The sequence below is a fragment of the Varanus komodoensis genome, unplaced genomic scaffold (genome assembly GCF_004798865.1).
Source record: "Varanus komodoensis strain SLA01 unplaced genomic scaffold, ASM479886v1 scaffold1, whole genome shotgun sequence".
In the NCBI taxonomy this organism is placed as follows: Eukaryota; Metazoa; Chordata; class Lepidosauria; order Squamata; family Varanidae; genus Varanus; species Varanus komodoensis.
Window position 1 is genome coordinate 33,952,696 of NW_025335268.1, and position 72,089 is coordinate 34,024,784.

The 72,089-nt window shown below is 43.3% G+C and overlaps 2 protein-coding genes across 4 annotated transcripts in view; one reads left to right on the forward strand and one right to left on the reverse strand.

Moving 5' to 3' along the window:
• Positions 1-625, reverse strand: part of MAP3K4 (mitogen-activated protein kinase kinase kinase 4) — a 97,517-nt gene extending 96,892 nt beyond the window's left edge. For both annotated transcript variants that reach the window (XM_044421566.1, XM_044421509.1), the window contains exon 1: positions 1-625. This exon is cut by the window's left edge and continues 515 nt beyond it. The gene's annotated coding sequence lies outside the window, so the exon portion shown is untranslated.
• Positions 626-18,692: 18,067 nt separating this feature from the next.
• PLG (plasminogen) lies at positions 18,693-45,686 on the forward strand. 2 transcript variants are annotated; one of them, XM_044421670.1, is made up of 19 exons: positions 18,693-18,801; positions 21,479-21,614; positions 21,974-22,080; positions 24,322-24,436; positions 25,036-25,175; positions 26,370-26,490; positions 27,308-27,426; positions 27,668-27,830; positions 28,559-28,692; positions 30,013-30,187; positions 32,765-32,922; positions 36,255-36,403; positions 36,955-37,048; positions 37,349-37,469; positions 37,981-38,058; positions 38,544-38,702; positions 42,191-42,297; positions 44,836-44,981; positions 45,412-45,686. In XM_044421670.1, exons 1-19 carry the CDS (start codon positions 18,723-18,725, stop codon positions 45,574-45,576), a joined length of 2,466 nt encoding a protein of 821 aa, XP_044277605.1. In that variant the 5' UTR covers positions 18,693-18,722; the 3' UTR covers positions 45,577-45,686. The 2 variants fall into 2 exon arrangements, with proteins under 2 accessions (XP_044277605.1, XP_044277614.1); XM_044421679.1 differs by having other exon boundaries at positions 38,562-38,702.
• The last annotated feature ends 26,403 nt before the right edge of the window (positions 45,687-72,089 follow it).

Below are 72,089 nucleotides of genomic sequence, written 5' to 3' on the forward strand. Positions count from 1 at the left end.
TCAAACACAAAAGAGCATATACAGGGATATATACTAAATCTGGCGCAATGCAATCCTGTGCATGTTTACTCAGATGTAATTCCCATGCTGTCTAATGAAGCTTACTCTGTGGTTAGGTCTCTTTAGGAATGCAGCCTTCAGTCTTTAAGGGGCCACAAAAGCCTCTCTGGGAGTTGAAGGGAGCGGCTCACTACGACCTCGGAGCTCTATAAAAAGAAAGAAATCAAAGTACATTTGGTCTGGTCTGTTTGTTTTTCTTTTTCTGTGCTGTCAGGCTAGCGCTCGGTTGTCATGCAGTTTCCCACAGATCAGAGCAGCTGCTACAAAAACAACGCCCCACCATCACTCCCGTATTCGTCCAGCTTTGGAAACTCTGAAGATCAGCGGAGTGGTTCGCTCATGGTGTTCCCAAGCGGCCCGGGTACGAATGGAAGCAGCTCAGCGAGCCTCGGCCGGCCTCGCGCAATTCCTCGCCTCCTTCCTCGGATCGGTCAGAGAGAGCGGGACCGGGACCGGGACCAAGACCGAAGCCGGGTGGGGGCTCTTTCCTCTTCCTCCCGGCGCGATCTGGAAGCGGCTGGAGGGAGCGGAGTCGCACCCCACGTGCCGGGCTGGGTTTCAGCGTCAGGCGGCAGCGGCGAGCGCGAAGGGACCGGCGGGCGAAGAGCGCGCCGCCTCCCGCGAGCCTTTCCAAAGCCGTGGCATCCCGCGGATGCTCGCTCTTTGCCGAGAGAAGGCGCCTCTTTCGGGACGTTGGCTGCGAATTGCTGCCCTCTCCCGAGCGCCCTTGCTATAGCAGGCCTGTCGCAGAAGCAGCAGTACCACTGGGAAAGCTGGGGGCGGCGGGCGGCGGCGGGGAGAGGTCGCCATCGGTCTCCGTTGTAAACACGGTGAAATGATCCTCACGGAGTTCCGTTGGCCCGTAGCTCTGCTCTAAAGCTACTTTTCCCACCTGGTCCCCCGCTCCCCCCCCCACGTTATCTGGCACTTCAGATCCCATCAGTCCTTGCCAGCGTGGCTACAGGACAGCAATGATGGAAGGTGTCTTGCCAAACATGAGAACGGTACGAATCTGGAGAGGCTGTTCTAGGGCTTCTCCAATGCCTAATCTGGACATCACCTTTTAACAGGTTGCCTTGTGCTCACAGCTCACTGGTATGCCAATAATATGCCCATGTTTAAACCAGGATCCTGAAATGCACACCACAGCACAAGAGTCTTCTGTGAATAATGTCGTTATGTGGTTTCTCAGCATGGTCTCCTCCAGATGTTTAGAGCTATAATTCCCATTGCCTGCCCTGTGCTGTGAGATGGAGCCAGAATTAGTTTATTTGTGTGGAGTCTGGAGTTTCCTGTTTGTTTCCTGCCTCTGGCCAACAAGAACAGAACAGTACAGTTCTTGTCTAGCTCAGGGGTGGACAGAACAATGATCTTTAGATGTTTCAGACTTCAATTCCCATGTTTCCTGACCATTAGTCATGGTGGCTGGGGTTATTAGGAATTAAAATTCCACACATTTGGAGTCTTGCCTTCTGCCCACTGCTGCTCTAGCTTTCTGACTGGTGTGTTTTCTAAGGCTTCCATGGGTGAGATCCATATATAAAGAATTCAAAGGTTACTTTACCCACAGCTACATGGAAGCATGACTGAACGTCTTTTCCCAAAATTCAGTATAAATGAATGCAACAAGGAGTAGTCACTCTGAAATGGAGACAACAATTTCTCAAAAGCTAGATGAGAGGGAAGAGAAGTGACTTTGCTCTTTCTACATATTCCAGAGAACACCGCTGCATTTATCAATGTAAATGGATCTGTCTTTGCAGACCACAGCCATGCAGGAGATGAAGTTACTAGGAGGAAGGCTGGAAATACATGCAAAAGTAACTAAATTTAAAAAACATGCATTTCTTCAAATATTTGCAGTTTACAACAGGACATTAAAAGTAGAGTATAAAATACACCATATTAAAGCATCATTAAACTCTTGTTGCTGTGCCATTTAGTTTCCATATAGCCTGAAGTGCCCGATTCTGCCCAATCATGGAAGATAAGCAGGGTCAGGCTGGATTGAAATCTGGAGGGGTGAATTGAGTCCTGCATTGATAAGGTGATTGGACCAGATGGCCTGTTAGGCTCCTTCCAACTGTATGATTCTATGATTCTGTCATCTTTGACCCATGGTGACCCTATGAATGAAAGCCCTCCAAAGGTTGTGGCTGCCTTTATGGATTCAATCCATCTCATATCTGGTCTTTCATCTTCTGCCTTTGACTTTCTTATACATGGTTGTCTGTCCATGAGTCTTGCCTTCTCAAACCGAGCCACAGTTTTGTCATTTTTGCTTCCAGGGAAAGCTCTGGCTTGATTTGATCTAGGGCCACTTGTTTGTCTTTTTGTCTGTCCAGCATATTCTCAAAGCTCTCCTCCAGCATCATGTTTCAAATGCATATATTTTCTTCCTGTCAGCTTTCTTCACTGTCCAGCATTCACACCCATATCTGGGAATACACGGTGGTCTTGACCTTGGTCTCCAATAAAATGTCCTTACACTTGATGTTCTTTTCTAATTGCTTCATAGCTGTCCTTCCAAGTCTCAGTCTTCTTTGTATTTCTTGGCTGCATTCTTCCTTTGAATTGATGACTGAGCCAAGGTATGTGGAATCTTTCACAATTCTGATTTCTTCATTATTTACAGTAAAGTTCTGTATTTATTTATTGCAGTCATATGCTGTCCCATAGGGATGCAGGTAGTGCAATGGTTTAAACTGCTGTGCCACTGGGATGGTTGATGGAAAGGTTGCCGGTTCGAACCTGCACAACAGGGTAAGTTCCCATTGCTCCATCCCAGCTCCTGCCAACCTTGCAGTTTGAAAGCATGCAAATGCAAGTAGATTAAAAAAAAGTAGATAAAAAAAATAGAGCTGCCAGGTTGCCGATGGGGACTGGGCATTGTTCTCATATAATCCCAGTTCTCCGTCAGCTTCACTGGCTCCCCATTGAAGTCCAGGCCCAATTCAAGGTGTTGGTTATCACCTAAAAAGCCCTCAACGGCTTGGGACCTGGTTATCTAAAGGAGCGCTTGCATCCATATATGCCCGACCGCCCCTTGAGATCGGCAGAGGAGGCCCTTCTCCGGGAGCCCTCTGTGAAGGATATTAGGAGGGTGAGCACCCAGAGGAGGGCCTTCTCTGTGGTGGCACCCCACCTATGGAACACGCTCCCCAGAGAGGTCCGCCTGGTGCCATCATTATTTGTTTTTCGGTGCCAGGCTAAGACCTTTTTATTCAAACGATATTTTAATTGTTAATTACTGTTTTAATTTATTGGTTTTAAATTACTGCCAAGATGCTCCAAAATTTTTAATGTTATTTGATGATTGTTTATTTTTCCTTGTAAGCCGCCCCAAGGCTTTCTGAGATGGGGGCAGCATAAAAATGTTATAAATAAATAAAATAATAAATAAATAAAAAGGTACCACTTTGGTGGGAAGGTAAACAGCGTTCTGTGCACTTTGGTGTTTAGTCATGCCGGCCACATGACCACGGAGACTGTCTGCGGACAAACACTGCCTCCCTCGGCTAGGAAATGGAGATGAGCACTGCCCCCTAGGGTCAAACATGACTGGACTTAACGTCAAGGGGAAACCTTTACCTTTAACTTTATGCTGCCCTATAGCCAAAGGCTCTCTGGGTGGCTCACAGCACAATATTAAAAAGGCAAATAACAATAAATAACAATAACAACCAAAACTGTAAAACATAATAGGATTAAATACAATATAAATACAACTACATAAATAGAACAGGGAAATAGAATAAATAGAAATATAAACACAATTCTTCTGTGGACACAATTTTTGTTTTCTTAATATTTAGCGCCAGTCCTGCTTTTGTACTTTCATCTTTCACTTTCAAGTCATTGCTGCTTTCTGCCAGTAGTGTGGTGCCATCTGCACTTCTTAAATTGGGGATGTTTCTTCTGCCACTTTTCACTCCTTCCTCTGATTCTAATCCAGTTTTCCTCATAATATGTTCTGTACAGACTGAACAGATCGAAAGATAAAAATACATCTTTGTCTGACAGCTTTGCCTATGGGAAACCATTCTGTTTCTCCGTATTCTAAACTAATTGTAGCTTCTTGTCTATGACACAGGTAATGCATCAGGACAATCAAAGGCTGAGGTATCCATGTCTTTCAGGGCCATCCACAGCTTCTCATGATCCACATAAAGACTTTGCTGTAATCGATCTTTTTCTGAAATTCTTTTGTGTACTCCAATAGCTGGTGTATGTTTACAGTACGATCTCTAGTGCACCATCATTTTCAGATCCAGCTGGGTCTTGGACTTGAGCATTTCTTGCTCCATATAGTGTAGTATTCTTTGTTGTAACACTTTGAGCATCACTTTTCTTGTGTGGGAGAGTGAGGTGATGGTTCTATGGTTGCTGCATTCTTTTGCATCTCCTCTCCTGGGGACTGGAATATGTATTGAATGTTTCCAGTCTGTGGGCCATTGTTTTGTTTTCTTTTTTCCATAGTTGTTGACATATCTTTTTGGAATAGTTCTATTGGTCTGCTATCTATTCCGGGTGCTTTATTCTTTGTAAGTCCCTTTAGAGCAGTTTTCATTTCTCTTTCTAATATTGCAAGTCCTTCTTCATAGGATTCAGCTTCAAAGAAAGTCCGTCATCCTTTCATCTCTTCTGTATAGTTCTGTATATTCTTTCCACCTTCTCTTTATTTTCTCAAGGTCGAATAGTATGTTTCCTTGTTTGTCTTTTAGCATTCCTAATCCAGCTTTGAATTTCCCTTTGATTTCTTGGATCTTTTGGAAGAGGTCTCTTCCCCACTCTCCACTTGTTCTCTTCTATTTCTTTGCATGGATAGCTGTCGTAGTTCTTTTCATCTCTACATATTACTTGCTGAAAAGTTGCAATCAGAATTCTGCCACCTTTTGCTTTTGCTTCTCACCTGTCTTTAGCAATTGTGAGTGTTATCCTTAGGCTTTTTCTTTCTTGTTACTACAGGAATTGTTTTTTTTTTGGGGGGGGGGGGAGTTGGCATCCTTCCCTAAAAATGCCTCTGGTTTCAATCCACAGTTCTTCTGGCTCACAGTTAATTAAGTTGAGCAATGCAAATCTATTCTTTATGTGGACTTCAAGGATTTCCCTTAAGTTATATTTTGGCACTATGTTTCTTTGGGTAATCTTTTTAGCTTGTACTGATTTTTGAAATTAAGAGCTGATCATCACTACCATAATCTGCTCCTGGTCTTGTTTGCCAGCAAGAATACACATTCTCCTTCCAATTACCTAATTTATTTGATTTCTGTATTTTCCATCTGGTGAGGTCCATGTATACAATTGTCTGAGTGGTTGCTTGACGTATGTGTTTGCAAGGAACAGGTTGTTGGCTTCACAAAATTCTATGAGTCTTTCTTTTGCTTCATTCCATGCCCCTAGGATTTGGGTCAGGTTGAATTTTCCTACAACATTGGAGTCTATTTTTCCCTGCTTTTGCATCCAGTCTCCAGGATTAGCAGCATGTCTTGTTTTGATTTGTTATCAATTTCCTCTTGAATTTGCATAAAAAGTACTTCAGTGTTCATTCTTTCCATTTCTTGCTTTACAGTTTCCACTTTGTCTCGATCCATACTTTTCACATTCTATATCCCAATTGTATGTGTTGTGCAGCATCGGACTTTCCTTTTACTCCTGTGTATGTTGGCCGCTAGACTTTCTTTCAGATTTGATCTAGTGGTGTCATTAGTGACAGCACTACTTGTATTTGTCCTTTGCCCTTCCTCAGTAGCTAATAAAGTGCCTTCCAATCTGGGGGTCTCATCTTCTGGCACTGCCTCTTATTTCACTTTGATTGTTTCATCATAGGGTTTTTCAGGTAGGAAAATTTAGAAGTGGATTACTACAGCCTTCGTCTTTGCAGCACTAATCAGTTTGAGTGTCCCTGCTGTTGTTCACGAAAGATCCTCTGCCAGTGGTGCCTTCAACTATCACTCCAGCCCAGTAGCTGCCTTTTAGAAGTTTGTCTGCCCCCATCACCATCAATGAGATCCATTCTCTTTTTGCTGATGTGGCTGTTGCTCCTGAAGAGAGTGGATGGATCTTAGTCTGGTGTCTCAGCCTTGACCATTCCACCTTAGGTGATGCTGATAGGAGACCCACCCAGTGAGGCTGTTCTGGCTTCCTGACAGCATTGCTCTCAGCTTCCTTAACACTTCCAACCCCCTCACCATGTGAAGTGTGCATCCGTGAGGGGGTTAACATTTGAAACCAAGTTTAAAACTTAAAGTAAATGAAAGAAAATCTTAGGACCTATTTAGCAACTAACAAGCCCCAATAAACTAACTGAAAGCCCTGCAGCAGAGGGCTGCCTTTACCTGGCACCAAAAAGATAGCTAGGTTGACTTGAACACCCGGGACACTGGGCTTGATGGGACACAGAGCTTGGATAGGCATTGTTACAGGGTGTCTCAGAGGCAGAGGGTATGGTGCCCTCCAGATATTTTGGATTACAATTCCCATATTTACCAACCATTGGCCATGCTTGCTGGGGCTGATGGATGCTATAGTACAAAATCTCTAGAGGGCAGTTGTTTGCCTCTCTCTGGGTTATCTAGTCAGCTATCTGCTCAACAGCTGAAGCAAAAAGTTTGAACAGTTCGTGCCTATTTTTAAAGTGCAAAGCCAATATGGTGGAATGGTTACCTTGTTGGGCTGGAATGCTTGAGATCTGGGTTCTAGACCCCACTCAGCCATGAAGCTCACTGGGTGACTTTGGGCAAGTCATTGCCTTCAGCATAACCCACCTAACATGGCTGCTGTGAGGATAAAATGGAGAATCATAGAGGACTACGCAAGTTGCCTTGGGTTCCTTTCAAGAGAAAAAGAGAACTAAACGTAGCCTAACGTAACAACAACAACAAAGCTGAGCACACTGATTTGCATGCATTGTGCTAATATGTTGTTAAGCATTTTCCCATAATTAAAAACACATGACCCAGCCTCCATTCCATAAGTCATGTGCAAGGAGTGACATCATGGTAAGATAAAAGTATCAGACATCATGAGATTACTAAGAGTCAAACTCACATTAATACAATGTTCATGTCACTGTTTTTCTTGTTAAGTGCAAAAGGGAGCAGGAGGGAAATAGCATTTCAGGTAGTTTATGGCTGCATTCAATTTGCACAGCCTTCTGAAAGTGTTCTGGATCTTTGCAGAATCCAGAGTTCCTTGGAACTGCATTTTTTTCCAAACCACACAGAATGTCTTCAGCTTGTTTTGTTGTGTAATAGTTAAGGAAAGCAAACTTAAGTCATTCTTAAGAAATGGAGGAGGGAGCTAAAGATGCTTTTTGCATGGAGTTGCAAGCTCATTTGATCTAGAGCTGCCTTTGTGTTGCTCATCACAGAACGGTGCCTCGGGCATCGCTAGGCACGTCAAAGATCTGTGGCTCAGACTCATAGAACACAAATCTGCATGAAATCAGATATGTCACTTTAAATCCATGTATGCCTATTAAGAAATAATTATTTACATTGCACAGAAGACAAAGCCAGCCAATTAGCTTCCCTTCCAAATCACCCCAGATAAAATACACTCTTCAATTAATTCGCATCCCATCCTGGGAAGGTGTGAAAAAACTGCATGAGACCCCTTGCCAGCTAAAATGCCTGCCTCAAAATTCTCCTCTGACTTCACTTTGCAATTAAGTTTAAAGAATATGTCAGTTGGTGCCAGTAGACACTTGGGGCGCTGCAAAATAGATTTGGGGCTGGACCCATGGGCCAAGTCAGAGCAGGGCCCATAACTAATAACACTTTCTCGTGTAGAACTCGTCAGTGGAGAAACAGCTATTCCACTGAAATGTAAAAGGACATTTTCTTGGCGTGAAGGAGCTCTGTTTTGCCTCCACTCAGACACTTTCTGCTGAATTTTGCTTTGTGCCAGACCACTCCTTCTGAAGTACCTCCTGCCAACTGCACGACTGCTGTTTGCATATTTCACGGTTCCAGTCCAGCTTTCATACGGAAGTGACTACAGTTAGAAACGTCCAAGGCCTTCTGTCTGCCTGCATCGCAGCAATTCTTATGACATCTCTACAGTTCCTTGAACAGTTAGTTCTTCTCCCCTGGGAACTCTAGCTCTGATACAGAGTTCTTATGCTTTCACCAAACTACAGTTTCCAGCATTCTTTGGGGAGAAGCTCGACCCTTGAACCACTATAAAACCAGTATACATTTTTAGTGAAGTCATTCTCTTTCTGTTTGGCACTGCATTGAAAAAGAATACTTCAAATGCCCAAACTGTACTGGATAGAAAAGGACATGGTGTTCTAAAGGCTCTACTGGGTATTGTGAGCTGCATAGAGAGTATCAAAGGTGAAATGCAATTGTTTTGTATTGATTTGTTTTCTAACTATGTGAATACATTGGGGAAATTTCTCCAAAAATCCTCTTGCCTAGTCAGAATCCCTTATGGTAAGATCTCTCTAAAACAGAGTCAGTGTCATGCAGTGGTTAGAGTGGACTGCGACTATCTGGGTTCTCGTCCCTCCTCAGCCATGGAGCTCAATGGGTGACTTTGGGCCAGTCACTCACTCTCAGCCCAGCCTACCTCGCAGGGTTGTCATTGTGAGGGTAATGTGGAGAGGAGGAGGAGGAGGAGAACTCTGCAAGTTGCCTTGAGTCCCTTGGAAGGAAAAATGGTGGGATATATAAATACAAAATAATAAATAAAATAGCTGGCTCTTCCCTTTTTCCCCCTTCTTCTTTTGCTTTTGATCTTCTAGTATATGCAAGTACATGTGTCATATTTCAGCAGTGTTGTCCTGCTCTCACTCTGCCTCTTCCTTTCTTTCATGAGATACCTTATTTACAAAGTTCATAAGAAACCCCACAGTGCCAACTTCCGGAGACAGCCCTCCAGGGGTGAGGGAAGCTACCACAAAGCCACCCCACCCACATATTCATAACACATCATGAATCAGACTGTTTCCATGCTAAAAGCCGACTTGGTGCCCAATTGAAGATACACAGAAAATCATCTAACACAGGGTAGAACACATCTAAGCTGCTTAAATGTGCAACTGACCTGCACTGACGATCATGGAGATGTCAGAATAACATTTGTCACACAGGTTATCATACCAGACATCTCAAGGGCCAAAGGCAATAGCAATGGTGGAATGAGCTGTGCTTCCTGAACAGCAGAATGGGTCACCCGGCTCCTGTTCCATATTACTCAGAGTAAATTTCCATTCTCTTAGAACCACCTTTTATTGACTTAGGAAGGCTAAGGCTGAGGAAACCCTTTAATACTCCCTTACCCAGACTTGATAACACTTCTCTGACACCAGCTTTAATTAATGCATTCTGCATCACCATGGCACTATAAAATTAAAAGAGAACAATAAACACAAAAATAGCAGCATGCAATCCATGCTGAAATAATGTTCTAGAGAAAAAGTAAATCTTCAGAGAATTTTGTTGAAGACACATTGAGCAACTCTCAAAGTTGACACAGCCTTTAATATAGGCACTGTGCAAAGATGGAAATGATTAGAGCAGCCTTCTGATATCTTCACAGGTTTGCTAAGCTACTTGTAGCTCAAGGGCTGAATTCAATTCCAGAACAACTCTTGGGTTGGTGTTACATTCCACTAGTAGCTGTGGTCAAAGGCAAAGAAACCACAAACTTTGGGCAAAAAAGGTAAGGCCAAAAACACCAGCATATTTTAACTTAAGGCTCTTGCAGACAATAAGTGTTAGAAGAGGTATTTCAACTTTTTAGAATGGGAAAAAACTCCACACACAAGTCAGCAAATCACCAAATAATCAGTAGTTGGGAAAAGGGAGTAGGCCAGAGGAAGGGGCAATCCTTCACAAACCCTCTTGTACCTATCTGGCTGAAATTTGGCAAGCTTCATCCCTTTAAAAGAAGCTACTATGCCTGCATAGTTCATCAAATTCTGGCAAAATATTGAAGAAACGTGTAGCCATTTCTTGAATATCCCCCCAAGATCAACAGGGAAATATCCAGTGCCTTTTTGTAAGAAAAAAGGTGCCGGAACCCATGAAATCATTTACCTTTCACACGTAGTCAATCACTGTACACACACCCACACACATCAATTGTGTAACGAAACGTAACAGTCGCCGCCCGCAGTAAGCACTCAGCACGCGACCACACAACCAATCACAAGCCGAGCAGCGCCATAAGCCGAGCAGCACCATCACAACCAGCATGGACAAGGTATGCATGCATCGGATTCAACACACAGGCAGCCCGCATGCACCGTTTTAATGATTTTGCCACTGACCTGCTACGCTCGACAGGGCGATTCAAATCCATGTGGACCAAACATCAAATTTTCAAAAGTTACTTTTAAAACTTGGAAAATCTGTTGAAAAAAGGTGCCAGAACTCTGCTCTGGTGCATTGTATGACAAAAAAGTCACTGAAATATCCAATGCTTCAGAAAATGAATCAAAATGACCATCCACTTTGGATCTGAATGAAAGAGCATGTCAGTCCAAAGCTCTGAGCTGTAGTGCTCCCATGCCCAAAGTGAGTTCAAAATCAATTCTTGCCTATTATGTGTAGCCCTTCATGTTATTAGGCAGTTCTTTAAAAATGATCTCCATGGAAAAAGGCAATGCATGTTGGCTTGAAAATTCCAAGAGAAGTTGTTTCCTACAGTCTGTTACCATTACTGCCCTGTTTGCATTTGCAGTGCCTAGTGGGCTCAGGGATACAAGTTGTACAAGGCTGCGCATTCACCAGGAAAGGGTTTTAAATGGTCACAAATGGTTACACCTCAGAGAGTTTTGGTGCTGGGTAGAGCTTTGATCTAGCTATTGGACAGCCTGGTTGATTCTCTGCTCCTGTTCGGTTGCTGTGATAACACAGAGGAATGGCAGATTTTGGAGCCACAAGCTTTTGCAAACCTGCCATGAGTCTCCCATGCAACCAACGTGTGCAGCAGGCATGTCAACTCCTGAGCTGGAGCCTTGAGGTGTCATCTCCAAGATCTTTTATGGGGACTCCCCTTTTGCTCCATTTTCAATAAATTAGGGTCTGGGCTCATCTCTTCCTAGTTATCTGTTCATGACACCTAGGGAAAAGGTATGCATTACATGGCTACAAAATTTGATAAGGACTTGATATGAAATTTGGTTAGCTGCTATCTGGGATGCAGTGGGTCACATAACAGCATGAGGTATACATGGGAGCTGGCCTTACCATGAAGGGACATGAGCCAGTTTTGTCTTTCAGGAGATACTGAGAAGGGAGGATGACACATTCCTGTTGCATCCAATGTCTAAGCCCATCTTTGTGTAAAAAATTGGGAAAGGGGCCAGCATTCATGCACATTAAAGCAAATATTTCATGTGATTTTAAAGTTATTGTTCTCTACTTTCCATACCTATAAAATAGTTCATGGAGACAGTAGATGAGGTGGTGAAATTTGTTCCTGGATGATACCAATTTGGATTCCAAATGTGGGAAATCTTGCAAGTAAGTTCACTTCCACAGAAAATACTCCCTGCACATCTACAACTAACAGTCAGGGAAATAAATTCTGGGCTAACCTTCTCTGAGTTACGTGAGCTTTAAATCTGAAAGGATTTTTTTCTCTTGACTCCAAGAATAGGTGTGTTTCTACCCCACCCCACCCCACCCTGGTTAGATTTTCTGTTTTTTGTAAGACTGTAAGAACACGCCACATGCACATTCTTGTTGTTACATGCCCCATAACGACAAATGCAACCTGTTATTTCCAAGCCTCAGAGGATATGATACAATTATTACTCATACATTATTCAGCTCACCTCTTATTAATCACATGTAGCTGTCATTTAAAGAATCTGTTGTTCTTTCGTATTATTGTATAACTGAGGAGGACTCCAAATGTTGACAGAGTGGAACACCGGCACTTGTTTTCTTCCTTGTTCTTTTAGCATCTTCACATGATTTGGATAGCGTTTCTTTCCAGTGTATACAATTGAATGAGATATTAAGGGGGAAAAGCAAGACATCAAAACCCTCAGAAGAGAATAAAAAGGTGAAATGAAAATTGTCATGCCCCATCTGTTTTGGCTGACATCTCTCACCATTGTCTGTGCCAGCTAATGGGAGTTGTAGGTTGGAGCATCAAAGCTCATCAGATAAATAAGGGTGCTGTTTCAGCTGAAGGTGGCAGAACTCAGGAGAAATGGGAAGTTACACACATATATTTTATTCTTTTTTTGGTCCAGTGGTGCAGTTTGTTTTGTTTTTTAATTGTGCAATAAAAATAAATGTAAAAACCTACCCCACATATGCTCTCACTTGATTAAGTATTCTACATTGCAAATCGGAATGGCTTTCTTCCGTTTGCTTTGAACAGCAAAAATAATAATTTAGAAAACAACTTGAGTCAGGGAAAGAGGGGAGAAATCAATCTTACTTATCAAAATTAAATCCTTTACTTGCACACAGCCAGAAAGTTGCCATAGCAGTCACCCAAAGGTAGAAAGCAGGTTTTTCATAGACTTTATGCCCTGACCGTTCAGTTTAGCAGTCACTCAGCCTAGCAATACATATGACCCACTTGCAAATTTTTAATAAGTGAGCAAACCAATCACAATCACACAATAGAAAGGAGGGAGAATGAAGTAACATACTTCCCAGAACCACAGAGCCATCCCTTTAACTACTGAAAAGCAGGGGTTATAAATAAAAATGCATCATATAATTCTTTTCCTATTCCACAAAGCGCAGATATTTTAATAATACTACTCTACAAATCAACTTCAACTTCACCCAAAAAGCACTATGAAAAATTCATTTATAAATTGTGCCATAATACAATCTGAAAAATCAAGGCATATTGAAGTGACAAATAAGTACCATTCTGATGTGACTCGATAAACTTAAGATCTGTATAGTCAAGTTCTGTGACTCCCATGATCATCCCCACAATGCCAAGAGTCTCCTCACCCAATGATGATGAGGTGGAAGCAGAGGACTTCCCAGTTCATGCTCCCCAATTCCCAGATGTATGTTCACCCCTTCAGAAAGATGGGAAGAATGCAATTACTGAAGCAGCCTTTTCTCCTTCTTGTCTCTGCAATGCACATTTCTGCTGCTCACTCCAACTTTGCCTATTCCACCTCCCTGATGCCTCACAGGTAGTTCATGCTTTGAATAGTTCTGCTACAGCTTTGAGTATCTCATAGTCTTGCCAGTCTATCTCACACATCTGATTATCATTGGTTTTGAGCATCACACCCTAACATTTTTTATTATCTGTTTTTAGATTGGATTTTTGGTTTGCTGCTGGTTTATTGTTTATTGGTTGTCATTATTGGCTGTTTTCCTCCTGTACCTATTTATATAACTGTATTTATATTATATTTTAATTCTATCATGTTTTATGATTGTTTGTTATTGTTATTACACACACACACACATTGTATTGTGTGCCGTCCAGATAGCCTCTGGTTATGGGGTGGCATACAAATGCGATAGATAAATAATAACATGGAGTATATTAATTGCATGAAGTAAGTTTGCTAAAAGTTCTGAGCAGATTTAAATTCCATTGACTTCAGTGAGATAGATTTAAGCATATGTTTAACAGTACTATATTACATTAATTGTTTACTCCCTTATTGAATATTTTTATGCCATACTTTTTTCATGGTGCTCAGGGGAACATATATGATATCCCCTGCTGCACACACAACTTCAAGCTGACTCTCAGGCTGACTATGCTGAAAGTTGTATTTACCTATTACCTAAGGCTAAAGTGGACCAAGTCACCCAGAAAGCATTGCGACTAAGTGCTAATTTGTATGCAGCCATCCCTCATCATTTATTTATTAAATGCCTATCCTCTCCCCCTGCCCCCAATCTTTAAGGCTGTTAATAAAAAATCCACATTAAAACATATCTACAAATACATTAAAATGCATTTCAGCATGCAGCAATTCCAAAAATAAATGGTCACCAACTAATTAAATCCCTCTTCAGCCTGAATAGACATGTCTTTGCCTGCCAGCAGAAGGACAACAGTCCAACACTTTCCATCACACTCTACTGACTTTTATGAGTCTTATAAATGACGTTTTAAAGTAATTAATGTAGAGCGCGATCTAGTGAAGCTGTCCATAACCATTTGAGCTTGGAGGTTTATGGACATCCTATGCATGGTGGGAAAAGTGTAGGAATGAGGGCTGCCTCTGTGTATCCACCATGCAAAACATTTGGCCAATTGCAGCCATCTGAGCATTTGGCTTTGAAGTGTGAGGAGAGGAAGCTGAGGCACTGCCAGGTTACTGAGGATGCTGGCAGGCCCGGTCTCTTCCACCACCCACTTCTCACAACCTCAGCGCTGCAGCCAGCAAGCTTCTTCCCATGCCAGCTGCAAGTCCGGAGGGAGCTTCCCTAAGTTCAGAATCTCAGCTCTGACCTCAGGGTGCATTTCAGTTGAAATGAGGACTCCAAGTTATCCTATGGCTTCATAGACTCTATTTAGCAGGGTCATGGAAATAGTCCATGTCTTACCCCTGCCATGCCCCCTGCTCAACTTGCAGTTCACTCAGGCCTTGATCTCCAAGTAGTTCATTTGTGACTTTGATACTGCCACAACATGGTTCCTTGTTGGTGTGTGTGTGTGTGTGTGTGTGTGAGAGAGAGAGAGAGAGAGAGGGTACTAACTCCTGAGGAGTCACACACCAGGCTGCCTGGCTCCAGTGCCTACACAGCCAGAACACAGGAGGGCTCTGGAAAGGAAAGAGCCACAGGCTTCTGAAAGACGTAGGCACATGGATGGATCATGTCAGCTTGGGTTGTGTGGGGAAAATTGTCCTGTAGCTTCACCTACTCTTTGGTGCTGACAGAATGTTTCATACAGTGCTCCAAAACCGGAGCTAGGAGCAAGCAAAGAGGTAATTTCTCAAAGCTAAGGAATTTGTCAGAGCACACAAGGTCCAAAAAAGGAACTAGAAACCAAAGGGTTTCTAGGCAGAAGTTTGGGAAATGGAGCACGGACAGTTTCAGCACCATTTGTCCAAAACTGAGGACTTCCATTTTGAGATCTCCTATGCCCCCACCCAGAATTCAGCTGCAGATCAGAGAAGTCTCAGGAAATTCATAAGTGTGAGGAGAGTTTAAGTCACAAGCAGCCCTTTCAGTTGAAATGTTCTGGATCTTCGGTGGACAGTTCTTCACGTAAATAAGTGGATGCCCATTTTTACTTTACACACTGCAGGGTTTCTCTTAAATGTATTTTAGACTTAACATTTTAAACCAGCTTTTGCTCGACAGCCTAAATATATTAAAAACAAAAATGCACCCTATGATTATTACTGCTTACATGTATATTCAGAAGAAATTCTCTGGGGTTCAATGGAGTTTTACTCAAGTGTGTAGTTACCAGAATTAAGTTAGGGTGCCCATGTGCCCTACATTACAGAGAATAGTCCTCCATTTGAAGGACTGTCAAAAGGAAGGGTGTCCTGTATTTGAGGGGCTGCCCGGGTTTAACGAAACAAAAGAAGAGAAAGAAGTGAGGGGCCTTGAAACTGCTTATGAACATTCGTATCAGGATGCCAGCCTAACCAGGCACATGGGTCACCTGGTTACAGTCTTCCCCACTGAGATGCACTGTCTTTCTCTTCAAATTATAGTCATTGTTTTTAATGTGCGAATATACATTTACATCAAACAAAGCAAATTTTCTGCATATTTGTGTCCTGTTTTAGGTGATGTGCTTCCTCTTTTTTCAGCCATCCTACAGCTTGCTTATTGCTCTTCTTACCAAACATTGATGCAATTCAAAAACTAAACTTTGAATTTCTAAAAGAACCCCTGGACTCATTCAACTCTGTCCAAACCCTTTTGCAATTATATTTGCATATGGCCTGCCTCTCTGCTCATTGGACCTTTCCAAGTCTGGGCCCATTTCTTTGTACCCTTTCTGCTTTTTTAATTCTATGGACAATCCCCTCCAAATACATGGACTTTGGACATGATTTTTTGTCGTCTTCTTGGCTTTTAGGGATATCAGAGATTAATGACGTGATGTCCATAAAAGCCTTGGACAGCTGGAGCTCCCATTTAGTAGCTTATTATGGTCCCTTCAGTATTTTCATCTTACAGTAAACAAACCTCAGCACTAAACTACAAACAGAAAAAGTACTCTGCAGCTAATTATATTTTAACCATTGTGCTAACTGAAGTACTCCTGATTTATCTCAGATAAACATCTTTTAGGCAAGCCTCTGAGAATAAGGTAAACATGACTAGATCAACATTGTTCCAGAAAAGGGAGGGGGTGAGATGCAGACAGGATATACAACAAGCCAAAAAGAAAATAGAAAAACGCCCCTAGCTTACGAATGAAAGCATCCTTCAATTATGGTTATGCTCGCAATGGTTGTGCTCACATGCCACACTACAGCACCCTTGAAAATAAGCCAGATGGGCTGGTTGTTCACTGAACAACCCATGATTGGGCTTACTGTGGGTTGTTTTCTCCTTTCTTCCCCCTCATTCCAGCATCTATCCTGATGTCCTTTCAGACTTATTACCCCCTCTCTGCTCTGATCATTACCCCTTGGTGTTCACTGCCATTAAAAAATAACATTAAAATGGAGCCTCAAAAAGTGTAATTGAAATTATTTTATTTCTTTGTTTTTTAGAAATAAATTGTTCTTTAAAATTGCACAATTGTGCTGGTCTTTCACAAGACTGTAAGTGCATCCCTGCAGCTGTCTGATATATGTACTTGGGCCTAATAATTTTCCTTGTCTGTTCTAGCTGTCAAAAAAAGTAGCTAAATGGAAGAGGTAACAGACAAGTTTTTCAGCTACTCCAAAAGAGATAGATGTCATTTCTCCCAACCCTTCTGCATTTCTTTTTCACAGCACTTACAGCTGCAAGAAATGCAGAGATATATACAAATTTAATGACCAGGAAGTAAAAAGCAGGGAGTCTTGCCCTCCTGCAGTAACTGCTACAACATGGAACTCCAGCAGAGCTAATATCTCTCCTTTTTGGAGCAAATGAAGGGCAGGCAAGATTGCACATAGCAGATAGCCAAAAAAGTCCATTTTAATATTAAAATACAAACATCTTTTGCAATTTTCCAGAACATTTTTGTGTAATATTTCATTTAAGGGGTAGCTAACAGTGATGGACACCCTGAAATGCTACTTCAGCGTCAATAGAAGGGTAGTCACTAGTGTTAGCACTGGCGAGATTGTAGAGAGTGGTAGGGTTTTTGTTGTACTTTCTGGTCAATGCCATAGCCAATGTCCACAATCCATGATGAAATTGCACTTTTATATTGTAATTTATTTTATATTGTTAATTTTATATTGTTATTTTTGTATTTTATTGTATTTTATTTTGTGTTGTGAGCCACCCCGAGGCTTCGGCAAGGGGCAGCACAGAAATGTTTTAATAAATAAATAAACTCTTGGGTTCAGACAACAGAAAGACCCATCATGTTATGAATAACCCTTATAACAAGCGATGGGCTCTTTGGATTGCCTTTTGACAATCTTGAGATAGTGGTCTGGATTCTGATATCACAACAACCTATTGGTTAGGTTATCCACAATGAGTAACCATGTTGTATGAACCAAAGCATTAGCTGAAAAGAAGCAGTATGACACATGAGACAAGCATCAAGATTAACAACCTATTATTCTCTTATAATTTTAATGTTACAACTGTTGTCTATGCAATCTATCCATTTAATGTTAGGATCTGTGCAACATTACTGTGGAATGTGGAAACCCATTACTTGACTATTGAAAAGACTCCAAAGCCTGTATAGATCGGAAGCTGACATGAGAATGTATCTTTGATTTCAAGAACAATTGTGGAAGCATCCACAAGATGCCACAGATCTTTGGCAGCATGACTGAAAGTGATACATAAACAAACTGCTTAAAGATATGTACCACGTTTTGAAACATTGAGCTTTGGACCCTATTAGAAGTTAAGTTCATATCATTTGTACCTCTTTGGTATCAACAGCCACACATATTTTGCAAATATTGAGGACTGCCTGATTCATGCCATGCATTCACATAAGCAGAGGTTGGGGTGTAGTTGGGACTCGTTGCTGGCTGTGCATGAGCTCTATGATAAAATTGGAGCTAAATTTCATAGCCTGTGGTGAGGTGTTTATATCTTCTACTATACTAAAGGTTTCCAAAAGCTAAATTCAGCATGTAATCGTGAAATCAAGGGACCCAGGTTACTTAGCCTAAAGCCTCTGGAAGTCATCTGGAGTTAGCTTTTTCCCATGGCTGCCATATTTTGAAATGGCTGTGAGACTAGGATTTAAGTGAACTGTTCCTTTAGTCATTTAATTCACAGATCCGTGATGGTTGGTTGGTCTTTCGTAACCTGGAAACATTCCATAATGCTTTGATTAACTAAAGAAAAAGAAGAATTCCAGAGCAAAATTATTCTTCTTATATTGGGGAAAGTGTTCCACGTTCCCCCAACGTGTGGAGAAACATTTGCATGCTCTTTTGTAAGATCTTTGATTCAAGGTAATGTTTGAACATTTAGACTACAGAAGAGAGGTTCAACTTACTGAGAGAATGTTTAACTCAATTTGGTTAAACTCTTGTTCGTTTCCTGCTTGTCTAACTCTAAACTGAGTCAATAAAACTTTGTCCACTGGGACTCAGAATGTTCAACACACAAGCCGTCCATCCCAGAATGAGGTCTTGCAAAGATATCTTTGTGTTACTTTTATTTCTTTATACAGGTAAGCATGCTCGTACATGATTTCTTTTTTAAAGAAACAAAGATTGTCTTAAAAGTTTTCAGAAATGGTTTGCTATCTTTAAAGCAACATTGCATTGGATTTATCCTCTACAGCTGAAAAAAGCTGAGCTCAAGTAGGTACTTGAAGAATAACATTCTTACATGTTAAAGATTGGAATAAATAGGACTTGATTGATAAAAGCTTATACCATGATGATATGTGATTTGTTAAATGCTGTACAATCTCAAAAATTATTGTGCTAAAATGATTGGCTAAGGAATTGTGTGACCACATTTAATGCAAACCAGGAATTTGTTGATTTTTTTAAAACTGAGATTTGCTAAACTTGAGTTTGTAAATTGTGACCTATTTACTAATGGTCAGTGATCTGGGTGTGAATACGCATTTGGTTCTCCTGGGAAATATTTATTGTGCCATGCTGCATTTTTATTTGGTTCTTGTGTCTATTCTATTCTATTATATCATATCCCCATTATCTTTCTCCAAACATCTCAAGGCAGCTACTTGAGCTTCTAAAAGCAGCTCACAAAGTCAGGTAGAGTTAGCTTTTGCCATAGGACCACTTCATGTTCCGTCTGATCATTCTCAGATTAGCGTTATGCTGACATTATAGTCGAAACTAGAAAGGCTAGCAAGTTACCTTTGTTTCATACTGTAATAATTTCAGAAAAGTTTTTTTGCTTCCACAAAAGGACAACAAAGCAAAATCACATTATTTATTTTCTAATTAGCATAGGTGAGGTCCAGATGGTGCCATGACAGCAACTCAATAGCCATCATCTTGACAACCACAAGGTGTTTCTTCCCACACTCTGTTAAGAGACTGGTGGCCACTTCCAAAGACTAATCCTGAGCTCACCAACAGTTGGTGTGGATATTTTTTTTTTTTTTGGCCACACAGGGTATTACTAGAGATTTTATACATGCAGAGTTGACATTGGTTGCCTTTTCCCCTTGCTGTAAAACTAGATTTCAATCCCTATATTCCAAGCACATCATTATCAGTTTAGATCCTGAAGACCAATATCACTAAAAACTGATAAGGGTGTCTTGGGTATAATTTGAAGTCACATGATGCAAGAACTTTGCTGAACTTAAGCACCTTCGAGTCTGGTCGATTCCTTGATGGAAGACCACTAAAAAATTCCCATGTTTATCCTGAGCCCCTTCAAGGAAGTAATGGAACAACAACTACAAATTTCCAGATAGACAGTTTTGATTTAGGCCTATAGTCTGCCATTGTATGATTGATATTGCAGGAGATTTTATTCACCAATTCCTTGTTTGTTCATGTGCATTTTATGCACACAGATAAGGGATAGCCCTCTTGTGTATATGTATGTCCTATTTATGTTTTTTAATGATATAAGGATTCATATCAATAAGATTTTATTGTTTGCACCTCTTCTCTACAAAGAAGTATGTGAGATCACTGTGGTTTTAAATATAAAGCTAAAGGTACCTCTCATGGAAAAGGGACTTGAATGTCTGTAGCTTTCTACTGGATAAATTACATATTACCCTTAGAAAAATCCAGTGGCTTACACTGTGATAGTTTCTTTCAAGACCTATAACTTAAATAAGATGATGCAGATTTGTTCATTTTGAATTTCTGTAACTATAATCAGTTTGATTTTTAAGATAGACTTAAGCATCTGTAAAAAGAGGACAGACTATTGAGACTTAAAAAAAACAAATCTGAAATGCTGCTCTCTCACATGTCTGGGTCTCTGTGTCCATCTTCTCCTGCTAAAATGCTTTGTCTACATGGCTGAACAGCCCAGTGGGGACAGGGCTGGGACACCCCCCTTCCCGCCCTGCATGCTTCTACCTCCAAGATGCTCCATAGAGAAAGAGTATTCCTTGCCCAGCTTTTTTTATATCCCACCTTTCAAAAGATGCTTTCTTGGGGTGCCTTGCAAGTATCAGTAAAATGCTGTCTCTAAAATGTCAAGAGATTAAAATCCCATAAGGCATAAGAATGCCATTTCAGAAGGAAAGGTCCTGTGGACATAACTAGGATTTAACCTGGTCTTGAAATCAAAACTGAGCACAAGCTGAAGTAGTGCCAGGCAGCTGGTGGGCACGCTGGGAAGAAGGTCTCCAAAGATCTTTTGTGAAAGCAGGCCATCTTCCGAGTTCTTCCATCCCAAGCTTTGGAAGACTAGAATGGAGTGTGGGAGACTGCCAGGCTTGAGTTGGTCCCTATTCACATTCCAGGAAGTGAACACTTTCCAGCCTCAGGCTATCAGAGGTCACTTCTGAGTCAAAATAAAATATAATTTGCAGTATGATATTATAATAAGCTATGATATTCTCAGATATAACTTGTACACCTTTGGACATTCACATGCATAAAGTGTTTCTATTGCACAGAGTCTTTGTAGCTGTACCAGTTTTTCATTCCAGAGATAAAAATAGTTTACACAGTCAAAGATTTTACTTCAGCATAACGTGTCTGGTCTTCTGTGTAAGCTCTTTGGTGTATGTAGGACAGATCAATTACAATTACAGTGCATAATACATTCCACCATCATATATGCTAAGATATGTAGACCCTAAAAGGAATCTAATTAGCTGGGGCTACAGAGAAACATATGCATTTGCTAGCTACCATGTTTTTACTTCTTAAACTCATTTTCTCACTTTCGTTTAGTTCAAGGAAATATACTGGATAAGTATGTACAGACAAATGGAGCTTGGATAGATAGTCTTCAAAAGAACCAATACAGAACACTCAGTAAAGAAGAATGTGCTGAGAAATGTGATGGTGAAACAGAATTTATTTGCAGGTAACTGTCAAGGCAACAAGCATGAAGCATGCCCACATACTCTAAATGTTCAGTCACGGTCTCAGAAGTTTTTTAAACATTAAGTTTTAGCCAGTGTTAGTCCTACTTAGAGTGGATCCATTAGCCAGGTCAATCTTAATTATCATTCAATTTAACTTACATTATAGGTCATCTGGCATATGATATAATGTTTAAATCCTTCTTCTGTTTAATCTATTTATATAGATATTATTACATTGTAAGTCGCCTTGTGGGACTGTGTCCCAAAAGGCACCATGTGAATTCATTTATAAATAAAATAGATATAAAAATACATTTAGACAAAATGAATGCGTTCTCACCTATTGCCGTTTCAACAGATCTTTTATATTTGCTGTCAAAGTGGAAACATGCACTACTCTACCTGACAACAGCAAAACAGCACACCTGTTCAGAAAAGCAGATGCTATTCTCTTTGAAAAAAGAAGTAAGTGTATAGATCTGAATATTTATCTATAGCTCCTTAGGCAAAGCAAAATATTCATGAAGTCCAGCATGGTGGTTAGATAAGGCAATCAGAAATATTTGGGAAAGGATTTTGGGAAAGGAGCATTGACCTCAGGAGAAAGGGGGCAATATCCTGCAGAATTGTTCCACTTGCAGCTGAAATGCTTGCTTCTGGAATGAGGCAGCCAGCACATTTCTCTTCTGGAAGTTCTGCAGATCTGTCCCATTCCAGAAATGAGTGTTTTCACTCATTTCCATTTACTTTTGGACATATCAGAGCCTCGTTATGTGAGTGGTGTGTTCCATGAATGCATGGTCGAATAGGATACTTCCTATGTCTCCAAGGCAATTTAGTCAAACATGTTATTTGTCATGGCAGATGTCAGGCATGGACTAGGCAGTTATTCTTGGCACACTTTCCAAGGCTGAGGTTAAGGTTAGGGAGAGGCTGTGGTTATCTCAAGACTGGTTTAACCTGGAGTCCTGCACCAAGCAGGGGGTTGGAGGTGATGGCGCTGTTGCCCCTTCCAACTCTACTATTTTAAGGTTCTATGATTCTATGGCCTTGCCCAGTCTGGTCTCTGACCTCATGACATGGATCAGGGCAGAAGCACTACCTCGTTAGAGGGCTTGAGTAGATCTAGGAGGCTAGCCCTCCCAGAGAGACCCGCCCAGAGCAAGCACTACTGGAAAAGAGGGTTTTTGGAAGCAGGTTCCAGTTCTGATTCAGCCAATCACTCTGTTTATGCTTACAGACTTGTAATTCAGTGACTGTAGCTTGCTAGTTATGAATTGCCAATAAAGAGCTATTTCTCAAAGAGAATGTTGTTTTGGAAGTTTGAAACAAATACGAGGAAAAACAGCTCCCAGCCCTAGGGGATAAGAGGCACAAACCTTGGTGCAGCAATTCTGTGCCAGAATAGTATTTAGCATTCATATAATATATATATATATATAGAAACTACAAATCATAGAATAACCACAAAAAGGCCCCAATTAACAAACTACAAGCTAAAAGAAAGAGAAAGCTCCAGCATTTCCAAACTCCTAACAAAGAGATAAATTTTTAAATCTCTTCAATGAGGAGTATTTGAGTTTTGGGACCATGGCTATTAAGGCATTGCTGTCCTGAACTGCCATAATGATGGGACAGAGAGCAGGGACTTTTGACTAGATTTCAACAGCTGAGTGTTCTCAACCTCATCTTAGCTGAGTTTATGGAAATATAGGGCGCAGGACACTTACACGGATATTTCATCTGAGTGAAAGTGTGTGGGATTAATTTTGCTCACACTTTTGATTTCCCCCTGCAAATCCCACCCACGGCCTGCCACCTTTTTGCCACATGGGTTCTCTTCTGGTTTCAGGATTGTACTAGGTAGCTAAAGCAAGGCTGAAATCCTAATAGGTTTTTGGGTAGTATCCAATGTAAGTACCACGTAGAGTAGACCTGTTGAAATGAATGGGTCTTAAATTAGTTGTAACTTCTGTCTCACTCATTTCACTGGATCTACTGGAGGTTGGACTAGCTCTCCAGTGGTCCAATGGTCAAGCATGCCTTAGGATACATTTGTTTCACAAATAGCCCGTGCTGGGGCCTCTGATTCATCTATTCTGGGATGCTGATGTGGATTTAGGAAGGCTTTAATCCTTTGCTTCATGTAGCAGTTCTGATCTAGATAGGGCTTTTCCACACCTGCAGTGTGCCTGGAAAAAAAAGATCTTAAAGACAATGGGAGCTTCCCCTGCACCCTCAAGTTGTAGATGTGGGGCTCCAATCCAGTCAAGAACAGAGTGGGAAGCAAATAGTTACATCCACCTCAATCTGGATTGGGGCATTTTCACTGGTTCTGTGTGAAACAAAATTTTTGCACATAAATAGAAACCATGTCTACAACTTGATATGTATCTTAACCTTTTGCCATCATCTGTGCAAATACCACACCAGCTCAACACAACTCAACCACTAAAAATAAAGGAAACCGTATCAAAGGAAACTGTGATGCACACCAGATCTCCCTTGCATGCACAGAGTGCCTCCTCATTTAATGGGGCTGCTAGATTTATGATTCCTTATGCACGGAACCCTGCGCCATCCAGAAGGCCCCTTCTGCCCAAACAGCATGGCACAACCAGGGCTTGGGGTAAATGTATAAATTAGTTCATTTCTGGTGTGAATGCATGATGCTACATAGTAACACATGCCTATATTCTTTTTCAGTTTTTCTACTTAATTGCAGACGAGGAAATGGTTATGACTACAGAGGAACCATATCTACCACTCGGAGAGGTGTAACTTGCCAGCGCTGGGCAAGCAACAGTCCTCATGTACCCAAGTATGAGCTTTCCCCGTTTGAGTGAGAGCTGCTTCCCGCTTTAGGCAGCCCTCAGGTCTGCAGCTGCCTGACTGGCTTTTGTGTGGAATCGCGCGGGACACAATTCAGCAGAGGCGAATTCTGACCAAGGCTGCAATTCTCTGCATGCTTCCTTGGGAGTCTGCAGCCCACTGAATTCTGTGGGAGTGACAGAAGAGTAAACACGCCAGGGATTCAGGTGGCAGAAGCCCAGCCCTCCATGGGCTTGCTCTGTAGTAGATTCTGCTCAGTGCCCCAGAACGTTCCTCTGCAAAATGTGCATGAGAAGGCAGTTTTAGAACCTGACTTTTGCTAGATGGGCAGATCATCATGCAGGGGACGCCTACCAGGCAGCTGTGAGCAGAGTGGATGTACGTGCCACCGCTCCTCCCATTCAGCAATAAGCACAAGTTCCCCATGCTGCTGCATTTCTAACTTGCATTCTAGTTTGCTCTTGATTCCATTAAACCACAGAAGAATTTGCTGTGCTGTGACTGAAACATGTTCAGATAGTTTCAATAGGGCCCTGGGGAAAGTTTGTGATCTCCATAACAGCACTCTTTCTCTTTTTTTTTTCGTAGCTATTCACCGAGAACTCACCCTAATGCATCGTTAGAAAAAAATTTCTGTAGGAATCCGGATAACGATGAGGAAGGCCCCTGGTGCTACACAACGGATCCTGAAACCAGATTTGATTATTGCAACATCCCGGAATGTGAAGGTGGGATTGTTCAAACCTGAATTCCATTTTTTGATGTGGTATATTCCGGTATTATTCTCTTTAAATGCTGAAGGAATCTGTTTCCCCCACCCCCATTATGGTTTTTTTTTTCAAAACTATGATAGCAAATGTTGCCATGGTACCTTTTAAAAAAGAAGCATTATTCTTCAGTGCAAATCTGACTACTAATATGAGGTTAAACATCCTTGGGTGTTTTTCACTGCACTTGTATTGATTGATACGTTCCCAAGTAAGGGTCCCACTAGAAAAATGGGTTGTTGTGCGGGGAGGGGGGAGATTGGCAGCTATGGAGAAGCCTGTGCACCATCATGGCATGGAGGGGATTCATTTAAATCTTTTCTCCCTGCCACATTTCTGTGGCAGGAAAAAAAACCCTTCCCTAAGTAGTTATTTGCATTTCAAAGGAAGCTTCCAGTAATGCATTGGAAAGACTATTTTTCCAGGAGGGAAAAGGAGGGAATGGGGCTGTGCACATGACATGACGGTTGACTGTGGGTTATTTAATGATGCCATATAATGAGCCATGGTGCTTGCAGCTAGCACCAGCTTGCCTACACAACCTGGTATAGCTCTAAAACACCCCCATATAACCTGAAAATAGACCATGGGTTATTCAAGGGCTATTTAACACTCACATAACCTACACTCCCTGGTTTGGCCTAATGGGACAAATCTCACGTGGAGCTGCATATTCAAAATGTTGGTCACACATATAACTTGCACATATTACAGCCTCCCCATAGCAGTTGAGACATGACAATAATTCCATCACCCCAGGACATTGTGTATGTGTCCATATAAACATTTTTATATGTAATATAAACATTTTATATGTAATATAAAACATTTTATATGTACATATAAACATTTATATGTAAGCTATACATAGGACCCTGGGTTCATAGCATAAAGAACAAAAAATCTAGAAGGCAGTATGACCAGATTAGCTTGGCTCAGACATATTCAAGGGAGTAGTCCTGATATAACCTGAGCAATAATTTCCCAAGCATCCCTATCCTATAACGCTGGGAGTTTGGGGGCTGTTTCATGCTATGGACAATGAGGGGAGTACAGGATTTAAGATCCAGTATACCTAGTACCTGAAAGAAAGTAAAGAAATTAAAATGCCAACTGAGACAAATCTGGACGACTCAAAGTTATCTCCATTTACAGTTCAATGCATGCACTGCAGTGGGGAAAACTATCAAGGCACAATTTCCCAAACAGAATCTGGGCTTCAGTGTCAGGCTTGGAATTCTCAAGAACCTCACTCTCATGGATACGTTCCTTCAAAGTAAGTCACAAATCATGTCCTCCAGTTCAGTTCATGGAGCATTAAGAGTCTTCGGGTCTTAAGAGCATTAAGAGTCTTCTAGATTTTCAGTGGGAACTCTGCACAGGCCTCACTGAGAGGAACAGAAGCTGTGCAAGACTCTTGGGCATAAGCCTCTGTGGGAGGTGTATGAAAACCACAGATAACTATATATCCTAAAGCCTTGGCACTTAGGTTTTTAGTTCAGCACAGGCTTTGCATGTGGAAACTCCTGGGATTCGGGATGCAGGTGAGGTAAAACATCTCTGCTGATGACCCTGGTGAACCTCTATCAGTTAGGTCTGTCAGTACTGGGCTAGAGGGGCAAATATCCAGCTGTGATTAATACCTTTCCCCAACCTGGGTCCCTCTGGAAGTGTTGGACTGCAACTCCCAGTATTCCCAAGCAGTCTGGTGAATGATCATGCTGGCTGGGAACTGAGGGAATCACAACACAATCCTTCTGGAAGTCACCAGGCTGGGAAAGTATGGCATAAGATAGCTCTCTATTTATTTGAAAAGATGTAACCCATGCCAGTGTGGGAATTGAGGGGTGGACTGGGGAAGAGCTGAATTGCAGTTCTCCCTCATGCTATGAAGCTCACTAAGTGATTTCAGGACAGTTTCGAACTTCTGGCCTAACCTAGGGCTGCTACAAGAATAAAATGGAAAAGAGCACTAGGTAAACTGCCTTGGGTTCATAGCCAGATGGGAAAGGCAGGATATAAATGTACTGATCATTATGAACAATCCTCAGAAGGTAATTGGGAAATTTTCACTTTTCTCATCTGTCATTCAGTTTTCCAGAAAAGAATCTCCAGTCAAATTACTGTCGTAATCCTGATGGCGAGCCCCGTCCTTGGTGTTTCACCACCAGCCCAACTAAACGCTGGGAATATTGCAACATTCCACGGTGTAGTAAGTTTTATTTGCATTATCAGTTGTAAGCTACCTGCAATGATATCATAATACATTTTGTTTCTTTTGAAGAAATAATTCAGTATTGGAAAATTGAGAAGGCTCAGGGATGTCTTTTTATCTCATAAACCTTGCATCTATGGACAGGAATTAATGTTCCACTTGGGTTCATTTTTAGTTGAGTTGATTCCCCTTAGGCATTCTGAGAATACCAGTTTCATGCACATGTTTTTGGATACAGCTTCGCCTTCACCAGTCCCCATCACAGGGCGCCAGTGTCTTACGGGAAGGGGAGAAGACTATCGAGGGAATGTCGATGTCACTGCTTCAGGAGCAAAATGCCAGTCCTGGGCAGCCCAGACACCTCACCAACATGGAAGAACCCCAGAAGCCTACCCTTGCAAGTATGTTGAATCCATTGTCGCTTAGGCCTTGTAGCTTTGCCTAACATGTGAAAGGCTTTGCTTTTGCTATCATATTGCAATCTACTGTGCATCTTCCCCCACTGAAAATACAAGGGAAGGAATTTAGTTAACAGGCTTCATATGAACAGGCTGGAGTACTAAATGCAGCTTAGAAGCATTTTAGCTTTCATTCTGATATCTTATCATTCAAGGGAGCTATTGGGCTGCAGTGCATTTTACATGTTTCCTGGCCTCCCTTTAATACAGGCCTAGGGTTTTTGCAGATTCTGACCTTACCTTCATAAAATCATATAATAGCAGATTTGGGAGGGCCAAGGAAGCCATGAGGTCCACCCCTCTGCTCAGCGTAGGATTCCAAGTTAAACCATCCCTAACAGGTGGCTGTCCTGTTGCATCTTCAGCATCAAGTTCTCTTGATGTTCTGCTGGAATCTGGCTTTCTTGAACCCATTACTGCATGGCCTGTACTCTGGGTTGGCTGAGAAGAGATTCTGGTGCTCCTTTGTCTCCTAAGGAAACTATGATCTATTTGGCATCTTTCGACACAATGCTCAAAAACTGGTGTTTGGATCTTAACTGGGGGATTTAAATCAGGTTTCATTTGATTTTCTCAACCCTGAAGATGAATATAACATTGCAATAAGATTTACAGCACTCTGATCCCCTTTAAAACAAACATCAGCTGTTTGTATGGACATTCTTTTTCAGAGGTTTAGAAGAAAATTATTGCAGAAACCCTGATGGGGAGACCAGTCCTTGGTGCTACACCACCGATCCCAATAAACGGTGGGAATACTGCAATATTCCTAGCTGCGGTGCTGTAGTAACAGCTGCTACTACTGGTAAGAAAAGTTGCATTTGTGCATCTGTGATAGCTGTGGACAGAACAAGCTATTTTGAATTTCAAAATCAATCAGTTTGCCTTGGGATCATAGTTTCCCTTGCAAAAACCAAATAAATAAGAATGTGTCACATGTGATTATGCTCTCTCAGAAGTGGGGCTAAGCAGGTATGGAATTAAGCTAACCTGTTTAAGTACTGACTTATTTAAAATTCAAAATTATCTTTAGTCCACTGTTACAGGTAAAATATTTACAAGATGGTGTGCAGGGTAAAACCCACATATAAATATACATATGGATAATAGAAAGCATTCTAATACTACAAAAGCAAACATCATCAATAAAACTTGCAGCTCATAGGTCAGTGACCACAGGTGGGACTTCAGAGACTTCCTGAGGACTTGTTATGTATTGTGGTTTTGACACATATTGAGCAGATTCCATGTCACACTAATCTACCCTGGCAATAAGCCGTAGTGGTCTGCTTTTCTGTGAACCATCTCTGATGCCCCTGGCAGATGATTTGTCTCACTATGAGTTATTTTTCTCCTCCCCACCATCCTTCATCCTCCATCATGGCAGAACTACCTGCATCCTGTCATTGCCATAAATATCTCTCTGCTCAGCACTGCTTTTGGATCATCATGGCTATTCCCCATCCTGCTTTTTCCTTTCAGATTTTGCAAAAGCTAGTTTTGCATCTTGTTTTCATAGCTCCTATTTTGGCAGCTACTGACAGCCCCTGCAGAGTGCCTACGCGGCACGTTAGAAGGGTGGCTGGCAGACCTCATCCTCATCAAAAGATCCTCATCTTTTTCTCCCTTCCTTTTCTACTTTTGCCCTGACAGTGCTCAAAGTGGTACACATTTTGCATTCTTTCCTGAGACTCTAGCTGTTCAGGAAAGTGCTAAAGTGCATCCCAGCCTCTTCTTCTGGGGAAAAGGAGTTTTAACAGCTGTTTTAGCTGTATATGTCCCACTAAAAAAGGAGGAATCCCACTGCATTAAGAGGAGCTTTCTCCTGAATAAACATTCTTTGAAAGCTGCTTTAAGCTCTGCTATAAAGCACATGGACTGCAGACAATTAGGTCTGGACTGCCAGTCTAAATAATAAGTTAGTATAGAAAGCCATCCATATTGATTCAGCAAGTTCCAGATGCTCTTAAGATATGTCTGCCCCATGCCTTTTTACTTTGCCGGAAACACTCCTAAACATTTCTTAGTACTTGCAGTATTACAGCTTCAGAATTCTACAGTGCTGGGGCAGTAACAAGTCTGCTTATTTATGCACCTCTGGTATTTTTGTTTCGTTCTGATATAGCTGCACTTCTTCCTGTTAAACCTGCTCAACCTACATTTGTTGAAGACTGCTATCGGGGCAATGGTGAAGATTACCGGGGTACTGCTTCATTGACTGTCTCAGGAAAGAAGTGCCAAGCATGGTGGTCTATGAAACCTCATCCACACACAAAAACCCCATCTGCCTACCCAGAAGCGTACGTTCGCCTCAATCTTCATCATAAATAGTGTGTAATCATTTTTGATGGGACTACTAAATAACTGGTTTAACATTCTCTGGCTGAGGTTCTACCTTTAAATTTTTCTTCAATGGTTGTTTCTTACACTGGTGGTGAAACAGGTGGTATTGATGGCAACATATCAAGTGTTTTGTTACTGCATGTTACCTGGGAAAGGGAAAAAATAAGATGGAACAGGCAAATGAGATGTTCAGTGGCAACCACACATCCAACCTCGCGTCTAGCACTAACCTCATGTGTAGCCCACAACAGCCTTCCCCATCCTGGTGCCCTCCAGATGTTTCTGACTTCAACTCCTAGCATTTCAGTCCATAGGCCATGCTGGCCGGGGCTGATGCAGTCCAAAACATGGGTGTGGGAGGGACCCAGCTGGAGAAGGCTCACTGGTAATGTTCATGTTCTTTTGAGGCATGATTGATCGCCAAAGGATATCAGCTAGAGCTGATCATTCTAAAGTACAAGAACAAAATTCTGTATTCATGGGTTCAGACAACAGGATAATCCACAGCGAAGAGTTAAGGAAGGGTTGAATACGGCCTGTCACTGAACCATAAATTATTATTGAAACTTGGTTATTATGTCGTCTGAATCCAGGCAACAAAACAAGCCAAGGTGAATGGCCAAAAATTCAGATCCCAATGAAGCATGGATTCTCCTCATGTGTTGTTTGTGGTTAATGAGCCATGGCTTGTTAAAGCAGCTGGGATAACCCATGTTTCATCAACAACTCACATTTCACCAACAACCCACACTCAGCCAATACCAAAATCCTGAGTGGGGCTTTTATTTTTTATTGATTATAGTTATATTCTGCTGTTTTTCTTTACAAGGAACTCAAAGTAACCTACATAATTCTCCCCCTCCTCTTCATATTACCCTCACAACTGCATCCTGTGAAGTAGGTTGGACTGAGAATCTGTGACTGGCCCAAAGTCACCCAGTTAACTCCATGGTTGAGTGGGGACTAGAACCCATATCTCCTGAGTCCCAGTACCACACTCTTAACCACTACACCACATGGGATCTTATGTCATCATGTTCACAGTAGCACAGGAACACAGAAGAGTAGAGGTGGAAGGGACTAATAAAGTCACCAAGCCCAATACCCAGCTCAATCAGTCAAGTCAATGAACAGGTCCTGCGTTTGTTTGTCCTTGCAGCTGTCACATTCAGTTTCTTCTGAAATTAGTATTTCAGTGGCAAATATAACAAATGTATGGTGTGGCACTAGTGAACATATAACAAAGCTACTGGTGCTAGGAAACAGGGTGACTTAAAGGATTGTTGAGTTGCTACAAAAACTTCTCCTTTTGCAGGCAACTCTCGCTAAAGGCATGCTGTCTGTGTCTGAGGTTAGGGATGCTTGCGTTCCTGATAAAGCAAAAGATGCTAGAAACAGAAGTGGTAAGGGGGAAATGTATGATTTCTCCTTGTCTTTGGCAATCAAAGTGGTCCATCAGTCAAGGTCCTCATGTATTTGGAACAACATTGATTGACATGGTGTGAAATGATATTCTTCATGGAGGATTAAGAAAAAAAAAATACAAAGGAAAAATCCCTAGCTTCTCAAAGTAGCATAATCTCTGAATGCACTGGCTACGATCATGAAGGAGAAATCATTCTATTTCCAGCTCTGGTTGATGCTTATGCAGAATTCTTGTGTCAACCTACCATAATTTAAGCAACTAAAAATGCCAAAACATGCTAAACATGAAAAAAATCAGGAATATTCGGCCCTACTTTGTGAAATAAATGTTTGGATGGGAAACAGTGGAATACTGCAGTTTAAAGTCCTTAAAGTACAGTTTTCACACGTGCATCTATTACATCCAAGCCTGTTCCTCTTTTCCCATTTAGGGAAAACAAACAAATAGCCACAAGACATGATCCTGAAAATGCATCATCTAGTCCTCTTATTTTGCCTCCACTATATTTTCAATGGAAATAGTTAAAATAGTTAAAAATACCACCCATAAAAGTAAATGTTAAAAAACACTTTAAAAGTTGAGGTCATAAAGACTTAATACATAGCTTTACATCCTTATAAGATGAAGTTCTAACCCTTTTCTGATTGTTCTCAGTAGAAAATGATGTATATATTTGTTTAAATGTGGTGATTTTGGTAGTCATCTTGGATCTGAAGACTAATTTATATATAAAACTATGCATTATTTAATGCTTTACCTTGAACATATTATGTATTGATTTCCAACATATTATGTATTGATTTCTCATTGTTACCCCAAATAAAATTAAGTTGGTTGCCATTCTTTCATTTTTAAACTAAAAACATTTTTGGGATAAAACCTTTGGGTTAACATTGGCTTTTCCTCAAAGTTTCATTAAAGTTAAGCAGTGTGGGTGCAAGGGCGAGTTCATGCTGATCAGGAGTTGGTCCAAGTTTTACTGCTTAGATTCAGCAGATTGAAAAACATTTTTTAAATCCTTGAAGTTAAAAAAAAAATCCTTCCAATAGCCTCAAAACAGGGAATTTCCTGGACTATATCACATGGTATTATGTGTTTTCTTGTATAGGGACCTAAGAAGAAATTACTGCAGAAACCCAGATAAAGATGATAACGGACCCTGGTGCTTCACAACTGATTCCAGCACGAGATGGGAGTACTGCAATCTGCAGAAGTGCACGGATCAAGTGCAGCAGGAGCCTACAGCATCAGAAAATATGCAAACAGGTTTGGCTTGTTCTTTAGGAAGTATTTCTCAGGTCTCCAGAGGCTGCTTCTAAATGCCAGATTGGGGCAGAATGAAACTTCCCCCCGATCTGGCATGTATAACTGAAATCTGGGTGGGCAAAGAGAGAGGAGTTAGTCTCTCCCAAGGTGTGCCCATCTGGGGACTTGGTTCAGCATCAGGGTAGATGTGATGGCCAGGGAGTGAGGGGGAAAGGGGTTGTTCCATGTTCTATAGGAATTATATCTCTTTCCAGGTGCCCTGTCTGTCCAACAACTAGTCTGGAGTGTTTGCACCTTGTGTTGGGCCAGCAGGATAGATTAGGGATTTTGGTGTGTACTGTCCACCCTGCAAACCATCAGTCGCCCTACCTGAGTGATGGGGGTTGTCTCAGATGTGATGTTGGAGTCTCCCAGGCTGTTGGTCCTGGTGGCTGCTCAGATTTCATGGTCACCATGACAGGCATGGGACTCTCCCAACATTACATTGGCCCATGTGGCAGGGCACACACTAGACTAGGTCTTCTTGGCTGGAGATGAGGATAGTGCTCTGAGTGTGAAGGATTTTGACTCAGATGCTTTGTCATGGTCAGCTCACCACCTGCTGCAATTTAGATTTATAGCAGTTTTTCTCCTCTGCAAGGGTGGGGACCCATTAAGATGGTCCACCCATGGAGGCTGATGGATCCGGATAGTTTCCAGAGGGCTTGGGGGGATAGGGGGAAATGTACGTACAATTGCAGCTTTTAGCTGCAGCCCTGTGCAGACTTGCCTGGGAGTAAGTCTCACTCAATTCAGTGGGGCTTTTTCTTGAATTGTCATGTATTGGATTGCAGTTTGCACTTTAAAGCTTTCTAAGGTTGTAGTCTTACTTGTAAGTTGTGTTCAGCTGCTGATCTTTCCTTCTGTTTCATTTAATTTCTTCTACTTTCTTTATACACATGGTGTGTGTCTAATGAACCCATTCTTCTTTCTTGCCTTCCGTTCAGACACTCCTTTTCTTAGCAAAGAAAAACAATTAAAGAAAAAATGATGGAATGGTTAAAAGCACAAGAATATAGAATCATAGAATAGTAGAATTGGAAGAGAAGGGCCCATAAGGGCCATCGGGTCCACCCCCTGCTGTTGCAGGACACCACGTTACACCATCCCACTGAGATGGCTGTCCAGTTTCTTGTTGAATATCTCTAGTGCAGGAGAGCCCACCACCTCTCTAGGCAGCTGGTTCCACTGTTGTATTGCTCTGACAGTGAGGAAGCTTTTCCTGAAGTCCAGCCTGAATCTGGGTTGTTACAACCTGAACTGATTATGGCTGATAAGAAAAGCCATGATGGATCAGACCAAAGGTCCATCCAATCTAGCAGATAGTGGCAAACCAGATGCCCGCAGGAGCACTCAAGCAGGATGGGTGCAAGAACTCTGCCTGCCCAAGCTCTTCAGCAACTGGGGAATGCATGCATGCGACCTCTGGGGAAGGAGGTAGCACACAGCCAGCAAGGCTAGTTGCCACTGACAGCCTCCTTCTCCATGAATTTGACACCATACAAATAGGTGGCCATCCCCACTTCTCATGGCAGTCCATCCCATAGTTTTCTGCATTTGTAAAGAAGTACTTCCTTTTATCTGCCCTAAATCTCCCACACGTAAGCCTCATGGGATGATTTTAAACCTCTATCATGTCTCCCTTTACTTGCCATTTTTCTAAGCTAGTCCCCATTGCACCCACTCATGCAGAAGTTGCCTCAGCCCTTTGATCATTTTCACTGTCCTTATCTGCACTTTTTCCAACTTGATAGTGTCCCTTTTCAGGCAAGGGCTATGGTAAGCAGGGGCACATCAAGAATTTGTATAAGGGAGTTCTATTTTCAATGCCATTTCTAACTATGCCTATCATGGAGTTTGCCCTTTTTACAGCAGCCGCAGACCGTGTTGGCATTTTCATTGAGCTAAATTGGGGTTCTTTGCTCTACCTGCACTACTTTGCACTTGTTCACATTGAACAGCACTTGCCATTTTGATGCCCATTTCCCCACCCTCTAGAGATCCCTTTGGAACTCTTTATAATCCGTTAGTTTTAACTTTAAATAGTTTGGTGTCATCAGCGAATTTGGCCACTTTGCTGCTTAATCCTAATTCCAGATCATTTATAAATAGGTTAAAAAGCATTGGTCCTAGTACAGAGCCATGTGGGACCTCAGTGGTAACATCCCTCCACTTGGCTGTATTGATTCCCACTCTTTGCCTTACCATTTATTCCCATTCTTTGCCTTCTGTTCTTTAACCAGTTACTGATCCATAGAAGCTCCCTACTTTCCCCCCTTTATTCCATGCCTGCTAAGTTTGCTCAGGAACCAGTGGTGAGGAACTTTTAAAAAGGCAAATCAACAATGTCTACTGAATTGCCCCTGTCCACATGCTCACTGACCTTCTCAAAGAACTTTAATAGGTTAGTGAAGCAGGATTTACCCTTCTGGGAGCCAAGGTGATTCTTTTGCAGCAGGACTTGTCCTTATGTTACACAATACCTCCTGATCTAGGACTGATCTGCACTAAGAAGGCCTTTGTCTGGACACACCTTGGTTCTCTTTGCATACCAAATCCAGTGCAAACCTTCACTTGCTATTTACAAATGTCAGCAATGTCTTTTGCTCATGCCTATCGCTTGCCACATCTTTCTCTCCATGATTCTTCTTCCATCGTGCATTATTGGAACAGTAAGCTCCTTGTGGGTAGAGATCTGTCTTATTGTCGCTTATGTTACTCTGAAAAGCACTATAGATATTGATGGCACTGATATAGTTTATAGGTTTTTATGTATGTTAATATATATAAATAAATATAAACTAATAATACATGATTGAGGTGTATTTATAGTGATTATCACCACAAGCTCATTTTTCCTGATTTATGCCTATAATTCTACCCTTAAAGATAGCTTTAAAACAAACAAGCAAGCAAACCTCTTTGCTGTGAAACTTCTCCAGAAAAAGAAGAACCATGGGAAAATGATAATTATAATTACGTGTGGCATCATATGACGCTCTTTGAATTTAATATCTTCTTTTTAACACTGTTTCTGTTTTTCAGCATTGGGAACAATCGGTATTTTAGCATATGTACATAGGAAGGCCCAACTGGGAACATCCTATTTTTAGGAAAACAGATTTTGCATCCCAGCCTATAGAATCTCCCCAGACCAGCTGGGGGCACTAGAATTCTCCCATCTCTACCTAGATGGGGACATGTGCAAAATCTCTATTGACTATTGAATCAGCTCTGCAGTGTGGATCCATTCTGTGCATAAGACCTAGCCCAACTTTGCTCTCTCTTTAAAGATTGTCGGTTTGGTAACGGTAAGGACTACCGTGGAAAGATTGCAGTAACAGTGAGTGGCAAGAGTTGCCAAGAGTGGCGTTTGCAGACACCTCATAAGCATGATTCCTTCACACCGCTGACTCACCCACGTTCAGGCCTGGAAAGGAATGTAAGTAGTATTGTGCACAGGAATCATGTACGGCTTGCGAAGGAATGCAAAGAAACAAAATCAGAGAAGGGTTTTGACTCTGCTCAAGCAGGATTCTGCAAACCCTGCAGTAGCATTTTCCACCCTCCCAAAATCCTTTTCTTTTCCCAATCATTTCACCCTTTCTTTCCCCCGTATCCTGTCAATTTTATATTCCACCATCTATGATAAATGTTGATAATGTTGCATTTATTATTCTAAATGAGTGTCATCAGAAAAGTAGCAAATGCTAAAAAGAAAGATGGAAGTGAGTTTGAGAAAGAGGGTTATGGGAACTGGAGTTAACCATGTTCATGCACATGCCACACTTAACTGTAACCCTCCTAATCTCCTTCAGGGAGGGCACCCACAGAAGGGCATCTGCACCAGACAGCTGGTCCTTCTATAACTGTTACAGATTTTTACTTTGGCTGCATTTGGAAAACAATACTATCACCCTAAAAGCCTCACTTAGAAAGACAGTGGTCCTTCAGTTCTATTATTAATGTTACCTTTATTTTTGTTTTTTATAGTATTGCAGAAATCCTGATAGTGATAATAATGGTCCCTGGTGTTATACCAAAGACCCAAGAACAGCCTGGGAATATTGTGACATCCCACAGTGCCGTAAGTAAGAATATAAAAGCTTATTGGAGAACATTTTTTTTTTTAATGTTGGGAGCATCATCCCCTTTGGAAAGACTCCCAAGAGTTGCTTATCAGAGGTAGGCAAGACCAAAGTAAGTGGCGGGCAGTACTAGAAATGACAATGTGCTTTGTTGGGCTGCTCAACAAAGAATGTGAAAGAGAATAATGTTTTTCAGAGTTAAAAGATTTACATTCCTCCTGTTCATACGATATTGATCTTCCTTCCTGACACATTCCACCATATCTCAAGCTTCTGTGTCTCCCTCATTCACTCTTCAGCTCCTCCTGAATATGAGTGTGGAAAAGCCAAGTATAAACCAGCCCTGTGTTATGGAAGGATTGTTGGCGGGTGTGTTTCAAATCCCCATTCTTGGCCCTGGCAGATCAGTCTCCGATTAAGGTATGGAATGGGACACTCCATGAGCATCCCTTCAGTGCTGTGTGCATGCGTGCACACGCACACACGTCCACCTGTGGGGATTGTAATAGATCAAACTTCCCCAACACTGCATCAAACTCCAGATGCACTGCACTACAAGTTCTATCATTCCCAGACTGCATGGTCAGTTATGACAGTTGCACTCCAACAAATCAAGAAGGCACTTGCTAGGGAAAATCTGTATTAGATATAGTATGTATTTGCAGTAGGGGGAAAGTTACAATTTCCAAAGGGATCCCAGTGTTAGTCTGTTGTAACCCAGGCAACAGAGTTTTATAGCCTAAGTTTTTGTGGCTTGGAAAGGAAAAAGTTGACTCTAAAAATGCTCCAACATTTAAACTGTTTCAAAAGTAACATTCTTTATCATATTTTTTGTTAGTAAGATTGCCATAGAATGGAGAGTACATGTTCACCAGGCAGAAATACTTCTGTGTTATGTCATTAAACTAATCTTCTTTCCTCTCTTTTTCAGAATCCTAGATGCGCACTTCTGTGGAGGCACATTAATAAGTCCACAATGGGTTCTGACAGCAACTCACTGCTTGCAACGGTAAACCTTTTTAACATCAGTGCCCATATCTCTGAGCATAGCTCTTTCACCGCTGCTCATCTATGCCCACATTTTCTTTGAGGATGTCTACAACCCACATGCTGTGAGGCACATAACAGCGGGGTGGGGTGGGGGGGACTTAGGTGCAGAATGGAGGGTTAATGTGGGGCACAAACTGCTTGGGTGCTTCTGGATGGAGAGCTCGTAGCAGCTGGATGGAGAGCAGCTTGGAATGCATTGTGCAGCAGTTCCATTTTCCCACACTTCCTAATGGATTTTCTGTGGTAAGAAAAAAGACAGAAGGGATGATGGGAAAACATGGGTCGGGAGGATCAGGAATGGCAAACAACCCCATAAGATTCCATAAGTGAGACAGGCATGGCATGATCAATGCCTCACCTACAGCAAATCCCCGGATGATACTCCCTGGTAAGTTGCGGTAAAGAGATGTGAGTTCCTGGTTACCTGGAGATGTTCTCATGTAGTAAATGTTCCTTTTGCAGGTCATCAAGGGCTTCAACTTATAAAGTGGCAGTTGGGTCACACACAGAGAGAGCTTTAGAGCCATCCACACAACACCGAGATATTGAGAAAATATTCAAAGAACCAAACGGGGCAGATATTGCCCTGCTGAAACTGAGCAGGTAGCCATCCTTTTTCTTTTCGGTAGTGCCTTGGCCATGTCATCATTCTTCTGTGCTACTGTTACATGGCAGCTTTGGATACACCAAACTGGGCCTGGCTCTGTTCCATTGTGGTGAAATGCTCATGTGGAGAAGCTCTTGAGGTGAAAAGGTTCTCACGATGCTTGTTTTGGAAGTGGTCATCTGCCGGGCTGGTTGAAATTCGTGGCCTGTTGGGGTTGCCTTCATGGTAGACCAGGGCCTTGTACTGGGGGGCAGTGGGGCACAGGCAGCAGCAGGTGATGGCAGCAGGGCCTGTGCCTGGGCCTGCTGAGCCCCATGATGGCTGATGCTGTTTGCCACGGCATCCTTAAAAAAAACAATTTCTCCTTTAAATATGTTCTCTCTTTCTTGACAACAAGGTGGTTATTCCCAACTACATGTTTTTAGCAGCAGGGCAGTTGGAATTACTCCTGTTGTCAGGATGGTGCCATGATTTAGCTGCCTAGGAAGGCCTCAGCAGTTTTAGGCGGCCTATAAATACATGTATCAATCAAGCAAACAATCAAGTTAATTTTAAATGGGAAATTGCACATACCCGGGAATAATCCTTACAAAACACAGAACTGGTAAGCAGGGTTTTTTTGGGGTGAGGATTACTGTAAGATATGCTGAAGCTATTTTAAAGCATGGAGTGGCGGGTAGAATGGGAATAATAGTTGCATAATGAAAACCTTGTGGTTATTCATTGCTCTGCAATGCGATAGCTACACAGTGAAAAGCAGCTTCCAAAAAGAAAAGCATTGATTTCCTGTCTGCACATGCTGTCAAAATGCATGGAAAGAGACAGCAGAGGAGGAGGAGGAGGAGGATGTGTGGAAGGGGGAAAATATGGGCAGTCCCTGGATATGAATGAGCTCCATTCCTGAGAAAACGGAAATTCATCTTTAAGTCTGATCATGCATAATAAGCCCTCCACATTTGCTGGAGTTAGGGGCTCAGGACCCCCATGAAAGTGGAAGAACTGCAAATATCTGTAGGCTCCCTCTCCCCAAACTGATCAGTGCCTCCTCATGACAACAAGGAAATGCTGGAGAGATTTCCCTCTCTGGATGGACAGGGCAGGAAGGCATGTTTTGGAGACCTCCCTCTCTCCTGCTTTGCTTCCTCTATCTTTATGGTGACACTTTAGGGCCTCCCTCTCTACCTTTTTACTTCCTCTCTCTCTATGATGCTTTCCTGCAGTAATGTTGAAAAATAGGCTTTATGGCAGTTTTTTCGTAAGTACAGGTACTTCATAACTCACAGGTTTGTAACTTGGGGACTGCCTGTATTGCAAAACAGGTGCTACTTCTTGAAATCCATGTCTGCCAGTTGGAATTATAATTCTTCAAGATTGGCACATCCATTACTTGGCAGCTCATGGGAATGAGAAACAATCCTTCAAAAGGAATGTTCTAAAAGTAGCTCATGGAAAAACAAAATATTATTGAGAGAGAATTATAGTCAGAACAATAGCATGAGAGGTGCGTTGTGTTCCACAGGAGTGAGCTAGACATTGAAGTCCCAGGATACAGTGCTAGAGCAAACTTGGCCTTTGATCATCCTCCACTTAATTGCAAATTTGGTTGCAAATTTGCTTTACGGAGAAAAGCGTGAGAGGGGTGTTAAACTCAAAGGCTTTCTACATTACTGAGTTTTACAGCTAACTTGCAGCAATTCAGAGTTCGTGCTAGCAGAAGAAGGAATGGATGTTTATACTAAACACAGGAGGTTGTTTACAAACCAGCCCTGTTACTCAAAGAACATGACGTCTGGGTTCATTGTAACAGCCTGGTATTATACCTATTTCTAGGAAACAGGACTTAATTCCAAGAAAACATGCTTAAGATCAGGCTGTGTGAGGTGCAAGTCAGGATTCAGGACAAAACACTGAACTTGGACATCACTTTATTGTTTCCAGCTGTCAGCACTTTTACTTGTCTTCTGCATTTCAAAATGGTATGTGCATGAAGGAACTGTAAAATACTAGGAAAAAATGAAGCCTGAAGGATCATGGGCCAGAAACTGATATCTGGAGCATGTGCAATGAAAAAGTGCACCAAGGGAAGGTCTCCTCTAGAGCCCCTTTGGTGTCTGAGCCAGCTCCATGCTGGTATTTTTTTTCAAAGTGCACCTCTTTCAGATGGCATTCTAATAAATGCATCACAGTTGCCCCTGGGTTTGTAATGTGGTTCTGTGTGTTACACAAGTGTAATTGCAGAAGATGTAGAAAGAGTTGGAAAGATCACATGTGCTCTGCCTTTTGGGTTTGAAGCACAAGTGCATGGCACAAGCCTTAGTGCATTGCTGCCATTACAGGGGAACTGGCAGTTTCAGTTTTGTTTTGCCGCTGTTGTTGCCTTTTTAATGCTGCTGGCTGCATGTGCACCTTTGATGGTGTACAAAGGGGGCTTAAAAATAAAGGGGGTGGTAATTCAGAATTTGGCTCCTTCAAACATCTGCAGTGAAGAGTCACTGCCAAGAGAGAGAGAGGAAGGAAGGAAAGAGTGGAGGAAAAAGACATGGAGGCAAGGAGACGTGTGGAGTTCAGAGTTCCGCCACCACTGCCATTGCTTTCCTCTCCCTGCGTGGGTAGATATGAGCCTTAATGGCACATTGATGGTTCATGAAGGCCATTTCCTAACTCTCTTCTTCTTTGGTTGAATCTAAAGCTACTTCAGCCAGCATCTCCTCTGTCCATGCCCTCAGCTTATCATGTAGTGAGTGATTCTTCCTCCCATGTGCTTTTATGCCTTTCTTGCTTCCTCTCATATAGCCGTCCAGCTAAATGGCCCCTTATCCTGCTCTTTGTGATACTTTCACTGTCTTCTCCCTCCACTTGTTTTTGCATGCCTGCTTTTTCCTAACCACAAATTCCATTAAAATCGGTGTGATGAAAGAGTGGGGGACCAGATGAGAAGGGGATGAGTGGGGACAGTGGGAGAAAGTTGGGAAAACTTTAAACTTTAAAACTTTATCCTCTCCTACAGATAAGAGTTATGCTACTGCTAGGTTGAAACACAAGTCTTTGTAGCACATGGAAGCCAGATTCTGCTTAGAAAAGGTTCCTGATTGTTTAGAGCAGTATGACAATAGAACCAATGACCTAGGGAAGTTGCAGGCTCTCCCACACTAGAGGTATTCAAGAGGTAACTGGACAGCCATGTGAGAGGGATGGTTCAACTTGAAGCTGAACCATCTGGCCCCTTCCAAATCTACTATTCTATGATTCTATAAAACTGCAAGCACCAGAAAAAAACCTGTCCTAAATGTAGTCTGAGAAGAAACAAAATAGGGAGAGATACCAAGTGTGTGTGTGCATGTGTGTGCGTGTGCACATAAATATGTGTGAATGAGGGAGGGAGGGAGGGAGGGAGACAGGCTTCATGTAATGAGCCAGATGTTATAACACCAGTGGAAAATATGTGTATTGTCTCAGACAAACTTCTTGGAATTGTTTATTTCAGCCCTGTACTGATCACCAACGAAGTAATTCCAGCATGTTTGCCTTCTGTCAATGCAGTGGTACCAGGCGGGGCAGAATGCTATGTCACTGGATGGGGTGATACAAAAGGTGCGTTATTTCTGAGCAGCTATTCAAAATGAGAGGAAAAAGAAAAGACAAAAAACAAAACCCCTCAACATATGTACTAAGGGCTCCACTGATTTTAATCAGATGTGCCTTCACTTATAACTCTGGAAGCTGAGGAACACAGAGCTGCCACAAGATCTGATGGTATTTGGAGCAGATAGTCTCCCAGGATTCCCCACTCCCACAGCCAACTGGGCCCAGAACCTCTTTGGTCCCCAAACTCCAGACCAGTCACTGGATTCATCACATGACAACCCAAGCACTGGGGAGGAAAGGGTTTATTAAAAGGCTAAAAGATAGGGGAGGATGGGACTAAAATAGCTAAAACACTAAGGCAAAGAATACACAAGCGGGGTGGAAAAGGGGATTTGGAGAGCAGCACTAATACACAGCCAAACAAAGCGCCCCAGGACCCCAGACCTTTTTGGCCACCTTGGGCACAATATAACAAAGCTCAGCCTAGCCTGGCTATATACACAGATACTATACCACTCATAGATACCAATGACACAGGGGAGCACAGCATTCTTTGGCAAAGAGTCCGGCAGCAAGATTGGAATCTCTCCTCAAAGAGGAACCCCGAGCCCCTTCAGGGTCTCCTCTTTTATTCCCCCCAGCCTAGATGAGATGGCTCATGGGGTGACGAGTATGAAGGGATCCCAGGTGAGGGCCATTTGCCCTTATTGCCTCAATCTCCTGTCCTGTCCTTGGAAGTATGAATTCTCCTGCCCTTGGGTATAATTTACAGCATCTCTCCCTTCTGCATACCAAGGGCCGATCTGGTCCTCCTGCCACCTTGGGCACCAGTGTCTCACTGAGCAAACACCTGGCAACTATAACAACTTGTCCGTCTTGCCAGTTAACTTTCCTTCCCTGGCTAAAGCTGTTAGCCAGTTTGCATTACAGTATTTGCTAAGAATTCTGGGCAAAGTTCACCAAAGGGCTGTTTCAGGCAAACAATTTGGTTTTTATCACAATCATGGTTTAGGCAGATATCCTGGTTAGGGCAACAAGAATATATGAAAGGTATACCATATTTTGGAATTTGTACAGCTCATCACAAGTCTGAGAAGCTTAATTTTTGACATTTGCCTGTAGGGTTGTATCACACTGTATCATTGTTTGATGCATTTGTATCCTGATGGCCAAAAGTGAGCCAAACTGGGGGGACATGGTTCAACTCCTGTAAAATTGCTTAATTTCTTGTGCAAATTTGAAGCTGAGACCAGCATATCTCTAGCACAATTTCCATGAATTATGATTAGCACAAATTGCATAATTTTGCATACGTTTGTGCAATTTGAGAAGGTTTCCTTAGATCTGAGTTCTTGCTCTTGCTGGAGCATTTAGTATGAGAAATGTGGAAGCAGCATCCATTCTCTGCACCTTGACACATACGGCACCCTGGCACACTGCACCCTCGCCACCTTGAGCTTTCTGCCAGGTATTTTCATATTTGTACAAAATTCAGGTCTCCATTCTGCAATTTGCAAAAATTTGAGCAAATTGTGGAATAGAAGCTGCATTTGGGACAAACTTCCCCAGCTTTTAAAATGCATTACCCAAATCATGGCCCACTTTAAAAAGAGAAGCTTAGTACTGGCTCAGCTTGCTGATCAAGTTGGCACCAGCACAGAAATGGCAGGACAGAATCTATTGGACTTATTCAAGAAAATATGTCAGATTTGCCCCTCCATCATATTGCTCATGTGTCCCTGTTTGCCAGACTTGAGTCTGCTAGAAATCTCAGTACATGTTTGCCTTTCTGAGAATCTCTTCATAAATGGACTGCCGCAATAAAGTGGCTGCATGAATTCAGGTTTTCCAGGAAAAGAAGACTGCTGTGTGAGTTCATCCTCAGGGTGCAGCTTGTTTACCAAAATGCTTACAACGGATGCCCCGGTTCTGGCAATCTACGCTATGCTGTGTGTCTGTCTTGTACCTGTCTGCTCTGTGTGGCTGTGGATCGCAGTGTGGGCGCTTTCAGATCTCCCTAATAAAGGAGGGCAGGTTGTGCTGGCCCTCTGGAGGTCAACAGGAAGAACAGTTGCTGCCAAAGCTATGCTAGTTTCTCATTCAGGTACAGACCACACTGAGACCTGATCTGCATTAACCGTGTAACCTTGACTGTGTGCAAAGCCACGCAGCGGGACCCCCAGTTTACTTCCTGGGGACAGATGTCAAGCCAGCAGTTCCATGTGAGTAGCTGATGGTGGCTTCTGTCCAAAAGGATGAGTTTCTGTTGTGCTGTTAAAGAAACCTCCTTGCTCTGCACCATACATGGCACTTCTTTACCAATACATCTAAAGTCATTAGTGCCAAGCATGGCATATATAATCTCACAGGATGGTCATATAGAATATATTTGCAGAGTCCCATGTCATTAAAAAACTTTATATAAAAGATAAAACAAGAGGAACAAAAGAGGATAAAACAAGAAAATTCACTTTCTGGAACTCAAAGTTTATATTGATCAGAAGTTGTTCATCGCATATACATTTTTCTTCTTTCCTTACAAAGGAACTGGTGGAGAGGGATTACTGAAAGAGACTGGCTTCCCTGTAATTGAAAATAAAGTGTGTAATCGGCCTGATTTTCTGGGTGGCAGAGTCAGAACCACTGAACTCTGTGCCGGTAATATTGATGGTGGCACCGATAGTTGTCAGGTAAGAGAGATCAATGAAGGCATGTTTGGTTTCCTACATGAAATAACTGGCATCTGGCATGTTAGTAACACCAATTGGGAATTTCCTCCAAATGTGGATATTGTGTTTAGAGAAGGAATTTCTTCGGGATGGCGGCAGTGGAGGAATAGGCTAAATCCCACCCCATGCTTGTTCAGATAACTTTAATTAGCACCCTGCTCATCCCCATGAATGTATTTGCATTTTTTAAATAAACCCTGCAGGTAGGTACACAGATGGATGTGACATGTATAATTTGGCCTTCAGCAAGACCTGTTTCTGATAATCTGCCAGAACAAATTGTCAGGTGATAAAATTCAGCTAGTGAGACCTGTGTAGAGATTGTTGAAATTTGCCTTTCTTATGGTTATCTTAATCCCCTTATATTCTTTTGTTCACTTCTGTTTCTCAGGGTGACAGTGGAGGCCCTCTGGTTTGTGAAGAACAAGGGAAATATATTGTTCATGGCGTCACCTCTTGGGGTCTTGGCTGTGCCGAGGCCATGAAACCAGGGGTTTATGTTCGAGTTTCCAGGTTTATTCCATGGATTGAAAGAACGATGAGGGAAAACGAGTGATCTTTTGATGAAGGCAAGATGCACAAACAAGCACATGAAAGGGATCCAGAGTGCAATATTATGTTTGATTAACATGAATGTAAAATAAAATCATGCACATGTAACCTAAACAGATTGTCTTGCTTTCTTTTTTTTTTAGTAAATTTTTATTATTTACCAAAGTCTTGTACCCATCCTGCTTGAGGGATCCCATGGGCAGCTGGTTTGCCACCATGTGAAGAGAGTGCTGGACTGGATAGACCACTGGACGGATCCAGGTGGCTTTTCTTATGCTCTTACATTCTTATATTCTGATGTTAAGTGGACTAACACTCTGGGAGGGCAGTTAGCTCTCCTTCTCCCAGTGCCATTCTTCTGTTCTGAATCCCACCCATCCCCATGGTTGCTGTTAACCCTTTAAAATTACAAGAGATCTCCCAGGTCATGGCCCATAGCTTGGCCCACACGAAGGCAGGAAGAAACTGGACAGCCATCTGAGTGGGATGGAGTAACTTGGTGTCCTGCAACAGCATGGGGTTGGACCCAGTGGCCTTGGCCCCTTCCAATGCTACTATTCTATGATTCTTAACCATGCGAAGGAGAGGTATAGCTAATAAATCATTGTTAAAGTTGTTGGGTTCACATATCCTGATCCACTAGAATTATATCCTAATTTCAAGGCATTTCAATCTAACCTTCCTTCACTCCAAAATCTTGGGTTTCATCCAGGTGATGAGTGTCCTGCACCGTGGCTGTGAGGTACTAGTGGTGTTTTTCTTTCAGTCCCAGAATGGATTGTTGGTCACATTTGCCTTCAGTGATAAGAAAAATTCTACTGTAAACTGGATTACAGGAGCAGTTTCTTCTATTCTGGAAAAACACACCGTCTTCAGCTACTTCTATCAGGATGCAGTGGTGTCCAATCATGATCACAATGAGAAAACAGTGGTACAGGGAATAGGGGTACATTGTGTGTGTGTGTGTGTGTGTGTGTGTGTGTGTGTGAGAGAGAGAGAGAGAGAGAGAATTAGTGTAAATCAGCCAGAACTTAAATAGGCAGTCTAGGGTGTTCAAAGTTATTGAATTGGATTAAATATAAGTGAAATAAAATTATTCTATACAAAATATTACATTTAGTGCATATTGAATGCAGTTATCCTAGTGCCATTTGACTCTTAGGCCATGTTCACATGTAATGGAGACCAAACCTGGCAATAAGCCAAGGTGGTTTGGTCTTTGTGTGAACAACCAACACTGCACTCATCATAGTTCCTGCTCCCTGCTCAGCCCTCCTGCCAGCATCTCACAGGACGGCGCAGGAGGAGCGAGTCATTTCCCTTGATTCCTGTTTCTGCCACAAGCCGTTCCAGGCTCATTGCAGCTTTCTTCCCCACTGGGAACATACTGTTTTGGAGATTTCAAAACCTGGCAGGCAGCAGGTACCCCCTGGGTTTTGCCCAGAAGAGGGTCCAAATATCCTCTAGTTGTTCTAGATACCTGGTTGAGTTCTGAAGACCATCTTTGGTACTAGCATGGGGGGCATTATAGAGGGCAGGGAGGGGTAAGACATTGGTATCCTCCAATTGTATCCTTCCGGAGGTCCTCAACCTCTCCTCCTTACAAAAAGAGGGGAACGATGTAGAGGTCACGGGGAGTGTGGCAGCAATCCAACCTTCTATGCTCTTTCCACCTGCCATTGGATATTTCTAATTCTTCAAGTTCAAAGGGTTATGAGTCTCCACATTGGATGGTGCCTTTATGCATTGTGAAGGCTTTGACTCCATGTACATGTACCTGGGGAAGTCACCTCCGGGAAGTCATGCACAGCACCTTGCAAAAATACTCACCTTTGACTTTTCCATATTGTCTTGTGCTACAACCGGAAACTGAAATGGATTTCATTGGTATTGTTACCCCTTGATGTATACAAAATACTCAACACTGTAAAGGTACAAAACAGTTTTATTGTGGTCCAAACATTAAGTAAACAAAAACAAACTGGAACTTATGGGTTGCATAAGTGGTCGACCCTGAGTCAACACCTGGTAGAATTGTATTGTTGGTCTACAAGCAACTTCCTTGCATGACTTAATCAGCCACTTCAGAATGCTTTCTAATTTAGTGCCAATTTCCATGAGTGTATGACTTTGTGAAATTTTCAAAAGATGTATTCTATTTACCTGCACACTGTGGGACACAATTCAGAATGCACAAGATATGCAAGTTCAAAGGATATGGTGATCCCCAATACTGCCAGAAGGGCTACATTTCTGACAATATTGGAGATATCTGTCGAAATCAACTCAGCCATGGGATACCTGTTGAAACACGCACATGAAGCATTAGTTGTGCAGTCCTATGTACCTCTGCTCAGAAGATCAGACCCAGGGATTCAGAAAAGCTCACAGGATTCATTTTTGGAAACCAATATCAAAATCCTAGTTTGAATTACCATGATTTTATAATGTTCTCTAATCTGATTACCAGTCTATATCCTAAAACAAAAAGTGAGTTAAACACACTTTAATAATTAGCTAACTAAATAACTTGTATTAATTCAGGTTAGCTACTTCACACATAAACTAGTAAGATTCTGTGATGTGTTTCTAAGCTGAAATGGCATCTCTAGGTTTTAAATTGCTTAGCAGCATTACTCCCAGTTACCTGTAGGGAGCACTAAAAGACTGCTCTTTTGGCATGCAATTTTAAGTCAGGATGGAAAAGAATTTAGCTTCAGTTCACAGTTCATCTGAACTTGTGTTGTTTGCAATCCTGAATGTGAACCAGAGTACATTTTTTAAAAGCTTGCACATTCGGTGCCAGGTAAAGACCTTTTTATTTAAACATCATTTTAATTGTTAAAACATATGATCTGGCCAGGGCAACTTCTTCTTCCTTCTCTTTTCTCCTCCTATATTTTTATTTACTTATTTTATACTGATAATTTTAATTTTATATTTGTGACTCAGTGTATTTTTTGTATTTTTGTATTTAATGGTAATTTATTATGTTCTATTGTATTTCAATGTATTTTATTGTGTTGTGAGCCGCCCTGAAGTTTTGGCAAGGGGCGGCATAGAAATGTTATAATATTAATAATAATAATAATAATAATAATTTGGAAGAATTATAAAATTGAATTGTGCAATATAAAAATAATAATTGTCATGCTTTATTCAAGGGGGGAACTGAGCAATATTTTAAAATATGACATGGGAAGATACGCCTTCTTTATCAAGAATTCCCTGCGTGGGGCAGAATGGACATTAACCAACATGACCAATGGCCACGATATCTCCTCTAGTTTCCATCCAGTGAAAGGAAGTATTGCAGGTACATGCAGTTTGGAAGCTGTGTGATGTAAATCCAGCTTGTAGGTTTATATTGGTGCAGACAGTGTAATTGTTAAAGCACCGGCACATGTCCCTAAAAAATGCTGTATTGATATCCTGCATCCAAAATAGCCAGTACTCCAGAAAAATGTGGTGGAAGATTTTTCCCACTGCTTTCTGAAACTTACCGCTAAACCTTTAAGGTCCTTTTCCTTCTTTGCAAGTCAGGAACCACCAGGGAGACCCAGATATTAGCCTGCAAAGGAGAGGGGGCAGTCAAGCTGTGTCTGCTAACAGTATTAAGAAACAGGTTTATTGGCAGCAAAAATCTAATCAGTATCCTTTTGCAATATCTGTGGCCTTCCAACGCTTTCCCAGCAGACTGAAAGTTATTTAACCTTCCAGCAACTTTCTGTGTAGGTGAAATCAACCATATTGCAGGTTCGAGAAATATTATTATTATTATTATTATTATTATTATTATTATTATTATAACATTTCTATGCCGCCCCTTGCCGAAACCTCGGGGCGGCTTACAACATGATAAAATACATTGAAATAAGCAGGTAATGCACACAGGAAAACACAGTGGAAGTCAAGGATAATTGATCCTTGTAAAACTAAAGAGAGCCAGTGGTTAGAGTGTTGGACTGGGATTCAGGAACTCCAGGATCTATTCTCTACTCAGCCATGTAGCTTGCTAGGTAACTTTGGGTCAGTCACAGACTCCCAGTCCAATCTCCCTCATGGGATTGTCATTATGAGGATAATATGGAGAGGAGCAGAACCTTGTAACCTGCCTTGAGTTCCTTGCAAGAGGAAATATGTTAATATTGCTGCTGATGATGAGGAGGAATCCAGCCAGATAAAGGTACACATAACTTATGTGGATGAAGCATACCTGTGCCAACACATGTACGACCAGACAGTGAGTTACTATGTTGTGCCAAAAGCCTATCATTTCACTTAATATTTTGCTTTAGATTTACATATTATTTTAATATAAAATGCAGCAAATGCCCTGTGACTTATACCTAGTAGCCTAATAGTAGTACTGTGGATAATATAGTTATATTATCGTGCCTCAGAGCACTCCAAGTGCTTCACCTACACAACCCACTAAACCTTAGAACTGTTCTGTAAGGTAGGTCATTAATATTCTTGCTCCAAGACCATTTTTGGAGCAAGTGACAGAGATGAGAACCTTCTCTTAACCTCTGTTACTTATTAGCTCTCATTTTGCTCTACAAGATTTTCTGCTAACAATATACAATATGAATTTTAAAAGACCCATCCTTAAGGTAACAGAAGGAAAGTAACAACATTACCAGTATCACAACAGGGGAAAAATGTTGGGGAATGTCATAGCTAGCTGAATCCACCACCAAGTGGGGAATTAATAAGCAATTCCAGGAAGAATCACAACTCCAAAGGTGAAAAAGATCCAAATTGCAATTCCAACAATCTTTCACTCATCTGAACGAACTGTCATTGAACTGACAAAAAATTAAGTGTTGCAAGCTTTTGTTGCCACAGCACTGTGACCTGGTTCTGACATAGCAATCAAGTTTTTCTTGTGTGTGCACATTCTGCCTCTCCTCCCATTCTTTTGTACACTGTACTGCAATCCTTCCAGGGTTTGCTTAACCACAGGTATCAATTACATTACCAAGAAATTGCAGTTCAGAACATTACAGGTTATCAAACAGGATCAAATCTGGACTGCTAGTCAAAGATTAGAAATCCTGGAAGCAGGCAAGAAGAGGGAGTAGAGTTGAGGAAGAAGGAGGAGGGAACGGTGAACTCAATGCTCACTCTTTGAGCTGCTCTGCAGGTGGTTTCTCCCTACTGATGCTTGAGATGATATCAAGTCCCTTCTGCTCCTCTTTTGTTTTTAAGCAGCATCTCTATCAAGATTTTGGGGCAGGTAGAAGACAAATAGCAGCTGGGTGTGTGTGGTGTTCTGCTATACCATGATGCCACCTAGAAGTTATGTAGTATGAGAGTAGGAAAGGAAATGGCCCATGCTCAGATCTCAGTTCTGCATGAAAACTGAAAGCAGATGTAGCAATGAACAGTCTCCATTAGAAAAGCCCTTAGCCTAATAAACAACAGTCTGTTAAAGCAGGACATGGTAGCCCAGAATGCTTCTATCTAAACTAGGCCCAACACCAGCCCTGTTGGAGTGAGGCAGGCCTATGTTCTTGCTCTTTCTATCACTGCATAAGCACCTCTATAGCTTAATATGCATGCCCAGGTGACTCAGGAGGCGGCACTTTGCTATCCTGAGGAAGTCCAGCATCAGGAGTGCTTGGTCAGTCCTCTCTAAGCACCTGACTCCAGGCAGGCTTTAATGACTGAAGTGCCAGATGCACATTTACTCAATGGAGGGTATATTTGAGTGTGTGCGTTGTGTCCTACCTCTCTCCCTCATATGCCATCCATGTTAAAATATTGAAACTGCCCCAGAATATGGTGGTACTTTGATGGCCAGCACTTCATTCCCTTGGCACTGTGCATAGCCAACTTCTGTGGGCTTGTTTCCTCTGAGCTGTGCACAAGTGCATGCATAATTTCTTGTAAAGGACTATATATACCTACCCGCCCCCTTAGATCCACTCAGGATGCCCTTCTACGAGAACCACCCTGCAGGGAGACGAGAGGGGTGACAACTAGGCGAAGGGCCTTTTCCGCTGCTGCTCCCCATCTTTGGAACTCCCTCCCTAGGGAAATTCGCCTGGCGCCATCTTTATTTTCCTTTCAGCACCAGGCAAAGACATACCTCTTTAGGATATTTTTAAACATTTAGCCCGAATGCTGTGACCCTTTTCGTATTGCTTTTATATGTGTTTTAATTTATTATGTTTTAATTGGTTTTAATGTGTTTTACTTTGTTAATATGTTTTATGTATTGTAAGCTGCCTAGGAAGGTCTTGGCAATTATAGGTGGCCTATAAATAAATGTATATAGATAAATATAAATAATTAGAATTAACATCTAAACCAAGAACTTGGCCTGAGGTGGACTCAGAAAATATGTCAAAACATGTTTACTTAGGCTCTGGAATGCATTCAATCAGCTTGGGATTTTCCAAGTTAAACAGAGCCCACGACCCATAACTGGAAGTCCACTCAAGTAGGGATGGGTGCAGCGAGCTGAACGTCACACAGTTTGGATTTCACCTCCACCCCAGTCCCCGCAGCACGCACAGCCTACAAGGGAAGCGTTAACACCTTTAGCTGAACTTGGTAACATTGCTCCATGATCAACCAGTAAGTCTAGCTTATCATTGCTCCAGATCCCACTGATGTCTACAATCAATCCCACCCAGCCAAGTGCACTTACAGTAACTATTCTGAAAGGGATCTGCCAAAAGGTCAGGGTGGAGAGTTAGTCTCTCCCTTTCCTGGAATAGCTGGAGAGTCAGGGAAGTATTGAAAAGGTGAAGGGCACTGAGAAGTGTTAGTTCAACACTTGAAACTATTAGGGTCACATCACCAGAAGAAACAGATCCCTCCCACCCCACTTTGATGGCTTATAACTGCACACATGGATCCCTCTTTTCTATTGTTGTCATTGTTGCATTCGTATCTCACCTTTCTTCCTCTGGTAAGGAACCCAAGGCAGCTTATATAGCTGCATTTTATCCTCACAACAACAACCCCATGAAGTAGGTTGGGCTGAGAGTGAGTGGCTGGCCCAAAGTCTCCCAGTGAGCTTCATGGCCAGGTGGGAACTAGAACCCGAATTTCCCAGTACTCCAAACACTACACCAGCTCTCTTACTGCTATTTCTCCCCAGCCCTTTGCAGCTGTGTACAAATTAGCCAACAGGCAGCCTCGTCTTGTCAATATCTATATTGGATAGCCAGAAATGTGCATTTGCGAAAGACCTACAAAAATAATAATTAAAATTTGTCACCCCAGTATGTATTTAACCCCTAATGTGTAATTATGAAACACCCAAAATCAAAAAGTCAGGGAAGAAAAGATAGTCTTTCTAAAGTGCCATTTTGGCATGGGTGGAAGCAAAATCACAAAAAATGAATCACAAATGGTATGGGCTTTTTTTTTTAAACAATACAGCTCCATTGCAGATCATTGCAATCCATGATAAAATTGGTCTCATGGTTACAGAGAAAACAAGAACCCATTGTAGGCAATAGCAAACTTATAACAAGCCTTGGGTTCTTTTCAGGGCTCGTTCCTGAAAATAAGACATCCAGGGTCCAGGTTTGGATGACAAAACCCCCCAACGTCTCTGGATGTCCTTGGTGGGTTATCATATCATGGAACCAAGTTGTCATAGCAGCAAGTCTCTTAATAGCTTCAGCTGAACATGGGCATGATGACACATGAAGCAAGCAGCAAGGTGAAGGGCCTTTTCAGCAGTGGCACCTTGTTTATGGAATTCAATCCCCAGAGAAGTATGCCTGGTGCCCATGCTGTACATGTTCTGACACCAGGCAAAAACTTTTCTATTTGCTCATCATTTTAATGTTTATTCAACATTTTATTAATATGTTTCATTGTGCTCTGATTAACAAAAGAAATGTAAGAATTCAGAACAAAAACTTATCTTTCAGGTACTGGGAAATGTGTGAATCCTTTCCCCAACATATTATCAAATATTCAATTATCATTTTGAAAGTTCCTGAATATCTGAACGTTAGGCCAGAGAAGAGATGTTCATCTGACTGAGATAATGTTTAACACAATTTGCATATCCTGCCTACATGATGTTTGCATAACTACAAATTCTCAATAAAACTCAATAAAAAGACAGAACATTCAGCACATCACCTGCCTTTTGCCAAAATGAGGTCTTGCAAAGATATTTTTGTGTTACTTTTATTTCTCTATGCAGGTAAGCTTGCTTGTATGTGACTTTTTTTTATAGAAGCAGAGATTATGAAAACAATTTTCAGAAATGGCTTGCTGTCTTCAAACCAACATTACTCTGAGTTTGTCCCCTAGAATTGCAATAGGACAAGCTCAAGTAGATGCTTGAAGTATAGCATTATTATTCATTAAATGTTGGATAAGTAGGGCTTGATTGAGAAAAGTTTATACTGTGATGATATGTCATTTGCCAAATGCTGTAAAGTCTCAAAAGCTGTGATGCTTAAATGATTGGCTAAGGATTGCGTGACCACATCTAATGCAAACTGGGAATTAGTTAATTTTTTTACTGTGACTTGTTAAACTTGTGTTTACAAATTTTGTGCTATATACTAATGCTCAGTGATCTAAGCATTCTTTTGCTGTATATTAGTATACAGCAAAAGAAGAAGGGGACGGCAGAGAATGAGGTTGCTAGAGGGAGTCACTGAAGTAGTGGACTCTGGGGGCCTAAGTGGACGCTGGGGGATAGTGGAGGTCAGGAAGGCCTGGAGGATTGTTGTCCATGAGGTCACAATGGGTTGGTTGCGACTTCGTGACTAGCAACAAGAACAACAACAACAACTAATTCAGCCTGTTGAGGTAGCCAGTGCATTGTTGTCCCTGGTTTTGTGGGATCAGTTTCAATTTTTGGAACCAGAGGGAAAGGACAGAACATTATCCAATGTGAATCTTTTTTAATGTATCAAAATTAGGTCAGGACACACACTCGGCCAGATGACTCTGACTCCCTCTTACCCATGTCAAAGAGGCAGAAACTTCTCTTTTGCAACCAGTTACAGGTCTCCACTTAGGCAAAAGGCCAAGTCACCTGACTCTGGCATTGCGCTGCTTGGTGTCATCTGTAGGCCAAGCACTGCTACCTAGCAAATCTATTCAACAGTAAGCTGGCCGGATGCCTGAACAATAGGCTATTTGTGCAAAATCCTGCTTGCTGACTTTTAACTTTTTCCCTGCTTGTCCTCTTGCTTGCTATTCATTGGGTTAGTCCTTTTACAGGGCTTTCAGAGTAATTCCTGCTTCCTGATAGACCAGGAGTCCTCAAACTTTTCCACCAGGGAGCCAGTTGAAAGCTGCCGGTGCTGGGCATGGGCTGGAAAGGTGGCGCAGGCGGTGCGTGTGGACTGACGCGGGGGCACTGTGGCGGGGGTGGGGCACGCAACGAGGCGAGGAGAGCTCGGCGAGGCCTGGGCGGGCACGCGCAGTGAGGTGGGCACACGGGGCAGCGGCTTGCTCGCTTGGACATCGTTTCCTCTGAGCGAGCAAACCGCGCGCGGGGTGAGGTGGGCAGCGGCATGTGTGCGTGTGGCTGCGGGCGCGCATGCGAGGGGTCCAAATGGACATGGCGGGCCGGATAAATGGGCATGGCGGGCTGATCCGGCCCCCAGGCCTTAGTTTGAGGACCCATGTGATAGACTCTCATTGCTTCATCTAGGGTCAAGTTCACATCTTCTAAGTTCACATAACCAGTTCCTATTATAGTCTGGTCCGTTACTGCATAATCAGTAAACTGCCCCAAATAACAATCCTGGCTCATCAGCTTTTTGTGAGCAGTTCTTTGAAACATTGCCATGTTAACCCTCTTGTGTAACTTGATCTCTCAAATGTCTCACTTGTTTTTGGTCTGCTGTCCTCTTTCTGCAACAGTCACACTGCCTTTCCTCTCCTCCTGTTTTAGCTTCATGTTGTTAGACATTCACGGCCTCATTTCCTGCTGCGATCAAGAAGATATATTTTCCAATCATTAGCTTGTTGCTTGCATAGCAAACTCTGTTTATTTTTCCCTTCAGATTCAGCCTCTTTACATGAGGGTTTTAGTTTTTTGGATATATTTAAATATTCAGTCTTGTCACCAGTTCATAACCTTCATCTTCTTCTTTTCCTTTGCCTTCAACCCCACTCCTGAAGCATGTATTCTTTCCTATATGAAGAAGCAGGTCTTGCTGGTTCTTTGAAGAAATAATTGAAATAACTAGGAAAGTGTTACTGTGCTGCATCTCTCCTTCTCTGAAGCCGACCTCACCTTGCCCTGCACCTTGTCTATACCAGTCTTTGTTAACGTCAATGAATATACTCAAAATCTCAAAGAGACACTTTTCTATCCCTAAAGTCTGTAGTTTCCCAGGGGATCAATTAGGAATTACTCTCGGGAAAACCCAGTGACCTACAGCAGGTGTCCCTAATCTTTTTGGACACATTGGCACTTTCGGGAATTTGAGAAATTGCTACCACAAAATGGCAAATCAGTGGACCACAGTTTTGGTGCCTACCTGTCTTCTTTATGGATCTTTATGGATCTTATACTGTAACTTGTTCAGCAAAAACATTTGTTTCATGACTGAAGGACACTGCAATATCTCTTTAACAAGGAATTGTCTGATTTGGCAAATTGCTAGCAGTACAATACAGTTTGTGCTTCATTAAAACATATGTTTTGTCAATAAGCTACTTTTTGCAGAGAGGTTTTTTTCATGTGCACAGATGTACACACCCTTTTAAGTTATTTACCTTCATGGAAATTAACAAATGGCAATTGTAAATGGAATCTCTTTGCCATTTGATAGCTAAAAGACTGATAGTAGATCAGTGGAAGCGACTGAAAAACTTGGAGCACATTCAACATTTATATGAGTGACATATAGTTTCCCCTTTAAATGGCTACTTTTCTGGATATTTAGTCTGCTTTTGCTGAAGACTAGAAAGCTGTATTTGTATATTTCACAAATCCATCCACTTATATTAAAAGCAGAAAAAATAAACACTGGGGACCCTTTTACAGGTGCTCTTGTGTTCATTTGTGTCCAAAACTGTATTTGCTAAATAGGACGATGCAAATTTGTTCACTTTGAATCTCTGTAACCACAATCAGTTTGATTTTTAAGATAGCCTTGAGTATCTATCTTTAAAGAAACAGGCTATTGATTCAAAGCAAAATCTGAAATGCTACTGTCCCACATGCCGGGGTGTCTGTGTCCAACTTCTCCTGCTAAATGCTTTGTCTATATGGCCGAATGGCCCAGTGGGGACAGGGGGAAGACAGACTGTGTCTGGGATCGCCCTGCTCATGCCTCTTCCTCAAAGGAGCTCCATAGAGAAAGAGTATTCCTTGCCCAGCTTTGCTTATATCCTGCCTTTCAAAAGATGTTTACTCAGGGTGCCTTGCAAGTATCAGTAAAATGCTATCCTTAAAATGCTAGGAGAATAACACTCCATAGAAAAAAAATTAAAAGGTGTGAAACGAACAGGTTCTGCTGTGAAGGATATGCTGGGGCCCAGTAGGAGGACTGAAAGGGAGTAGAAGGAAAAGAGAGTTCACAAGAAGTCCAATCATCTGTTGGGCATAGAAGGAAATTTGCACACCTGCAGGAACAGAAGAGATAGCGCAGGTGCACAAATTTCCATTCCATTTAAATGATAAAAATATTTTAAAAATGGCAAATCTAGAAATATTCTCTGGGCTGAATTCTTACAAATGAAGCTGGTACAAAGTGAACTCAATCTGCTTTATATTTGTAATTTATTGATTCAAAATGGCTTTTAATCAACCCTTAAAGGTAAAATGCTTTCAGAGAGGTGTGCAGGGAAAAAACATAAAAATATCCAAGTCTTCCTGAAGAATTCCAATGTATTGTATTGTGTTTTCAATGCACATGTCATTACATTGATTTTATCAGCTGCATTTTTCAAATGCTCCTTTCTGTCTGAGAAATAGACTGAGTTGCAAACGTAAATAAACTTAACCTTTCCCCAAGATTGCAGTTCCATTGCATTGAGATGTCCTTTCACCTGAGTAAACATTTTTAGGAAAGCTGCTTTGAGCTCTGCTATAAAGCACATGAACAGCAGATAAATTAGGCCTGGACTGTTGGCTGGAATAATAAGCTGCTGCAGAAACCATTCCTCTCGAACCAGCAACAGAAGGCTCTCAGTCATTAAGAAAAGTCCTGGGCGCTCTTATGATATGTCTACTCCTTTTCTCCACTTTGTTTTGCTCCTGAACATTTCTCAGTGTTCTTGCACTATCACAGCTTCAGCATTCTACAGCATTGGGGCATTAACAAAACTGGCCATTGAACAAATATGCGGTTGATTTATTCATCTGTGCTGTTGTTCTTCTCTTCCCCTGTAGCTGCAGTTCCTATTATTTCTCCTGGGCAAGCCACATTCACTGGAGACTGCTATTGGGGCACTGGCAGAAATTACCGGGGTACCACATCAGTGACTGCCTCAGGAAAGAAATGCCAGGCGTGGAGCTCTATGACACCCCATCGTCACACGAGAACCCCCTCTTCCTTCCCAAATGCGTATGTTTGCCTCAACAGTCTTTCCAAACAGTGTTCTAGTAAATAGCTTTGAAAGGCTTAAGGTTGAATGAGATTCTCTTCTCTCACCCTTTGATTGATCCTCAATGGCTGCCACTTATTCCAGGACAGAACCCCGCAGTGCCAGTGACAGAATTTCATCCTGTGCTTTAGCAGATGTTTCCTGGGAAAGCAAAAGAATAAGATGGGGCAGGGAGCTGCTGTTTTCCGGGGACCCATTCATTCACCGTAATATTTATATCTAGCTGTGATCTCAAGAGTGACTTAGAAAACCCTCCTCCAACCTGATGCCCACCATGCGTGTGCCCATTTTTTAATGTACCTATTCAATGTTTCTCCCCCTTTACCCATTTAGGGCAAACAAACAAACAGTCTCAAGACATGTTGCCGAAAATGCATCGAGTCTTCTTAGCTTGTCTCCACTATATTATCAGTAGAAATAGTTCACATGCCATGTATAAAAGCATATATTTAAAATAAAAACTTGAAAGAGTGGAGATCACAGAGACTTAATTCATTGATGATGATGATATAGTATTTTTGTGGTTGTTCTCAGTATAACATTATGCATGGTTTGCTCAAGTTGCAGCGCAATGATTTATGGGCAGTTGTGCTGATCTGGAGTTTGCCTCAGCTCTGTAGGCTGCCACCGAGAGTTGCTCAGATACAGACAGATGTGGATTCAGCAGAATGAAAAACTTTTTCTACACCCCGAGGAAAATAAAAATCCCCTCAAGCAGCTCAAAACACAGGGAATCTCCCGGATGATGTCACCTGACGTTGTGCGTCTACTTTTACAGGGACCTGAGGGAGAATTACTGCAGAAACCCAGGTGACGACGCTAATGCCCCCTGGTGCTACACAGTGGATCAAAGGACACGATGGGAGTACTGCGGTCTGCAGAAGTGTCAACAGCCACGTACCAGGGGTGGGTGGAACCAGAATAAGGGGTGGCACAAGAGCCATTCTTGGGAGGGCTGGAGAGCCAGTGGGGTGTGCTGGCCAGAGCGCTGGACTGGGCATCCAGGCGATGCCAGTTCTAGCCCCCGCTCAGCCATGAAGCTCACTGGGAGACCCTAGGCAAGTCACAGACTCTTAGCCCAGCCTACCTCACAGCAGTGTTGTTGTGAAGATAAGACTGAGAAGAGGAGGAGGAGAGCTATGGGAGCTGCCTTGAGTTCCTTGAAAGGGAAAAAAAGAGTGTGTTATGAATATATTAAATGCATAAATCTCTTCTTGATCATCCCAGAGTGCAGGAAATGGAATAACTCACTCAAGTTACAGAAAGCTGGATATCAGGAAAAACTTCCTGACTGTTAGAGCGGTACAGCAATGGAACCAATGACCACCGTGGGCTCTCTCAGGCTAGAGGCATTCAAGAGGCAACTAGGCAGCCACCTGAGAAGGATGGTTTAACTGGTGGCCTGCACTGAGCAGGGGGCTGGACCCAATGGCCCTCTGGCCCCTTCCAAGTCTACTTTCCTATGATTCTATGAAATAACAAAATAGAGCCGCAATGGCCTGTCCATCTTCCTTCTCCACTCTTTTCTCTTTCCTCTTCTTTGTCACACCCTTTCTCTCCTCATCTGTCTTCCTTCTTCCTTTCCACCACTTTCCTTTTCTGGCCTTCTTTGTCTCACTCTCACTTCCCTTCCCCCAGCCCATTTCAGCAATCTGCTGCCTTCCTCAGGTCAGTGCAGGGCCACCTTTCTAATTCTTTCTACCTGTAGAGCTGCACCATCTGCTTGAACATTTAAGGAAAAGAAGGGTGAATTTGTGTGTGCGTGCGTGCGGGGGGGATGATGCTACAGACATACATACATATATGTCTCTTTTTTTTCAGATTTTCAATCTAACTGCAAAAGGGGAAGTGGTTATGACTACAGAGGAACCGTGTCTACCACTCGGAGGGGTGTAACTTGCCAGCGCTGGGCAAGCAACAGTCCTCATGTACCCAAGTATGAGCTTTCCCCGTTTGAGTGAGAGCTGCTTCCCGCTTTAGGCAGCCCTCAGGTCTGCAGCTGCCTGACTGGCTTTCGTGTGGAATCGCGCGGGACACAATTCAGCAGAGGCGAATTCTGACCAAGGCTGCAATTCTCTGCATGCTTCCTTGGGAGTCTGCAGCCCACTGAATTCTGTGGGAGTGACAGAAGAGTAAACGCGCCAGGGATTCAGGTGGCAGAAGCCCAGCCCTCCATGGGCTTGCTCTGTAGTAGATTCTGCTCAGTGCCCCAGAACGTTCCTCTGCAAAATGTGCACGGGAAGGCAGTTTTAGAACCTGACTTTTGCTAGATGGGCAGATCATCATGCAGGGGACGCCTACCAGGCAGCTGTGAGCAGAGTGGATGTACGTGCCACCACTCCCCCCATTCAGCAATAAGCACAAGTGCTTTCGTTAGCACACCCAAGCGCTGCTTAGATTATGAAGGGGTGTGTGCTCCAAAATTATTCCTTTCCAAGCTACCTATGCTGAATGCCTAGAAACAAATCACACTTCGGTACTTCCAACCCACATGCACTAATCCATATTTTGAAAAAGTAATTTTGTTTCTGCCTCTCCCTGCTCTTCACCCAGCTGTGGGAGAGCCAGCAACAAAACATACTTGAGGATGTGTGCATTTGGTCTCACCGCCGACAACCAGACAAGGTAGCATTTGGGTTCTTCCTGACGGCAGTGGCATTAACACTTGTTAAAAGGAATAATCAGAAGTGACATTGTTCCATTGCTCTTTCTGAGGGACAATAAATAATAGTGCTTCAGGGGGAAGCAATTCAGTTTGAATGACTAACCTGCCATTTAGAGAGGACAGTTGTGGTAGTGCCTATGTTGTATTTCCCATGAAAATATTTGGCATATAAGTCATTGCCCCTCTAGCTGTGTGTATTAAACAAAGCCCAGAGTCTGAATTCCCGGCAAGTGCACCTGTGCTTTGCGGAGCTCTCACCAGTAACCAAGCCCCATGTGCTACGCAAGCGCTTGGATGCCAGGAATGGTGGCTGGCGCATCCCTTTCCCCCACGCCTGGCCACCAGCAGCAGCATGAGCAAGGAGAGGGCCACCAGCAGCTGGAGAAGGTTCTGCTTGTGCAGCTGGGGATCTATCTACCCCCCTAGCTCTATTTGCCTTTGCCTCCCAAGAGCTCCTCTGAATTTAATTCTGCCCTAAGGCTAGGAGAGGTTCACCATCGTTGCCTCACAAAAGCCTTTTTCCTCCATATGAGAGCAATGCATGGAATGTGCAGGCAAGAAGTGGGATGTGCAGGGAAATAGCCTAGAGTGTGCCCAGACAGCATGGGATGGGCCACGCAGAAGGAGGGTCCTGGACTCAGCCTACCAACCTCCTTGAGATTTTGAGATTTTACCATTCACTTTCAAGCCTGAGACCATGGCCTTGAGGGCTAGGAATGCCAAGCTGATCTTTGACATGAAATCAGGAATTCTCAGGTGCTATGTAAGTTTGTGCGGGCAGTCCATTTTGGCTGGTCTTCCTGCCCTAAGGAGGTGGGCAGCCATATCAGCAGATATATTCCGCAGGCAAAGATCAGAGAATGTCAAAAGCCTCCAAATAGCAGCTCTCCAGAACCCTGGCCAAAGCAGAAAAGGGAATCCAGAATGTGTTGCACCCACTAGAATCCGGGACAGCTCCATGATTGCAAACTTGGGCCATGCCTGTCAAGTTTGCTTTCATCCACCTATTCTTTGGCATCAAAAGAACTAATAACAGATTCAGGAAGGGCATTTCCACTGGGAAACTGTCCTGATAGGAGGGCTAAACCCCTCACATAGGGGTTCGCCAATCAAAATTGAACACACAAACACAGGTGCACACTATGGCAGCTCTGAGGTAAGGTGCCCTGAGCATGGATCGCCAACACTGTATTTATTTTCTATATTCCACTGAAAGCAATAGAGGATTAGCTGGGCCAAAGGAAAAACATGTTCAGTTAGTTTCAGTAGGACCTGGTTATGAATACCTTTAGGTGGATTGTGCTAGAAAATAGAATGATAATTACACTTAGCAGTCAAAAAAGCCTGGGAAAAATGTATGGCCTCTGTAACAATTTTCTTCCTTCCCTTTTTGCTTAGTTATTCACCTAGAACTCATCCTAAAGCACACTTACAAGAAAACTACTGTAGGAATCCTGATAATGATGCAAACGGCCCCTGGTGCTACACGACGGATCCTGGGACCAGATACGATTATTGCAACATCCCACCCTGTCAAGGTGGGGCTGCTCGCACGCGAGTGTTGGGGTTTGCAAGGCCACCCTGGGTGCAGTACAGACAGGCCACTCCGCTGACTGTAGGAGACGTACAGGGAGGACGGGAGCGCAAGAGCCTCCCCCTGCTCACGCGCCCAGCAGCTGTGTGCGCAGGAGGAGCTGCCTGCAGCTGGAGGCAGCATGTCGCCCCCACGGCGGGCCACCTCTGGTCCCGGCCTGTGCAGGCCTCCCAGGTGCATGTGCACCACACGGTGTCAGCAGCTAGTCGGTAGTAGTAGTGTTCATGCAAACTCAGTCAATGAACGTGAGCTGCATGTCTTCTGACACCGATGAACCCGCTTGCTTTTGGGAGGCTTCCAACTGGAAAACATTGGCATCTGGTCACCCGTGGAAAATTCTGTGACTGATGCGACACCCTCTTCCCAAATGCCACCCATAAGCATTTGCTTCAGAAAGGACCCACAGAGAGACTAAGCATTCATCTGGCTTGGCTTGGCTTGCGCCCCAAAATATACCGAGACGTTATATTGGTGAGCATTTACAGTATCCCGCTTCACTGGAAATAAAATGAAACTTGACTTCCCCCAGCTTCTTCCTCCTGCGAGATTCCTTGCACACGCAGCACTGCACCTTCCGCTTAAGCAAACAGGAAAGCTAGAGATGTCAGGCACAATCAGGGCTTTGTGTTGGGGTGCCTATTCCATCCCCTTCATTTCTGGTGTGAATGGCTGATGCTACATAACAGCCACAAATACATCTAATTTCTTTCAGATGCTTGGCTTCAATGCAGAGTAGGAAATGGATGGAACTACAGAGGAACCGCATCAACCACTCGGACAGGTGTAACTTGCCAGCGCTGGGGAGACAAGAGTCCTCATGTACCCAAGTATGAACTTTTCCTATTTGAATGAGAACTGCTTCCTGTTTTAGGCAGTCCTGCAAGTGTAAAGATGCTGGACTGGCTTTCATGTCTGGAATCATGTAGGGTACAATTCAGCAAAAGCAAACTCTGCCCAAGGCTGCAATTCTTTGCACACTACATCTCTTATAAGCCTGAACATGCTAATCAATAATTTAAAAAATATATTTATTTTGCTGTCCCTCTCTGCTCTCACCTAAGTGTGGAAAAGCCAGCAACAAAACATATTCAAGGATCCATGTATTTGATCTTACTGCTTGTCAAGTCATGATCCAGATGACCAGACAAGGTAGCATTTGGTTTCTTCCTGACTTTAGCAGCACTAATACTTGCCAAAAGGAACAATCAGAAGGGATGCTGTTGGTTCCACGGCAGTTTGTTTATTTATTTATTTAAAACATTTTTACCCTGTCCTTACTGATAAAGTGTCTCAGAATGGCTTACAATTATTAAAATAGTAATATAATAGTACAATAATTAAAACAATAAATAACAAGCAGAACATAAATAGCAATTAATTCCACAAAACTAAAGAAAAAAGAAAGTAAAAAAAAAAGAAAATGTGACTGCCATCTTAAATCTTAAAACATCCCATATCCTTAATTCTTTAAATGATGGTTGAATAAAAAGGTCTTCCCCTCAGTTTCTGAGGGAAATAATAGCTGCAGAAACTCAGTGAGTCCTCTGTGGCAAGAGCAGTCAAATTGGACCACAGCTAGGCATTAATGGGAGGTGTGTGTCTCTCCCTGAAAGTAGCCCACATGCCCCTGCCTGTGCCCACAGATGGTGGTGAACAGAGCTGGGGGAAATCACTATGGGACAATGCCACGTTTTAATAGTGTTGCACGCCCCTCCTTTCCTAAATATGCATGGTTTCGGGGGCAGTGCTCAATTATTTATTGCAGCTATAGAACTCCCAAGAACCAAAGTTCTCTGGGAATTCTGTAGCCATCAGACACATGACATATAACCAGATATATTATATACATTTTAAAACTAGAATATAAAGTAAACACTAAGGCCCAAGTAAGCCCCGGCAGCAGTGCTTTAAAGTACAGTCAGATCTAAAAAAGGGAAACCAGAAGACAAAAAGGCTGGGAAACAAGGAAGAGACTCACTTTGCCCCTGAAAGAGCACGGTGGAGGTGCCTGGTGCTCCTCTCTGGGAAGTGTATTCCACAGCTGAGGTGCCACAACAGAAAAGACCTTTCTGATAGCTGCTCCTCTCAAGTCCTTAGTTAGGGGCTCAGTTTAATGGCCCTCATCCAGTCCATGACCACTCCCAGGACTGCTTCGGAACAGCTACTGCATCACCAAAATAGGATGGGAGGGAAAGATACAGCTGGCCCTCCTGGGTGTACTGAAGGCACCTCAGCCCAAACCTCTGGATAATGTCTCGCAGCAGTTGCATGGAGATACTGGGGGACAGGATAGAGCCCAGTGGAACCTCATAGTATAGCAGCAGAGACAGAGAGCAATAAGCCCCCAGTACCATTTTCTGGAATCAGGCATGCAAGCAGGAGTGGAACCTTTGCAGTACAATACCTCCAGCTCCCAAGCCAGACACTCTGTCCAGAAGTGTCCCCTGGTCCATGGGAACGAAAGCCATGGGGAGGTCCAAGAGGATTTGAAGAGTGGCACTCCTGCCCCTCTCCTGGCAGAGGCATCCATCACAACAACCATTCCTATTCCACAATGAGGCTTGACGCCTGCTGGAAATGGATCTAGAGAACATGCTTCATTCAAGGGTGCTTAGAGGAGACTGCCTCAAGCACCTTCTGCATCAGCTGGGTCCAGGTTAGGCTTTTTCAGATGTGGCCAAATTACAGCCTTCTTCGAAGGAGCTTCCACCACCCTCTCGATCAAGGCGGAGTTTATGACCACTTGGACCCAGTTAGGTATTTATTATATTTATAGCACACCTTTTTATTTTCTAAGGAACTTGAGGCAGCTCTCCTCCTCCTCCTCCTCCTCTCAATCTTATCCTCGCAACAACAACCCTGTGAGGTAGGTTGGGCTGAGAGTCTCTGACTGGCCCAAAGTCACCCAGGGAGCTCCATGGCTAAGTGAGGACTAGAACCCAGATCTCCTGGGTCCCAGGCATCCACTCTTAACCACCACACCATACTGGCTCCCATGACTTGTTACCTCCTCCTTGTTGGATTTAATAAGCCATGAAGGGCAGGGGTCAAGCAGGTTCAGGATGGCAGCTCATCATGCTGGGGCTTCTTCTGGGAGGAGCAATCACTAAAGGATTGTGCCATTTTAAAAGCTTTGCAGTTACACAACTGGAGCACAGATGGGGCAAACATCTTCCAGCAGCAAACCCACACCCCTGCATCATATCTCCAGAGACCATCACATAATCTGCACTCCAAAATGCATTCTGCTTTTAGCTGGTTTTCAGCTCTCTCTGGCTCTGACGCAAAATGCAGTTTCTTTCATTACTTTCCACATATGTACACATACTCTTCAAGATTTCCTGTCCAGCAACCCTCGTCCAGTGGCCACTCCCATTCAGCTTACTTAGAAGAGGTCTCTAGCTAGCTATTAGTTTCATAAAGAGGCTGCTCCCATCCACACTGACCCATTAACTTTCTATTGTGCTGTCTCCAAACGGCTCCCATGTTATTCAAGGAAAAAGCAGCACATTTGGCAGCAGTAAAAGTTTTTTGAAAAGCACAACCAGCAAGCCTGAAATCTGGCCAACCCTGATCTTACACTTCTTAAAATGAGCCTCTAGACTAGTAGAGGCTAATAATCTGATTTTACAGATGAAAAACGACAGCTGAGAGTGGCTGGCTAAAGGTCTGTGTGGTTGCTTCCTGCATAGATTATTCAGTGCATTGACTAGGAATCCAAAGGTGGAAAACAGAAACATACACTGCAGGGCAGGACGTTGGCTTCACAACAGCTGGCCAAATCTGGCTTGCCTGGGGTCCCCAACTACTCTTCCGGGGTTCTCTGGTGACCGTGGCCCCAGCCCCGGCCCCGATTCTCCCTTCCAACTGCTGATTTAGGGGTTTCCTGCCTTTGCCCATCACCCGCATTTCAGGATGTGGCAATGTCATCCTAAGACACGTTGCTATCATTAAGTGTGGTAAACTAAAACATGCTGGTATTGTGTTCCCACCCCATTGGCCGTTGCTCCTGCACATCACTGGAAGGTACTCTCCCCGCCCCCTGCCCCTCACAGCTTCTCTGGAATTGCCTTTGGCCCAAGGAAAGAGGTTCAAGATCCTTGCAGAAGAGATGAGATGCACTCCAAAGCATTTTGCCCTTCCACTTGAGTGGAAAGGTAGAGTGGACAGGCAAGGTTCTGTCATTTGCATATAGTATTCATATCTGCATATTGTTTCCCTAATTTATTCAGCTTTTGTCAGATAGCAAGGGAAAAAATCTTGTCACTCACTGAGGTCATGCTGCGTGGAAAGAACAGTTTTGGCTGTTCAGATGTCCCCAAGCTTTGCCCATTCACTTTCAAGCTTGCTTTTTTGACGTTTCTGGGGGCAGTCCATTCATCCGAATCCTCCTGCCTTGAGGGCAGCTGTATCCTCAGATGAATTCAACAGGTAGGGCTCTGAGAAGGACAAGGGACCCCAAACATTAGATCACTGGAGCCCTGCCCAGTGCAGAAGAGAACAGCCAGAATGCTACCTTTTATATGACATGCGCCCACTGCAATCTGGGCTAGCCCTACAATTGCCACACAGGTCATAATCCAAGCCATGCCTGCCAAGTTTGCTTTGATCTGTCTGTCCTTTTGCTTCAAATGGACTAGGAGCAGCTTCAGAAGTAGAATCTGCATTGCAAAATGCCTTGGCAGGGGCAGTTAAACCATCCGTCTTGTAGGACTGTTTTAGCAGTGAAAATCAAGCAGACACGATGGCTGCTTTGAAGTAGGAGCACTCTGAATGTGGCTCTCCCACTTCATGTCAAGTTTGGATTGAAGGTCTGGTGAAAGCAATGGAAGAAAGGGTTGCAATGGGACTGAAACCTGCTTGGTTAATTTAAATAGGACTTGCTTATGAAGACCTTGAACAGCTATAAAAACATAATATTAATCATAGTAATGGTAATGGGTGTATCCAAAGCCATTCAAGAACCTGGAAAAAATGTGTAACTTCTGAAACAAATTTATTTATTTCTTAGCTACTCACCTGAAACTCACCCAAATGAATTCTTAGAAGAAAACTACTGTAGGAATCCTGATAATGATGCAAACGGCCCCTGGTGCTACACGACGGATCCTGCGACCAGATACGATTATTGCAACATCCCACTCTGTCCAGGTGGGACTGCTCGCACACGAGTGTTGGGGTTTGCAAGGCCACCCTGGGTGCAGTATAGACAGACACTAGTCTTTTGATGCCTCAGCTGAACTTCCACGCTATATGTGGACGTAGGAAAGCCAGTCGGGGGCCCCTGGGTCCAGGATGCTGTTCAGGGAGGATGTGAGCGCAAGCGCCTCCCCCTGCTCACGCACCCAGCAGCTGTGTGCGCAGGAGGAGCTGCCTGCAGCTGGAGGCAGCATGTCGCCCCCACGGCGGGCCACCTCTGGTCCCGGCCTGTGCAGGCCTCCCAGGTGCATGTGCACCACACGGTGTCAGCAGCTAGTCGGTAGTAGTAGTGTTCATGCAAACTCAGTCAATGAACGTGAGCTGCATGTCTTCTGACACCGATGAACCCGCTTGCTTTTGGGAGGCTTCCAACTGGAAAACATTGGCATCTGGTCACCCGTGGAAAATTCTGTGACTGATGCGACACCCTCTTCCCAAATGCCACCCATAAGCATTTGCTTCAGAAAGGACCCACAGAGAGACTAAGCATTCATCTGGCTTGGCTTGGCTTGTGCCCCAAAATATACCGAGACGTTATATTGGTGAGCATTTACAGTATCCCGCTTCACTGGAAATAAAATGAAACTTGACTTCCCCCAGCTTCTTCCTCCTGCGAGATTCCTTGCACACGCAGCACTGCACCTTCCGCTTAAGCAAACAGGAAAGCTAGAGATGTCAGGCACAATCAGGGCTTTGTGTTGGGGTGCCTATATCAGTCTGTTCATTTCTGGTGTGAATGGCTGATGCTACATAACAGCCACAAATACATCTAATTTCTTTCAGATTTTCGACTTGAATGCAGAAAAGGAAATGGATGGGACTACAGAGGAACTGCATCTACCACTCGGAGAGGCTTTTCTTGCCAGCGCTGGGCAGAGAAGAGTCCTCATGTGCCCAAGTATGAGTTTTTCCCATTTTCTCCTTCGGGAGAAACCAGCACTAGTGAATTATGTCATTTTGTAATATGCAGTTCCAAGCTAGCATAAAGGGGGAGGCAAAGAACTCTGACCCCCACTCCCAACTGGCCTGCTTCCCCAGTAAAAACTGAATGCACCCACATGCGCTGTAGCTATTCTGAAGAGAAGGCATCTGACCATGATCTCTGAAGCAGAAGGCATCTCTTCTACCTTGGGTCTCAGTTCCTCTGAAAGCAGCAAAAGCATTAGTTGTGCTGTGTCTAAAACATGTCCCATTAATTTTCATAGGACTTATTCATAGCTACCTTCAGTTGCATCAGGTTAAAAAAGTATAATGATAATAAGTATAGTAGTAAGTATAATAATAATACATATATTCAAACTGTTGTAGCCTTTGTAATGATATTGTTGCTCTTTGCTTTTACTAGATTCTCACCGAAAACTCACCCTAATGCATTCTTAGAAGAAAACTACTGCAGGAATCCTGATAATGATGGGGAAGGCCCCTGGTGCTACACGACGAGTCCTGGAACCAGATACGATTATTGCAACGTTCCGGAATGTGATGATCGGAATCCTCTCCACAGTGAGATATTGATATAACACAGAGAACTATTGCTTCTTTTAATACTGAAGGAATCTGCTTTCTTTGCTTGGAGTTCCACTCCAAGAAAATATAATATCAAATATGGTAATGACATCTTGTAAAAAAGAAGCTGTATTTAACTGAGGAAATCTCATTAATATATGATATGGGTTCAAATATTGTTGGGTGAGTTGCAGTGTTTTGTATTAATTGGTGAGTTCCTCAATTAAGGACCAAAGTAGACAACTATATTTTGTGTTAACAGCTATTCAGGAGCCTGTAAGGGTATGGAGGCAGTGAGTTTAATTGCTTCTCTCCTTGTGTGGCCCACAGATTAAAATTTGATTTATTTTCACATGCAAAATTACCTGGGAAACCCAGATTTAAAGATCAACAAGAACATGTTTTCTTGAAAGACTTGGATGGCCAGTTGGATTAGCTTACAGGGCTCAATGATAACTGAAGCAAGAATGAAACAATAAATTAGAGTATCCTATTTTGCCCAATCACACTCTCCCTCTCAAACCCTCACACACTCCTTATATTACTGTTGTTACATTCTGTATTACTGTTGTTACACGCCAGGGCTACGCCAGGGCCGCCGCCGCCGTTGCGGAGGAGGGCGCTGCCATCTTGCCACCTGGCGGGTTTTCGCGCCCCTCTCTGCTCCCCCCCCCGCCGGCGTCGGTGAGAGCAACGCCGGATTGCGGGGTGGGGCGCGCGGGTGGGCACCGGCTTAACCCGCCGGATGCGGCCTGGGGCAGGGCTGGAACTGAGCTCCCCCCCTCCCTCCCTGGAACACCTGCTGTGCTGTGCTGTGCTGCACTGCACTGCCGCCACCGCTGCTGCTGCCGTCGCCACGCCGGACCTGAGGTGTGCCACCGAGCCAGAGGCCAGCTGATGCCGCCCCCACGGCCACCGTTGGGCCACCCCGGGGACGGAGGACGCCAGGGCCGCCGCCGACGTTGCGGAGGAGGGCGCCGCCATCTTGCCGCCTGGCAGGTTTCCACACCCCTTTCTGCTCCCCCTCCACGGCATTGGTGAGAGCAACGCTGGATTGGAGGGTAGGGCGCGCGGACGGGCGCCGGCTTAACCTGCCAGACGCGGCCTGGGGACGGCAGCCTCTGGCCGGTGGCCAAAGGGGGACGGCCAAAGGGCGGTTGCCGCTGTTTGTGACCGTTCGTGGCTGTGTGGGGCTGGGCTGGTGGGGGGCTAGGTCGGTGGGTGGAATTTTATATCGGGGGGTAGATGGGGAGTCTTATACTGTTTTAAAGTTTTATTGCATTTTAATTTGTTTTTATGGAGTCATCCCTGGCCATGTCGACGGTTGAGTTACCTGGGGAGCGCGTGGGCACCGCCATTGGGGTGGTCACGGGCAATGGACGTTACAGTGGTGGGGGTTAACGTGTCCACGTAGAAGAAGGAGGGACAGATGGCTGACACCTGTCCCTCCTTCTGGTTCTACCCCCAGCCAGAGGGTTCCAGGTAGTCTTGTCAACCGCCCCTCGGGCCTGACGATGCTGCTGCTTAATGCCAGGTCGGCCCACAATAAATCTTCCCTCATCCATGACTTGATTGTGGATGAGGGGACCGACCTGGCTTGCATAACAGAGACCTGGGCGGGAGGGGGGGGATGTCGCCCTCTCTCAAATGTGCCCGCCTGGGTATCTGGTTCAGCACCGTCCATGCCTGGAGGGAAGGGGGGGGGGTCGCTTTGGTTTACCGAGCCTCCATCTCCCTCAATGGACTTCCAGTCCCTTCGAGGCCAGGGCTGGAGTGCCTCTACTTGGTGTTGGGCGACCGAGACAGATTGGGGATTCTGTTGGTGTACCATGCATCCTTCTGCCCAACAGTCTCCCTGCCTGAGCTGACAGATCGTCTCGGACCTGGTGTTGAGGACCCCCAGGATGTTGGTCCTGGGGGACTTCAATCTTCATGCCGAGACTGGTCTGACCGGGGTGGCTCAGGACTTTATGGCCTCCATGACGGCCATGGGGCTGTCTCAACATGTCACAGGCCTGACCCATGAACGTGGACACACTCTGGACCTGGTTTTCTCGACGGGGCAGGAAGAGGGTGGTCTGAGGGTGAGGAATTTACGTCTGACACCCGTCATGGTCAGATCACTTCCTCGTGAGGTTTGTGCTCAAGAGTGGCCTCTCCCTCTGTAAGGGTGCAGACCTGATTGTGTGGGTCCGCCCCCGGAGCCCGATGGTTCCGGACGGATTCCTGAAGGCCCTGGGGGAGTTTCAGGCTGACAAGACTGGTGATCCTGTCGAGGCTCTGGTCAAGCTATGGAATGGGGAGATGACTAGGGCTGTTGACACAATCGCTCCTAAGCGTCCTCTCCCGCCAGGCAGAGCCCTCTCTTCCCCTTGGTATACATCTGAATTGCGGGCAATGAAGCAGGCCAGGAGATGGCTAGAGCGTAGGTGGAGGAGATCACGGGATGAATCTGACCGAACACACTTAAGAGCCCATTATCAGGCCTATGCTGCAGCGGTGAGGGCGGCGAAAAAAGAAATTCTTCTCCGTTTCCATTGCCTCCTCAAAATGCCGCCCGGCAGAGCTTTTTCGGTTGGTACAAGGGCTGGTCCGTCCTGGCCCTAAGAAAGATCTGGTTCCACCCTCGAAGGCCCGCTGTGACGACTTTGCCAAGCATTTCAGGGAGAAAATGCTCAGATTCGTCACGAACTAGACTCTACTAGTGATTCAGAGGCTTCTGGGGAGATACCAATATCACCGTCTGGTCCAAAATTAATGGATGAATTTCAGTTATTGTGGCCTGATGATGTGGACAAGGTGCTTGGACGAGTACATCCCACCACTTGCCTATTGGACCCTTGCCCATCTTGGTTAATAAACAAAGCCAAGCATGGGATTGGGACCTGGATCTTGGAAGTGGTTAACGCCTCTCTGAGGGAGGGTCGGGTACCTGCCCCTTTAAAGGAGGCAGTAGTCTGACCGGTCCTGAAGAAAGCGTCACTGGATCCAG

Excerpts from the sequence above, each read along its gene's own strand:
- PLG (XM_044421670.1), top strand. The coding sequence starts at position 18,723 with ATGTTCAACACACAAGCCGTCCATCCCAGAATGAGGTCTTGCAAAGAT. Across the intron at positions 22,081-24,321 it reads TATTCTCTTTGAAAAAAGAA|TTTTTCTACTTAATTGCAGA; the intron begins GTAAGTGTATAG and ends ATTCTTTTTCAG. Across the intron at positions 38,059-38,543 it reads GCAACTCACTGCTTGCAACG|TAAATGTTCCTTTTGCAGGT; the intron begins GTAAACCTTTTT and ends GTTCTCATGTAG.